Source organism: Pygocentrus nattereri, chromosome 3 (assembly GCF_015220715.1).
Source record: "Pygocentrus nattereri isolate fPygNat1 chromosome 3, fPygNat1.pri, whole genome shotgun sequence".
Taxonomy (NCBI): domain Eukaryota; kingdom Metazoa; phylum Chordata; class Actinopteri; order Characiformes; family Serrasalmidae; genus Pygocentrus; species Pygocentrus nattereri.
The window spans coordinates 23,703,022-23,775,110 of record NC_051213.1 but is presented as its reverse complement, the minus strand read 5'-3'; positions in this window follow the sequence as shown (position 1 = coordinate 23,775,110).

Sequence of the window (72,089 nt, the reverse complement as noted above, 5' to 3'; positions counted from 1 at the left end):
CACTGCATGAGCTCTGAATCCTTCTGAAAACCACTGTCTGTAAACACAGTTTGTCACTGCCTCCACAAATGCAAGTTAAAACTCTACCACACAAAGAAGAAATCATATATAAACAGGATGCAGAAATGCCACCACCTACCCTGTGCCTGATCTCGTTAAAATGGACTGAGGGGAAGTGGAAAAGTGTCCTGTTTTCTGACAAATCAAAATTTGAAATTCTTTTCGGTAATCATGGACATCCTCCAGACTAAAGAAGAGAGGGACCACATGTGACTCCACCAACCAAAAATATCCAGCCAGCAGCATCCTGTGGGCAGTGTCCTGTAACCACCGATGAAGATCTAGAGGATGACCAACACAAACTATGCTGACACACATGAGCTGCTGTCTCTGACTTTACATCTACAACATGGACCAACAAGGTAATAGAGCAGACAGTAAGTGGACACAGTGTTTAAAAACTCCAGCAGCACTACTGTGCCTGATCCACTCATGCCAACACAACACACACTAATACAACACCACCATGTCAGTATTACTGCAGTGCTGAGAATGATCCACCACCTGCATTATGAGGGTTCATGGGGGTCCTGAAGAACAGGGTAACAGGGGGCTAACAAAGCATGCAGAGAAAGAGAAGGACTACAGTCTGTAACTGTAGAACAACAAAGTACACCTACACTAGATTTCCAAAAAATTCCTTCACATGCATATGAACTTGAGTGATGTCCCATTCTTAGTTCATAGGGTTTAATATGATGTCAGCCCACCCTTTGCAGCTATAACAGCTTCAACTCTTCTGGGAAGGCTTTGCACAAAGTTTAGGAGTGTGTTTATGGGAATTTTTGACCATTCTTCCAGAAGCACATTTCCCCCCTCCACCAAACTTTACACTTGGCACAGTGCATTCAGACAAGTACCGTTCTCTTGGCAACTGCCAAACCCAGACTCATCCATTGTATTGCCAGACAGAGAAACATGATTCGTCACTCCAGAAAACACGTCTCCACTGCTCTAGAGTCCAGTGGCAGCCCTTACACCACTGCATTCACAGCTTTGCATTGCGCTTGGAGATGTAAGTGTTACGGGTACCGTACGACGGCACCACAATAACAGTTATTTTTCCTGAAAACAGGACAAAGGGATCAGACAAAGGCGTCAGCTTTCACTGCTTCAGAGTTCTCTGCAGCTATGATAGAACTTCAGCCGTGCAAGTAAACACAGTCGCCTCGTAACAGCCCCCCCTACTGTCGCTGAATAAGTACAACACGTAAGTTTTTCAAGCAAGGATCTGCAGCACATGAGTGGTAAAAATCCCTATGTAAATAATAAAAACATGATTACATCTTCTTCCAAATAAAAACACAATCTTCAACGAATTTTAGAAAAATAAAGAAAATAAACAAAGTATATAAAAACACAGGCAAACATTAACCAACAAAAATGTGACCACACTTTTGTGGGCGTCACACGCTCCCAGACAAAAAGAAATGGGTCCCACCATTTACCAGTTACAATGTTTCTGAATCTAAATTCTATCCTTGTTTTTAGCAAGCAAGTGTAAAAGGTGCCATGTATGATAGTGGATTTAAAGGTGCAGGATACCCATAAGGCACGTATGTGAGTGGGGGGTAACAAGTAGGATGTGGGTGTAGTGCATAAGCATGTGCTGGGTTATGCATCAGTGAGTGTGGGAACTGAGTGGCATGAGGTACAGTGTAGGCAGGTGAGTACAGGCTGGTGTTAGCTTTTGTTGAGTTAACCCTAGCATAGGTTTGTACTGAACGAGAGACTTGTACAGTGGGTTGCAAAAGTATTCAGCCCCCTTGAACTTTTCAACCTTTTGCCACATTTCAGGCTTCAAACATAAAGATATGAAATTGACATTTTTTGTGAAGAATCAACAACAAGTGGGACACAATTGTGAAGTGGAACGAAATTTATTGGATATTTTAAACTTTTTTTAGAAATAAAAAACTGAAAAGTGGGGCGTGCAATATTATTCGGCCCCTTTACTTTCAGTGCAGCAAACTCACTCCAGAAGTTCAGTGAGGATCTCTGAATGATCCAATGTTGACCTAAATGACTGATGATGATAAATAGAATCCACCTGTGTGTAATCAAGTCTCCGTATAAATGCACCTGCTCTGTGATAGTCTCAGAGTTCTGTTTAAAGCGCAGAGAGCATCATGAAGACCAAGGAACACACCAGGCAGGTCCGAGATACTGTTGTGGAGAGGTTTAAAGCCGGATTTGGATAGAAAAAGATTTCCCAAGCTTTAAACATCTCAAGGAGCACTGTGCAAGCGATCATATTGAAATGGAAGGAGCATCAGACCACTGCAAATCTACCAAGACCCGGCCGTCCCTCTAAACTTTCAGCTCAAACAAGGAGAAGACTGATCATAGATGCAGCCAAGAGGCCCATGATCACTCTGGATGAACTGCAGAGATCTACAGCTGAGGTGGGAGACTTTGTCCATAGGACAACGATCAGTGGTACACTGCACAAATCTGGGCTTTATGGAAGAGTGGCAAGAAAAAGCCATTTCTCAAAGATATCCATAAAAAGTCTCATTTAATGTTTGCCACAAGCCACCTGGGAGACACACCAAACATGTGGAAGAAGGTGCTCTGGTCAGATGAAACCAAAATCGAACTTATGTTTGGCGTAAAAGCAATACAGCTCATCACCCTGAACACACCATCCCCACTGTCAAACATGGTGGTGGCAGCATCATGGTTTGGGCCTGCTTTTCTTCAGCAGGGACAGGGAAGATGGTTAATATTGATGGGAAGATGGATGGAGCCAAATACAGGACCATTCTGGAAGAAAACCTGTTGGAGTCTGCAAAAGACCTGAGACTGGGACGGAGATTTATCTTCCAACAAGACAATGATCCAAAACATAAAGCAACATCTACAATGGAATGGTTCACAAATAAACCTATCCAGGTGTTAGAATGGCCAAGTCAAAGTCCAGACCTGAATCCAATCGAGAATCTGTGGAAAGAGCTGAAAACTGCTGTTCACAAACGCTCTCCATCCAACTTCACTGAGCTCGAGCTGTTTTGCAAGGAAGAATGGGCAAAAATTTCAGTCTCTCGATGTGCAAGACTGACTGAGACGTACCCCAAGCCACTTGCAGCTGTAATCACAGCAAAAGGTGGCGCTACAAAGTATTAAAGCAAGGGGGCTGAATAATATTGCACGCCCCACTTTTCAGTTTTTTATTTCTAAAAAAAGTTTAAAATATCCAACAAATTTCGTTCCACTTCACGATTGTGTCCCACTTGTTGTTGACTCTTCACAAAAAATGTCAATTTCATATCTTTATGTTTGAAGCCTGAAATGTGGCAAAAGGTTGAAAAGTTCAAGGGGGCTGAATACTTTTGCAACCCACTGTATGTGAAAACCTGCTTAGGTCTCCTATCTCGAGCTGACCTTCTAATCTCTGGTTGAGTGTCTGCCAAAGGTGGGGTTAGCTGCTGCTCCTCATGGACAGATTCTAAATCCTCATATCCAGCCTCCTCCTCAGATCCATCGAAAGCAGGTGTATGTTCGTCTGTTTTTTCTCTTTCTATCGCATCCTGTCTTAGAGGCATGCTAGATGGACTTTCCCGACCTCTGGTGGACTGATGGTTGTAGACTACGGCAGTCCTTCTTTCTGTTGTTTCCGCCAGTATCCTCAGCCAATAACCTCCCATGTTTGAACCATCATCAGAATCAGTGTCCAGACTGTCTTCTAAACCTGTTGGTTTTGGTTTGACCTTTCTATTGCCGTGTTTTTCTCTTAGGGACATGTTCTTTTGGATGTGGGGAAGCCTCAACTGGCAGATCATTAACCAAGGACAATCATCCAAGGACTACAGGCCAGTGGCACTGACGTCTCATGTCATGAAGATCATGGAGAGGCTCGTCTTGGATCAGCTCCGACCCATAGTGCAGCCTTTTCTAGATCCCCTCCAGTTTGCCTATCAGCCCCGCCTGGGAGTTGAAGACGCCATCATCTACCTGCTCAACCGAGTTTATGCTCACCTGGATAAGCCAGCCAGCTCTGTGAGGGTCATGTTTTTTGACTTCTCCAGCGCATTTAACACCGTCTGGCCCGCTCTTCTGGGCGATAAGCTCACAGTGATGCAGGTAGATGCTCCCCTTGTGTCCTGGATTGTTGATTATCTGACCGGCAGACCACAGTATGTACGCCTGCAGCACTGTGTGTCGGAAAGAGTAGTCAGCAACACTGGAGTCCCACAAGGTACTGTCCTCTCTCCCTTCCTCTTCACCCTCTACACCACGGACTTCAGATACTGCACAGAGACTTGCCACCTTCAGATGTTTTCTGATGACTCTGCAATAGTTGGATGTATCAGCAAGGGTGAAGAGGATGAGTACAGGGCAACGGTGAAAGACTTTGTCGCATGGTGCGAGCGGAACCACCTGCAGCTCAATGTGACAAAGACAAAGGAACTGGTGGTGGACCTGAGGAGGGACAAGGCATCGGTGACCCCTGTGTCCATCAGCGGGGTCAGTGTGGACACTGTGGAGGATTACAAATATCTGGGTGTGTATATTGACAATAAACTGGACTGGGCTAAGAACACTGACGCCCTCTACAGGAAGGGCCAAAGTCGTCTCTATTATCTGAGGCGCCTGAGGTCCTTCAACATCTGCCGGACTATGCTCAGGATCTTCTATGAGTCTGTGGTGGCGAGTGCTATCCTCTATGCTGTTGCATGCTGGGGAAGCAGGCTGAGGGTGGCAGATGCCAACAGACTCAACAAATTGATCCGCAAGGCCGGTGATGTTGTGGGTGTGGAGCTGGACTCGCTGACGGCAGTGTCGGAGAGGAGGATGCTGTCTAAACTGCGGGCCATTATGAACAATGGCTCCCACCCACTCTACGATGCGGTGATGAGACACAAGAGCTCATTCAGCTCAAGACTCATCGTACCAAAATGCACCACAGAGCGCCACAGGAAGTCATTCTTACCTGTGGCCATCAAACTCCATAACTCCTCCCTCAGTGTGTGATTAAAAAAACTGTTCATATGTGCAATAACAACAATTGTATGTGTAGAGTACTTAAATCTGGTGTACATACTGTAAATTCTATATATTGTCTTAAATTATTATTATTAGTAAAGTGTTTATTTTTACATAAATGGCTGCAACTGTAACAACTGCAATTTCCCCCTGGGATCAATAAAGGAATCTGAATCTGAAATCTGAATCTGAAAACAATAAAAGATTGCGGTGAAGCGATCTTGTTTTTTTGTTCTTGTTGTTATCTCCAGCTTCAGGATACACTACATACACTGGGTTATTTGCAAACTGTTCTTTTACAATATAAATGGACTTCTCCCAGTATGACCTCAGTTTTCCTGGTCCTCCACATTCACTAAGGTTCCTGACCAGAACTCTATCCCCAGGTTGTAATGTCACCCCTCTCATTTTTGTGTCATAGACTTTCCTCTGGCCCTGGACTTTTTGCTATTCTCATTGGCAATTTGATAAGCCTCCCGTATCCGTCTAGCCCACTTTCTTGCATACCCTTTCAGTAAATCTGGTTCTGTTTCTTCCACCAACCCAAACACCAGGTCCACTGGCAACCGCGGATGGTGACCAAAAAGAAGAAAATGAGGTGAAAAACCAGTCGACTCATGCCTAGTACAATTATAGGCATGTACGACTTGGGGGAAATGATCCTTCCACCTCTCCTTTTCCCGGTCCGTTAAAGTTCTTAGCATCTGGAGTATTGTTCAATTAACCCTTTCGGCTGGATTGCCCTGTGGATGGCAGGGTGATGTTCTTGAATGGTGGATACCAGACAACTGTTGAAGAGTGTGAAATAATTCATTCTCAAACTCACGCTCTTGGTCATGATGTATCTTTGATGGATACCCAAAGCAAGGTATAAAATCATTAAACAGGCACTCTGCAGCTGTCTTTCCACTCTTGTTTCTTGTAGGATAAGTCTGCACAAACCTGGTGAAATGGTCAATCACCATTAATATGTACTCATAACCACCTTTACTGGTCTCTAGATGTAAATAGTCAATGCACACCAGCTCGAGAGGAAAATTTGATGTGATACTGCCCATGGGAGCTCGGACATGAGCCACTGGCTTCTTTGACTTTATACATGGACATCTCTTAGTGATGTAGACCTTGATCTCTCTTGCCATGAAGGGCCCGTAAAACCTTTCCCTTGCTAGATGCAGTACCTTTTCTGTGCCAACATGAGACATTTCATTATGAAGTTGTTTTAAAACAAAGTCCCTGTATTTGGCTGGGAGTACTAGCTGCTTCCTTTCATTCACTCGCTGGTAGAGAAGTCCATTCTCCAGGCAAAGTTTGCGCCATTCATGGAATAGTTTCTTTGTTGCTCCCCCTGGCTGCTCTGCGCACCCCCTCAGTCAGTAGTGTGTCTGTTTCTTTTAGCTTTATCACTTCACTAATAGCCTCCTCTGCTCGTTGTGCTTCTGCAACTCATCATAGCTAATCAGAGACAAATGGTCACAAGATGGGAGAGGGGAGTATTGGGAGGAAATATTGAGGGCTGCAACCCAGGGTACATCTTTTTGCTTCACCACTCTGCTTCCATCCCTAACAGCATGTACCACATCCTTGGAAATCTCATTGGTGCAGGACTTGCCATAGTTTTCAATGTCTAATGGGACTCGTGACAACATATCAAAATGGATATCTGAGAGCTCCCCAACCCACCGATGACCCACCGCATTTAGCTTAGCAGTACTCATGACATACGTCAACGGATTGTTGTCTGTGTATACCATAAAGTGCGGTGCGTAGTACAAGTAATCCCTAAACGTTTTGCACATAGCCCATTTTAAGGCAAGGAACTCTATTTTCCCACTGTGCAGATGGTAGTTATGCTCGGCTGCTGTTAGTGTCCTAGACCCATATCCGATGACTCTCAATTTACCATCCTGTAGCTGATAAAGAATGGCACCCAGACCCTGGTCTGAGGCATCTGTATGTAACACAAAGGGAATGTTGAAATCAGGGTAAGCTAACACAGGGGGATTCATTAAGAGAGCAGTAAGTTGTTCAAGGGCTTGCTGGTGCTCACTTCTCCAGTCTACTAGTGTTCTGGAAGGCAACTGTGGGCCTTTGTTCTTGCACCACACTGGGACTGCATGGTCTGGCTTGTTTTGGAGAAGCCCATAGATAGGCTTTGCTATTCTTGAAAAGTCCTGGATATAAGACCGATAATAGCCTAGGAACCCAGTAAGCTTCCTAACATCTCCAACCGTCTGTGGTGTTTTGCTAGCTAACAACTGCACTGCCACCAGATCTTTGGGATCCACCCTCACTCCCTCAGCTGACACAAGGTGACCCACATACCTGACTTCACGCTGAAACATTTCACATTTCTCGTGCCTTAGCTTCACCCCATGGCGTTGTAGGGCTTGCAGAACTTTCCGGACAGCTTCTACATGTTCATCAAATGTTTTTGCATAGTAAAGAACATCATTGAGACACGGGATGCAGCAATCATCTCTCAACTACCCAGCATCTCCTCCATACTATGCTGGAATGCTGCAGGAGCATTTGAAAGTCCAAAAGGGATATGGACCCACTCATACAGACCCCACGGAGTAATGAAGGCAGGAAGATGTTGGGATCCTTTGGCGATGAAGCCCTGATGGTAGGCTTTTCCCTGGTCCAGAATACTGAACCAGGAATAACCACCCAGCGTGTCAGTCAGGTGATTGACATCATTACCTGTTGTTCATCACTAAGATGGCTGAGGTCAACAGGAGGCTGCCACAAGGGTAGACTAGCTTCAGCTGACAATGGCACCGCAGCACTGCTGACTCCTAATTTGACCTTCGATTTCTCAACTGTATCCATCTCAATGACTCTTGTTACCGTTTGGACAGTACCGAGGGCTATCTTTCTTGGCAGAGTAATGGCATGTTTTGTACTATTTCTCACTGGTATAGCAACATATGGTCTCTTTGAATTGTGTATTTGCAGCAGGCCCTCACCAACATGTAACTCTATGAGTTGTGCATTGTCTGCATCAGGCTCAAAAAGAATATAGGTGTCTGATGGATCAACACTGATCCATGAGCCAACACTGAGTGATGGCTATGTATCACTTCCTCTAGCACATTAAATCCCAGTAGCAGCTGCTCAAGAGGAATACTGCTAATGAGAAAGCGCTCAATTATTGACTATGAGAAACCCCTAACTTCCCCTAAGCTGACAGTGATGAGTATCCAGCCATCAAAGGGTAAAACATCTCCATTCACTGCATGAACCTCCAGTTCTTCCTTGTCATCAAATACTTCACTGAGTGGCTTAACAATGGTGCCAGGTAAATGCTTCACCATCCAGCCCCTATCAATCATATTAACTTGAGCCCCTGTATCCAGTAGGGCCTTAACTGCTACACCATTTAAACTACATTGTGTGAGAGTCTTTTCCCCTATAAATTTGGCTAACCGCTCACCCCTATGGGTGGGTAAAGACAGAGAAGGTGGAGGGGATAACTGACTTTGCTGGTCATTCTTTGGTATGGACTTTTCACTTACTGGCTTAGGCTTCATACTACTCAGGCACCTGATATGATTCTCAGAAGTATTGCATGAACACAGCTGGAACTGAGGGTGGAACCCAGTCACTGCTTGTTCCCCGGCAGAGACCGGCTCCAGTTTTCCTGATGCTTCGGCTTCTTCAGACATCCCATTGCTCTGTGGCCCTCTTCACCACACCAGAAACAATGAGTGCAATCAGAACGGTTCTGCTCAACACATCTGGCACAGCTATATGATCTTCCTTTCCTTTGGTCCACTTTGTTTAGGCAATGCTGGCATGAGGATTCTGTTAGTTGGGTTTGTGGAGGTTTCTGCATCAGTTCTACTATGTTCATCAGCTTTTCAGCCTTTTCTGTCAACTGCTGGAGCATGTCTACTTTCAGTTTTCAGTCTGAACTTTCTTTCTTTATGCTTTGTTCTTGTACAGCTGCAACTTCAACCCGTGTGCTATGCATGTTTGCTTGTCTCTGCCTCACAACTGGTCCAAGCCGCCTCTGTCTCTCATTTTCATCATTTGTTATTCTCATCATTTGTTTTAGGATAGCTTCATCAGTCACATTGCAATCCAAGAGCAGTGGTTTAAGCTCCCGACGTATATCATCATGCTTATGCCCAAGACCCTGATATACTGTGTGCAGAAAGATATCTTGGACTGTGCTCGCACTGTATTTCACATCTGGGTCAGCATATTTGGAAGAGAACAAAATCTTCTGCTTAAGCCCTGTTACAGAGTACAAGAACTGTTGTGGTGTTTCACTATCATGTTGCTTAGTGAACGTGAGCTCTTGGAATAGTTCCATATTACTCTGTCCACCTAAGTGGGATTGCAAGAAACCTTTGAGCTCATCAACAGTTAAATCGTCCTTGTGCATCAACATGTCCTTGAAATTTCCAGACCTGATAACTCTAAGTACACCTCTCACTATTTCAGCATCACTGAACTGTTCCCTAATGCCTTCCTCAATCTGCCTACAAATGTTGTTGTTGCTTATATCTGAGCCCTGATCACCGATCTGTCCACCCTGAATCTTAAATTCTCTGCGCTTGAGCAATGCAAGATCACGAAGGGGAACTACTCTCTCATGTGTCCTGTGGGAACGTGGTTCAGCCAAACAACTGCTATGGGCAGCATTGGATTGTGAAGTAGGCTGAGGTGGTGAAAGTGAGGGTAAGGCGTGTGTTGGGGTAGGAGTTGTCATGTACTGTAGAACCTTCTGACTAAGCTCAGCATAGCTAGAAAGCATTTTCTGCAGATTAGCGTCAGTGTCTGGTGCAGCATTTACAGTAGCAACTGTGGTTGGATGGACCAAGTTAGTGGATGATGCAGGATTAGAAAAGCTAGTTGTAGCTGTGTGGTTAATATTAGTGTTAGAAGCACTTCTCACCATATTATCAGCATCTCTGTTATCCTGACTTCCAGTAATGCTGACAGGTAAATCTGGCAGTGCATCACATGTCTCAGATGTTCCCCCTACACCAACTTTGAATTTGAATGACTGAATAATGTTGTTAACAACATCATTAAACTGTAACAAGTGTGCCATACCTGCATCTTCAGACTCAAGCAAAGTTTCACTGTTCATGAAAGCCTCGATGTACTCAAAGCAGCTTTCCTCCTGTCCCACCTCAAGCATTGACAAGTCTTTCCCCGGCACTGGACCGACACCCTTTGCAAGCTGGAAAAGTTTCTCAGACGTGAGCATGAGCAGACTCTTCTTGATTGTCCACACCAAGCTTTTCCTCTCACTACTCGCCATGGCTTTCCCCTCTTTCACACTCGGTCACCAGGCCTGGAATCCTTATCACTCTTGGGTCTTGATCTCTCTTTCTGCATACAGTTCAAGCTTCCATTACTCACAAGTGCTCAGAACAGCGAAGACAGAGTCTCTTGGTCTAGCTCCTCGTGTGAGCATGTAGTGCTGATCCCCGTATGGGCCACCAAAAATCTGTTACGGGTACCGTGCGACAGCACCACAATAACAGTTATTTTTCCTAAAAACAGGACAAAGGGATCAGACAAAGGCGTCAGCCTTCACTGCTTCGGAGTTGTCTGCAGCTATGATAGAACTTCAGCCGCGCAAGTAAATACAGTCACCACGTAACACTGCCCCCTACTGTCGCTGAATAAGTACAACACGTAAGTTTTTCAAGCAAGGATCTGCAGCACATAAGTGGTAAAAATCCCTATGTAAATAATAAAAACATAATTACATCTTCTTCCAAATAAAAACACAATCTTCAACACATTTTAGAAAATAAAGAAAATAAACAAAGTATATAAAAACATAGGCAAACATTAACCAACAAAAATGTGACCACACTTTTGTGGGCGTCACATAAGGGTTGGATGTAGCTGCTCGGACATGGAAACCTATTCCATAAAGCTCTCTACACTGAGCTAATCTGAAAGCCTCATGAAGTTTGGAGGTCTGTAGAGAAAATTGTGACCTCTGCGCACCATGCACCTCAGCATCCATTGACCCCACTCTGTCATTTTACGTGGCCGACCACTTCGTGGTTGAGTTGCTGTCGTCCCCAATTGCTTGCACTTTATAATACCACAGACAGTTGACTCTGGAATATTTAGTAGTGAGGACATTTTCATGACTGGACTTGTTGCACAGGTGGCATCCTATCACGGTACCATGCTAAAATTAACCGCTCCTGAGAGCGACCCGTTCATTCACAAATGTCTGTAGAAGCAGGCTGCAGGCCTAGGTGCTTGGTTTTATACACCTGTGGCTATGGAAGTGATTGGAAACCCTGAATTCAATTATTTGGATGGGTGAGTGAATACTTTCGGCAATAGAGTGTATATAGTAAGTGGAGCTGATAAAATGGACAATGAGCATAGAAACAAGGAAGTGGTCATAATTTTATGCCTAATATATATGTTTGCGAGCAACATGTGCTGTCATCTGGATCATCTCTTTATCAGAGAAGACCTAGCTGAATTCAGCAAGACAATGCCAAACCATATTCTGTATGTATTACAGCAGCATAACTCATAGTAAAAGCATCTGGGTGCTAAACTGGCCTGCCTGCGGTCCAGACTTGTCACCCATTGAATAAATTTTCCACAAATTTTGGTCTCCTCAGTTCCCAAATGCTTACAGAGTGATGTTAAAAGAAGAGGTGATGCAACACAGTAGTAAACATGCACCTGTCCAAACATTTTTGGACATCAAACTGATAATGGGCAAATTTCTCAACATTTGATATGTTGTTTTTGTACTATTTTCGATGAAATATAAAGTTTAAATTATTTACACGTCAGTGAACTCAAAATACATACAAAATGGTAGCATTACTGAACAACTGATAGTGCATCTCATGAATTTTTGCAGACCAAAAGGAAGAAGAAATAAAAGTATTTAGAATTTACAGAATAAAGTAGAGTTGGATTGAGCAGTATTGGATTGGGTTTTGCAGTATCCTTGAGCCTAAACTAAATGAATGAATAATTGAGTCTGTCATTATTTTTAAAAAATTGTGTAAATGTTGGAGCTGTGCACCTGCAGCATTTGTGACAGTATACACAATCACTTTCTTAGCACAGGAGCCAAGTTGATTGAAGCTTTGGAAAAGCCACTTTTAGAACAACAATAGGCTCTACAGTGACAGATGTTGCTTAGGGGTTCTCATTTAGTTTTGCAAATGGTTATTTAAATGTAAAACTCCTCACATAGTTCCCATGACTGTGATTGATGCCTTGTTTGTATTTTAAAATACAACTCCCAAAGGATTCACCTATTTTGTCTTTGTATGTTTGTTTCTTCACTCAGAGCTATTGTAGAATATCTGATGCACAGTTTCATATGAACAGAAATTACAACATATAAAGAAGTATAGTACAGTTCTTAATGAGCAGCACTCAACCACATTCTGATCCAAAACAATAACGATTCAATTATAACTTTAGCCTGATGTATTCAAGATAAGAGCACAAGGGACAGATTTGTTTTGATCAAGATTCAGTTACAGGTTATTAAATGCTTTTTGAAATATTTTGTACTTCATAAGGTGCCTATATATTCCAGGCAACAGATGTGGACAGAAAATATTTTAAATATGACTGGGGCGGGCTGCCAAAGACTAGCACTCCCAGTCAGGTCAGTCTTGACTTAAAATAGAATAGCTCATGTTTATGTACATGTTATCTACATAACCCAAAGAGAATGTTAGATCCTCAGAAATCTGTCCATAAAAAACAAGCAAATACACAGATGAACATCAGTAGTTAGTACTTAATAAGGCAGGAGTAGGGGAGGCTCAACCTAGCACATTTTGGTTCTTACTAAATAAATCTCTCTCTGTTCTCTGTTTCATCAGTCGTAAAGAGCAAAATTTTTTGAGCAGTCCAAATTATTTTTTAGATGTCTTTCCTTTAGATTAAAGCTGCATCTAGGCTTATATGTGCTGTAGACTGATTTTATTATTTGAATAGTTTGCATTATTGTGTAGCTGATACACTACAGTTTAGTTATACTACAATGAAGGCATTGCATTGAGAGGGCTGATAAAAGTCAAGCTTAAGTTCATTTTACACTCTACTACTACTACTAGTTTAAATTTAATGAAGTAAACCTTTTAGTGTCATTTATGAAATTATCTTGTTTTTTGAATGAGGTGAAATATGAATTGGCCAGTAATGTTAACTGTGATAGATAATTTGTGTTTGTGTTTTTATCTTAAAGACTTCAGTGCCTGCTTTTCTCCTTTTCTCCTCTTTCTCCTTCTCCAGGTTCAAGGTGTCTGGCTTATGCTCTGGTACTGGCCAGACATGTCACTGATCTTGTCCATGCTCATTTACATTCCATGTTTAGGCTAAGCTACCAGCACATACATCACTGGACTGTAACAATAATGTAATGTGTTTCTTCCTTTTAAATTCATTTAGGCTGCGTAATCCATCATCACAAGCTCAGAATAATTGAACTGCATGTCTGTATGATTATAGGCATGGATGAAAATACATGATATGCCATAAAAAACAACTTTAAAACACATAAAACATATTTTATCTGTATTACTTTATGAATAGTAACATCTATTTATTATTAATGACCTAGCCTTGAAAAATGTACTGGGAAAAAATCTTCATGTTTTTGTAAAGCATTTGCATAATGTATTTTATCTCACCAGCAGAAGGATCTATTGGCAGTGCTTTGCCTTGTAGGAAAAACAAACAAACCTGCTCAAAGATACTTTCTCAGTCATTGAGAAATTTTGAGTCATAGAAGACTTAAATTGTGAGGAAAAAAAATACTTTTACTATTTCTTCTTGATGCCTTTTAATCACCCTCTTTCTAATCTCTTTCTCACTCATGTTGTAGGCAAATAAGTACTTGTGTAGGCACATTTGAAGTGAGCATCAAAGCACAGTAAGTCTTAGAGTGAAGGCCTGGTTCTGAAGAGCCACTTTAGATATATGTAAGCAGTGAAGCTTTCAGATAGGTTCAGATGGAGCGTGTGAATGTAGACATGGAGAAAAAAGAAACAATGATGCAGAACAATTATATAGAAATTAGAAATTAGGAGAAATAAATTAGTGTATATGTACACACATATGCACATATATATATACATATATATATATATATATATATATATATATATATATATATATATATATATATATATATATATATATATATATATATATGAAGAGGAAGAGACAGAGACATTACAGTTTTGCAAGCTGCTGTTACAGATACGTGTGCAATGAGCAAAATGAGACTGGGCACTGGGCTGGGCTTTTACTTTGACAGGGCCATCACGGGTATTAAATTGCTGTCAGCAAATACACAGACGGAGAGAGAGAGAGAGAGAGAGAGAGAGAGAGAGAGAGAGAGAGAGAGAGATTGAGAGAGAGATGAGAAGAAGGGAGTTTTTCCGAGATCAAATGACTGGTTCACTCATCTGGCTCTCCTGTCAAAGCCGACAATCACTGTGACAAGAGAGGAAGTGCAGAGGATAATCCAGAAATGTACAGGAAAAAACAAGCCTGGTGGAAAAACACCTCTGATCAACACTGAGAATGGACTTCAAAGTTTAGTTTTGTGAAATAAAACAAAACAGGACTTTACACAACTTTGTTTGTCCAGCATTTTGATTGGTTTGGTGAGCTGCTAAGAGTGGTAGTTTAGGCACTTTGGCCAAATGTAAATGTCAGATGCTCTTTGAATTTGGACTTCCCTTAGTGCTGGGTGCAAAAATGTCAGTGGAATCAGACTGTCCACTTTAATGGCCTTCTGCTCTTAGTAGTGTTTGATAGCAGAGCTGGCTCTACCTAATAAGTGACATAAGCAGCTGCATTAGACCCTGCAGCCACCAGGGGGCCCCTAACAACGTTTAGGTAATTATTGAAAGTTACGATTATGTTGCATAATAACATGCCATAATGAGGGGTAAAAGCAGCTAAATAAAAGATGAGCAGAAAAAAAAATAGATTTCATTTTGAGGTATTAAAGTTATGCTGCGTTTTTTTTTGGGGGGGGGGTTTTTGATCGGAAAACAAGAAGCAGTCAATCTGGTTGGAGAATGCTGAGACGGCAATTTGCTAGAATATCAAACAGCATTTATTAGCATTCAATCAATAGCCATACACAAAATGGCCTCTTCTTTACATAATTTACACCACTTGTGGTAGTCCTTGTTATTAGTTAGCCTCTACTTTTACAATATATCAGCTAGCAAGCTAGATGGTTTACTGATGTTTTGTAAACAAACAGCATTCCTAACTTAGGAAGGCCCCCAAAGAATCCTGCTTAGGGCCCCTAAAATGGTAGAGCAGGTCCTGTTTGATAGAAAAGTATATCTTCAAGCATATCTTTAATCGTGAGAAAAAAGAAAATGTGATTTTGTCTTTTTCTTCCCTCTCCAAGAGCTCAGCAGGCATCCATGTCCTCTGTCATGCTGAAAAGATCAGCGAACAAACCTGAGCAGACCCTTCCCGCTGAGCCTAAAATGTTAAAAGGTTGAAATGTTACGATTCCTCTCCGTGGCCAAGAATAGAACAATGTCTTGTTTGCTCCAAGCTGGCATTCACAGTAAATCTAAAGTCCAGGGAATATCAGATAATTCTGCCTACTCTCTCCTTGCCATTTGGCCACATCACTCTCAGCTGTCTTATCTCTGACAGCACGGACCACGTCCCCCTCCTTCCTCCCCACCTCTCCTCCCCATATCTAGTAGCCATGACCTCCAGACTCAGCCTCAGCCTGGAGGAACAGAGAGGAAGCATCCCCAAGCTGTCAAAACCTGCAAATAGAAAGTCCACCTTTCTGTCCTTGTGCTTACAAGCGAAGGACAGATGGAATTATGATAGGCTATGCAAATATTTTACAAAGAAATGACACCTGGATTTGTTTGTATTTGTTATAAATGTTATAGTGTTTATCTAAATTGCGAGTATTGCTAATCAGTTTACCCTCATGCAGCACATGCTATGTACAGAGGAACGTATTTTTTTATGTATGCTGCATTTTTATCATAGTAAAGGGCAGCTGAAGCAAACATTAGTTATTAGAATTATTATTATTAGAATTAGCTATTAATCTTAAGGCTTATTATTGTGTGATTGTGGTGAATTGTGAGGTAACTACTATTATGTAATAGATGTAGTGTTGAAAGTGAGAATCTGAAGTGTCAGCTCATATATGGGGCCCTAGGGCTAAAAGGGTGAAACCAGGAGAGCGAGAAATTTTTAAAGATGTTGAGTGGGTGATGGTGTTAAACAACGCCAAAAAAATGTAATATATAATCCAGAATTGCAGTATGAATCTGTTTCATTACCTCCCATGCCTTTCAATTTAATTGAGTACCATTAAATATACTTTTAAAATCCTCAAATCTAGGCACTGTGGTGCACCAAGCTTACACACCTCTATAACTATAGCTAGCTCAGCTAGTTTGTACTGTAATCCATGTAGTTACTGAATAATAAGCCTTATAATATAATAAGCCTGGTATTTTAAGGGGTATAATTTTTTTACCTTTTTAAAGTTATTTAAACAAGTCTAGAAAAATAATAAGTGCATATGCATGATTAAATCTAAATACTATAAATAGGCAGACTGTTGTTTAATTATTTGTAAAGAGAGGGACTTGTCCATATTTATCCCCAATAAAACAGCAGCCCAGAGCATGACTGCTCTTTCAAAAGTGTCATTAACTTTATTTTATTCTGCTTGCTGCTTGTTTGTGAATTAAAGAGAAAAGCACTTTCACATAAAGCCATGTTTCTGCACTAAAGTTTGATTACATTAGGTGTAGAATGAGCTGAACAGTTTTTGCAACTTGTGGATGGACAGATTACTCACAGTAAAAACTGGCCTTAGGGGTGGTGAGTCCTCTTGAGCCCACATACTGGAGCTAAATGAAATTGATATGGGAGTGATGCCTCTATTGAAGCAGAATAGCAGAATTACCACCATGGAATAAGAGTGTAACTGGATTATCCAGACCGGCTGTGTACTAAAAGAGAACACAGTGTGAGAAACAAATTGAATATGAGCACAACAGGAAAATACCTTTCACGTGTCACTGTTATTTGTGCAGCACAGTACCTGCAGCCTTCAGTGTATCTAAAATGTTCTCTTCTTTGCTGTTAGTGTTCATGCAATTAAAATGTGAATTAATACATATACAGTGCCTCAATAAGGGGGCAAATAAGTATACTTGAAAGTTAGTTTGGATGAAAATGCTGAAACAAGAATGAGAACTCTTTGGTAAAAACTATTAGAATGTTGATGGGCATTAAATGAATGTCGCAAAATCTTGGCAAAAAAATGTTTCACTATCCGAGATGAATATCCGAGGTGAATTCTAAATCACAAACTGCCATATGAGTCACTTGTGTTCCCCATAAATGACAGGCCTGAGTATAGACCTGTGACAGATCCTTTGGTCTTTGAGTACAGAGGAGATGAAAGAAACTGTTGGATATAGCAGGCCATCAATTTTTCTAAACAGCGGAATAGCTTCTTGCACTCAAAGCAACGTATGCATAAATAGATCTAGGGAAGCACGTCTGACTGCTGAGAGACTGCTGATTGTGCTTTTGTTATTCATCGCCTAAAGGCCGTGCTTTTCATGTCTTTTTTTTCATGTTTTTTTTTCAAGTTAAAGTAATAATGTCATTACGAAAGCAGGGCTGCGAATTCAGATGCAGTGATTGTGGAAACAGTAATGAGCACCAAAGCCACAGACAATCAAAGTTAAGTGGATACCATGAAAGAGCAGACTACTGTTTTCTATGGGGAAGAAGGATTTAAAGTGAACTCAGATAAAAGAGGAACCAAAAATGAATGTATTCAGTTCAAAGGACTGATATGCTTTCAAAAGTATCAGCAATCTCCTTATGAATGCAAATGAATTCTTAGGTCATCGGTCCTACTGTAAAAAGGTCCAAAGACCAGGGATCACAGTCTGCAAAAATCAAGATTTAATTAAAAAAAAAAAAAAAACGATGACTTATGGCTGGTCAGTTTGCACATCTGACAAAGAGCAGTTCTCTTCCAAAATCGGCACCTCATGGAAATGTTGAGCAACTAAACTCACCAGAGACTCTGATGGCAGATGTCTGGCCTGTAACACTAAAGAGACAGGAATCAAATGAATTAAATGCAGTTTCATGTGCTCTCTTAGTTTGCATGAAATCTGTAGGCCTACGTTTGTCAGCAAAAAAGTGCTGAAAGCTGAGATGCAGTAAATGGATTAGCTATAAGGGTTGTTTTCATTGTTTGGTTATTTAACCCTTTACACCCCGCAGCAGCCACTATGCATTGGTGAATTCTGACATAAAACATGACAATTATAGCCATCGGCAACACAAATTACATGTTAGAATGTAAAATATTTTATTTTTTAATCAAAATATTCCAGTGTTCAAATGAATACATAGTAATAATACATCCATGTCTATGGTGAATCCCCCACCGAAGATAAGAGTTACAAAAGTGTTCTGTTTATCAGATACTATATGGAGACAGAGGAGTCTGACAGAATTTTAGCTCAGCTGTACAGAAGCAACTATATGGAAGTCAGTTTAAAATACAAATCTAATGCAAATTTAAAATATTCAGCAAAGTGTTTTCATTGTTATTTTAATTTGTTCACTTAAATAAAGTTTATGCTCTAATGCATCTCATTCAGTATCAGTCCTTTAGCATGCTATTTCCGTGTTTGATAACAACTTGTATCAATTTAAAAGGGAATTTTGTAGACTTTATGAATCCTCATGCTGAGCATCACAGTTGCAGGTAGAGCTGAACAAATGAACTTATATTTGGTTATTTATTTTCATGTTAACAGAGGCTATATTTTACTAAGTACTTAAAATCTCTTACCTCAGTCTTCACTTCAGTTCATCACAGTTCAGTTCCGTTCAAAGAAACAGGGAGGCTGTGTGAAATTATAGCTGGAGAGAGATCTTGCTTGTGCAGCCTCTGGCTATATGGGTATGATGTGGTGATTTTCATCTTTTTCATTGCCAGGAAATAATGATGAAGAACTTCAGTAGTTCAGTAGATGTAGTCTATTCATTTCATATCATATATATATATATATATATATATATATATATATATATATATATATACATATATATATATATATATATATATATATATATATATATATATATGAAATGAATAGACTATATATATATTTATCCCTATATATTTATCCCTAGATATTCAAATGTTTTATCATGTATTTTCAATGCTGCATTTAAATGCCCATTTCAATCTACAGCCTTCAGTTTACACTGAAATCAGGTTCTAGCAATTAAACAGAGGACATAGTAATACATCTCCATTAATAACACAGTACAAACACAGTAAATTTCAATGCAACATCAAATTTTTAAACACGAAATTAAAATGCCTCATACTTATCACATACTTACCTATTCATAATTAAAACCCATAGAGTATTTCAGTGAAAATTAGTTAGACTGCCTTGAAACTTACCATCACGTGGCCCTTGAAAATTGCAGCAGGAACATTTATAACACTTGAGCTAATGCAGCAAATGTAGCTACTATTGACCTTTTAATGTTCTGATGCTCTGCTAAATACCTCCTGTTGCACTGAATGCTTATGGGGACACATGCTTACAGGAAATGATGGGGACATAATTAACATTAATTATTGCAATGTTGACGTGCCCAGGGTGTATCCTGCCTTCCACCCAATGACTGCTGGGATAGACTCCAGCTCCTCCTGTGACCCAGAAGGAGAAGCGGCTTGAAGTGTGTGTGTGTGTGTGTGTGTGTGTGTGTGTGTGTGTGTGTGTGTGTGTGTGTGTATTGCAATGTTTCAAGGTAAAAGTGGCCTTGTAAGAATCTTCTGATGAAAGTCTTAGATATCCGAGTTCAGAGGATGTCTTCATAAAGTTATAACTGATCATTTTCTGTTTTTGTTTCTTCATGTTGTCAATAGGGGCTAATAATAATATGACAGATAACGTTTGAACAACGTTCTCTAATAAAATAATAATAAAATAATGCCAGAGCAATAATGTAAGTAATGATCTATTTGCATAAAAAGAAATTACACTAAAACATCAGTTAACCCAGATGATGTAATTCCCTCATCTACCGAAGTATATTTTCTGTTGCTTAAAGATGAGGTCAATGTTTTGATGCTCAGAGACAATCACAGAGAAAAAGAACAGTTAAAATCACATCTCGAACCCCACACCACCATCAAAAAACTGGCCCCCTCATAGAGTGTCATAGTTTTAAAGTCCATTTCAGGAATCTTTAGAAGTCAGCCTTCTACTGTCTAAAAACATCAGAGAGGTCCATCTGCATCTCACCCTAACCCAAACACTGATAACTGGTAGTATCACATGTGGGGGAGACATAGTAGTGTATATTTACATAGTAGAACTGGACATGACTAAACTGGGGAGAAATTTGGGGGGAAATACCAAAAAAGAAAGGGATTGAACAAGCAGCACATCATGTACATTAAGTAGTGATTCATGTACATGTATTCATGTACATTAAGTAGTGAGGATAAACATACTCTCGGATATTTATTTACATTGTGAACCTTCATGCTACTTTTGGACCCTGTTAGCAGAAGATCAGTCAGGGCACTTTTGCCGGTGTTATGCAGTTTATACGTGTTTGTGTTTTCAGACCCACAAACCTTTAGTAAATCTGGGCCTAACTTTTTTTCTTTGTTCATTTATATGAGGATAGAGGTAAAATTATGTTCTTGCTTGATATTCAGTTTTAGAGTCAAGCAAGCCAGAGACTGTGAATGTGATATCTAGGTACTATATAGCTCTGACAGACTGATTTGTAGAAAAATGGGTACAAAAGTTTTAATTGCCTTGAATTCCTTTTAGAAGAACTTCTATATTTCTGTGAAGGCCATTCTTAGTCACAGCCAATTTCCACTGTTGGAGGTCTCACTCATGCCTCATGCACTGCCTTGTCACACACCTTCCTCTAAAACATATGAAGCCTGCTGTGTATCTTCAGCCTGTTGCCCACATTTTACAGCAGAGTTTTAGCTTAGTGGGCTAGTATTCTAAGATGTCCTATTGATTTCAAGGTTCTTTTTGAATGTAATTCTTTCTGTTTGGTTTTGTCTCATTAAAAATGGTGTTCTCACCTGCCACATCTTTTTAATGTTTATTTTCATGTTGAGCACAGCGAATTCCCTCCAGGTACTAAAATGATCTACATGAATAAAATTTCATTGAATCTAAGCCTTTCTGAAAGTATGTGAAGTACGCAGTATGTGAATATGCTTTACTTTTCAGACCTTTGGTTCTGGGTGGAGAGTATAAGAATGATAAAGAACGAATAATGACGAGTGCCATGGAAACAGCCTTTAGACTGGTACAATGTGTCTGCAACACTTTCATCTCAGCAGGAGTGGAAAGAGAATGTTCTGAATAAGACAGATGATCAAACATCAGAGATTCTTTAGTCACAGAGATTTGTCAAACAGTCGAGAACACTACTTATGCACTGATGAGCTTGGAGTCATGAAGTCATGGAATGAAACTGGACGCAAACAAAAAACCTGGAGAAAACAACATAATTATTGTTGTGCCGTAACTCTGTGTGTGTGTGCGTGTGTGTGTGTGTGTGTGTGTGTGTGCGTGCGTGTGCGTGCGTGCGTGTGTGTGTGTGTGTGTGTGTGTGTGTGTGTGTGTGCGTGCGTGTGCGTGCGTGTGTGTGTGTGTGTGTGTGTGTGTGTGTGTGTATATACACCTGCTCTGTCTGTGCCTTAAAGTTGAACTCAGAATCAGAAGGTTGGGAATAAAACCTTTGTGTCAGCAACTCCAGCTGAGCTATTAGCCTTTGCCTGATGAATAATAGATGCTCTGTAATGCTGCTGCTTTGCGAATGCTGCCTGTGTATGACAAGCAGTGAGACGATGAATGCAAAACGAACAGAGGAACTGACTCAGTGTAACCCCCCCCCCCCCCCCCCCCCCCCCCTACCCCTCCCCCCACCCCACACACCTCATTGTTTCACGTCTATTTTTCTAACACCACTCTTAAGCTCACAGTAGAGGTGTTTTTTGTATTCCCCACATCATAGAACATAATCACTGTATTACAGGATGGTGGCTAAAGTACTGAGATGAAGGATATAACACAAAAAGAGAAAATAAATCATTAAAAGTCTCTATATGTTGAAATATGTTGACATGAATACTGCGACGACTGGGCAAAGAAGGAGTGCTTTTAAGGGAAGTCTCTTTTATCAAATGCGCAGTGGAGAAACTCTGCCGCCCAGCACTACTGAATAGCTGAGATAACAGGCAGGTAATCAATAACCACACACCTCTGCAGGACAGTATAGACACACTTCACAACTACCCCACAATCCAGCATACACTAGCCCAATAAGCATATATGCACATTGTATAGGCCACAATAATTATCTGGCGGGTCCATGGCCGAATGAACTGGTGGCAGGATGCTACAATACATTGTTTGTCAATATTCTGCTGTGAATATAATTCAACATTCAAGTATTTGTCAAATCCCAAAAAAAGTCACGATGAAATGCAGAAAACGTCCTTTTGAAAGTGGAAAACTACCTCTGCCGCAGCATCTAGCATGCTAGCACATGCCACACATCTAATATCCACTGTTTATCAAGGGTTGCGTGTTGGTACCCTACCAAAAGAACTGAATTTTTTATTTCAGATCCCAACCAACAGCCCTAAAGGCTCCTGCAGTAATTTATTTTAGTGTTTATTTTACTTTATTTATTTTAGTAATTAATAATTTTGTTTTATACTGGAAAGCTAGAGGGAAAATACGTTGACTATGACTTGTGATTTACTCTTTTTGTTAAGTCAAAGGTTCTTTAAATGCCCTCATCACACCTGCTTTAAATGAAAAGGATGTAACAAAGCTGAAAATTCATGGATTGTTGTCATAAGCTATTTTGATCAAGCAAACCACGCTCATTGACTAAACAAGCATTTTCAACATATAAGCTTTTAATGACTTTAATTCCACTCTGAAGTCATGCTTGTGCTTCTTCAGGAACTTCTGCACTGCATACTGTTACGACCCGGTCTAGGTTAGGCCGTAAAAATATGAACAGAGTGAGTATTAAATGTGATGTGGGTGTGGAGATGAACCAGACATAACTATTAAGTTCAAGACTGTATTATGTGACTTATATGAATACCTACAGTGGATTCTCACACCGGCAACAATGTCAGGAATGGCCTAAGCCAAAACATAAATAAATAAAACCACACTAACTTTGACACAATCTACCTACCCTACACACAAACAAAATGAAACAAGACAGTTTACTAACCCACCTCCCTGACTAACCATACACACAGACAAACCAGTTCCCAAACAATGGCAACCACTCCCTACAGCCGGTTCACACTATTTACAAATATATACAATAATATATATATATATATATATATATATATATATATATATATATATATATATATATATATATATATATATACACCTCTCCATGGATCACCACCTTATCGTGGTTTGCGTGCTTGAAGGATCCTAGGAGCTATGTTGTCTGGAGCAAAAGCTTCTGGTAGGGTCTCCCATGGCAAACTGGTCCTAGGTGACAGGTCAGACAAAGTGTGATCCATAATAATCCCTATGAAAAGACAAGAACAGGATTTGTGTACCCTGCCCGGAACAGGTTTACCAGGGCCCCACCCTGGAGCCAGGCCTGGGGGAGGGGCTCACCAGCGAGCGTCTGGTGGCCGGGCATTTACTCATGGTGCCCGGCCTTGCCCAGCCCGAAGGAGTTACATGAGTCCCCCCTCCCATCGACCCACCACCAATGGGAGGGGCAGTAGTAGGGGTTCGGTGCTTTGTGGATCGGGCAGTGTCCGAAGGAGTGGGCCTTGGTGTTCTGATCCTCGGTTACTGAAACTGCCTTTTGGAACTTGGAACTTTACCTCACTGGCGGGGAAGGAGACTGAGTTGGTGCGTGAGGTTGAGAGATACCGGCTAGATATAGTCGGGCTCACCTCAACACACAGCTTGGGCTCTGGGTCCAATCTCCTTGAGAGGGGCTGGACTATATTCTTTTCTGGAGTTGCCCATGGTGAGAGGCGGCGGGCAGGTGTGGGCTTTCTCATAGCCTGTATGTTGGGGTTTTCTCCGGTGGACGAGAAGGTAGCTTCCCTACGCCTTCGGGTTGGGGAACGGGTCCTGACTGTTGTCTGTGCTTATGCACCGAACAGCAGTTCAGAATACCCAGCCTTCTTAGAGTCCTTGGAAAGGGTGCTTGAAAGTGCTCCTCCTGGAGACTCTATTGTCCTACTGGGGGACTTTAACGCTCACGTGGGCAATGACAGTGAGACCTGGAGGGGTGTGATTGGGAGGAATGGCCTATCTGATCTGAACCCGAGTGGTGTTCAGTTTTTGGACTTCTGTGCAAACCACAGTTTGTCCATCACGAACACCATGTTTGAACACAAGGATGTCCATAAGTGCACATGGCACCAGGACACCCTAGGCCGCAGTTCAGTGATTGACTTTGTAGTCGTGTCATCGGACTTGCGGCCATGTTTTTTGGACACTCAGGTAAAGAGAGGAGCTGAGCTGTCAACTGATCACCACCTGGTGGTGAGTTGGATCAGGTGGTGGGGGAAGATCCCAGTCAGACCAGGCAAGCCCAAACGTATAGTGAGGGTTTTCTGGGAACGTCTGGCAGAAGAACCTGTCAGATTGATCTTCAACTCACACCTCCGTCAGAACTTTGACCATATATCGGGGAGGTGGGGGACATTGACTCAGAATGGGCCATGTTCCGTTCCTCCATTGCTGAAGCGGCTGACTGTAGCTGTGGCCGTAAGGTAGTTGGTGCTTGTCGGGGCGGTAATTCTCGAACCCGGTGGTGGACACCTCAGGTGAGAGATGCCATCGAGGCAGAGTCTGGGGACATGGGAATAGGCTTGTCCATTACTGAGGCCGAAGTCGCTAAGGTAGTTAAGAAGCTCCTTGGTGGCAAGGCTCCAGGGGTGGATGAGATCCACCCTGAGTTCCTCAAGGCTCTGGATGTTGTGGGGCTTTCTTGGCTGACACGCCTTTTCAACATTGCCCACCCTCACCTATGGTCATGAGCTTTGGGTAATTACCGAAAGAATAAGATCGCGAATACAAGCAGCCGTAATGAGTTTCCTCCGCAGGGTGTCTGGACTCTCCCTTAGAGATAGGGTGAGAAGTTCGGCCATCCGGGAGGGAGTAGAGCCGCTGCTTCTTCACATCAAGAGGAGTCAGCTGAGGTGGTTCGGGCATCTAGTTAGGATGCCTCCTGGACGCCTCCCTCGGGAGGTGTCACAGGCAAGTTCACCTGGGAGGAGAACCCGGGGAAGACTCAGGACACGCTGGCGTGACTATATCGCCCAGCTGGCCTGGGAGCGCCTCGGAATCCCCCTTGGAGAGCTAGTGGAAGTGGCTGGGGAAAGGGAGGTCTGGGCCTCATTGCTTAGGATGCTGCCCCTATAATGGAAGATAATGGATGGATGGATGGATGGATATATATATATATATATATATATATATATATATATATATATATATATATACACAGTTATTAGGGGACAGGCTAAATCGAGGCTAAAAACAAGCAAAACAGGCAAAGAATCAAGAGTTCTGATGGCTGACCAAGCCATCAGGGCCTCTTTAAGCAGGTGGGAGGAGATAAAACCATGGAATGGATCACAGCTGGGTCCGGGAGCGGAAAGGATGAAGTTACGGGATGGAATCTGGAATGAATACAAAAAAACACAAGACCAGGCAAATCAATACTAATAAAAGAGAATCAATCAGAGCTGTGAATCCTCAATGCTGGCAGTGTTATTACTGCTTCTTTTTACACATTTGAAGCTAACTCAAACAAGCAACCAACCAAACAAGCAACCAAGTTGCATAGCAAACCTTCAATAAGTTAAAGACTTAAAATGTAGATATCAGCGTGTACACCACAAAGGGGAATGTGTGAAGATGCTCCCTGGTCCCTAAAGCAATAACTGATTGGATTGCCCTTCTGGTGACCTGTCTTCAATGTTTTAGTGTGCCTGCATGCATGCCTGTTCATGTCTGTTCATACTTCGGCTTAATTTTAATCACAAAGCATGTCCTGTAGCTGCTGCCTTTTGGCTATATTCATCATGGTAGAGTCTTAGGAAATCACTTCCTGGGCCATTATCTTCACATAGAAATTGGTATGAAGCTTCCAGATGTGAATACTGTTTCCATTTAATCGATTGCTATTCAAAGACTCTGTCGCATGATCTCATCAGTTATGTGTTGCCTTTCTCTTGCTGTTTCTCATTCTCTTTGAATATTTCATCAGAGTATTGTTTTGAATACATGGACCCAGAGGGAGGGAATGACATGCTTGATTTAGTGCAGCCCGGGGTTTCTGAGAGGTACCTGTGTTGGAGCGTGATAAGGCGACAGCACTTGTTAAACATTGCTTACATCAGAGTGGAGAGCATAGCCAGGGACTGGAGGGGAAGCAGGAGTAAACAAGGCTGGGGTAATGAGGGTCCATCTCTGACTGTGCTGTAAGGGCTTGTGTGCAGCCTCACCCACAACAGCCTGGGAAAGAAAAAGATTACCGCTGCACATTATGCTAGAATAACCCCCCACCTTTCATCTGTACAGTAATGGATTGCATCCTTTGAGTTTGAGACCACTATACTAAGATGAAGGGTTGCAATGAAGAATACATAAGATATTAGAGCAATGAAAAAAGTGCTGTCAACATATAAAAGAGTAAAAGCATCAGTGCACTCACCCCACACTGGACTGCTTTTAATCTAAGGGTGTGTAATATGACAAAAATCTCGATACGTCAAGATATTTTTATGGAACATGGTGCATATCCCTATATTTTACTTTTCTGTGGTTTCATGAGTTAGAACAGGCAAAAAAGAACAGAAGAAAAAGAAATAATACTATAAAAACTACAATTAATTTTTACTGCTTTGGATATCATTAAAAAGATTAATTATGCTCTGATTGTAATGTAATGCACTAGCTCTGTGATGGTATTCATGATTTACTCAGAAAAATGTGCTGTGAAGTAATGCAAAGCAATTTATCACAAAAATGATTAAAATAGTTATATTGCCCACCCCTACTTTAATCGTGTTAATTGAGAATTCTTAGACATAATGAACCAGTGTAAGCAAGTAGTATTTACTTATACTTGATTTATGGTGTTTATGCTTATTACACTCATAAACCACATTTTAAAGAAGAAAACAATTACACTTAAAAGGTCCCTTAAAAAGATCAGCATGAACTGAACAATACTTTTCAGGCAATGAAGCAGAAGAGTACCCTGCTCACAGAGAGTAACAAAAAAGCCCTTCTGGCCAAAGTTAGATGTTAGACAGGTTGGGAACAAGCAGAAGTCTCTTGAGGAATCTGATCCAATTTGGAAAAGAAAACCCGAGCCACCCATGTGGATTCAGTTCACTGCTCTGTGCTTATTGATTCAGTCTGGATGAGTAATAGTGACTTACTAGTCTCAAATACTTACTATTTGCTCTTAAAAGAATGCTATTCAGGCTTTAACACACAACTGCAGCCGACTGCCAGGTCTGATCCAAGTTTAACACCATACACCAAATATCCTAACAAAGCAACAGTGGAAGTTTATGAGAGAACCTTGCACAATCATATGAAACCTTAACATTTCCTTAAATTTGAAGTCTTAAATTAGAAAGCATGTAATGTTAGAAATATGTTTTTAATAATTAACTTAATTAGTTTTATGATTCAATACAGGCACAATTTAATTGTTCTTTTTTTTTAAACAGTCTACATTTTTAACAACACTTTGTACCTTCTAATGTAGTGGCTAGGATAAAATGGATGTGTAGTGATAAAATTATCCTTCTCCAAGTGATCTGACATAAAATTACAGTTCCATTACTTTAAAAATCAAAATGTATGGCTGTAAAATATGGTCAACAGAAAATATTAGCTTATATTATACAACCCCATTCCATTCCTGTTGGGACATTGTGCAGAATGTAAATAAAAATAGAATGCAATGATGTGCAAATAATGTAAACCATATTTTTAAAGGAAAATAGTACAAAGACAACAAGTTGAAACTGAGAAATTGTATTGTTCTTTGAAAAATATATGCCCATTTTGAATTTAGTGCTACCACATTCCAAAAAAGGTGGGATGGGAGCATGTTTACCACTTTGTTTAATCACCTCTTCTTTTAACAAGCATTTGGGGACTGAGGAGACACTGCTGTAGTTTTGAAAGTGAAATGTTTCCCATTCTTGTTTCATGTAGGATTTAAGCTGCTCAACAATTCGGGGTCTCCTTTGTCCTATTTTTCATTTCGTAATGCGCCAAATGTTGTCAGCGGGTTACAGATCTGGACTGCAGGCAGGTCAGTTTCATGTGGTTTGACATTGTCTTACTGAAATAATCAAAGCCTTCTCTGTAAAAGACATCATCTGGACGACAGCACATGTTGCCAAACATGTATATATCATTGAGCTTTAATGGTGACTTCACTGATGTGCATGTCACCCATACCATGTGCACTAATGTCCCCATATATCATCATGAATACTGGCTTTTGAACTGTGCACTGAAAACAAGCTGAGTGGTCTTTAGCCCAGAGGACACAGTGTCCATGATTTCCAAAAACAATTTCAAATGTTGATTTGTTGGACCACAGGACATTTTCCACTTCACCTCAGTCTGTTTTAAATGAGCTCAGGCCCAGAGAAGGTGGCAACATTCCTGGATCCTGCTTATGTACAGTTTCTTCTTTGCTTTCTTATTAACTTGCATTTGTGGATGCAGAACTGCTTCTGGATAGATGCAGAAGGGTTTTTTGTGAATGGAGAAATGTTTCAGAAGTGATTTCCACTACAGAATGGTGTCTGTTTTTAATGTAGTGTCACATGACTGCCCAAAGATCACAGACTCCAAGTGCAAGTGCTTTTTGGCCTTGCCCCTTGCGTACAGTGATTTCTCCAGATTCTCTAAATCTTTTAATGATGTAGATGATGAAAAACAAAAGTTCTTCATTATTTTAGGTTGAGAAACATTATTCTTGAATTGTTGCACTGTTTGATCATGCAGTCTTTCACAGAGTGGTGAACCCCTACTCGTCTTTACTTCGGAAGACTCAGCCACTCTGGGATACTTTTTTATACCCAGTCATCCACAAGGTGTTTTTTAGCATTACACAACTTTACCAGCCTTTTGTCACCCATGTTTTTTGGAATGTATTGTTCTCATCAACTTCAATATGGGGAAATATTTTTCAAAAGTTTTTCAGTTTCAACATTTGATATGTTGTCCTTGTACGATTTCCAGTTGAACATAGGGTTTAAATCACTTGCACATAATTGCATTTTGCTTTTATTTACATTTTGCTTGGCATCCCATTGTTTGGAAATGTGGTTGTACATGATTGTAGCTTTACTGTCCAACTGAAATGTCAATAAGTTGTTCAGAGTAATTGACATGAATATCTAGGCCTGGACAGTCCCATAGGAAGTGTTGGCAGACCCAGCTTTCCAGGTTTCTATTTTAAACTTCTATAACTTAAGAATAACTCAGTCTCTATGTACTGTTTTCCCTGTACTGAATTACAACCCCTAGGATGTAATAAGCTTGGGAATTTAATACGTTAAATTATTCCATGCATTACCAATGACTGAAAGAAGTAATTGGAATGACAACCCAATTTCACAATGAGCTCACAGGAATGATAACAAGCAAGAGTGATTTCATTAGATTTCATACAAATGAAGTCATAGGAAAAGTTACAATCCTTAAACCCTCCTGGCTATAGCTTCAAAGGGGAATTCCACTGATTCTACCAATGTTCCGACAACTTCCGACAAACTGACCTTGAATTTTCTTTTCTGTGATGGTGATATGAAAGGTGTTGTGATGTCTACAAGACAAATAAGCTATTTTATTTACTATCTAAAACTATTAGTGGTAGATCTATAAAATTAGGTTTTATTTGGGGACTAATTTGCTAGACAACAACCTGCATGTATCCCTTCACCATGAATGAAAAAACACAATTTACCCCAAAAGATTATCTCAAAAGTATTGTAAAAGCAGCATATTTGTAAGCATTTTATTTTGTAATGATTTCTTATAAATATTAAATTCTTCAGATGTCTGGTTCCTATCACCACCACTTTGAACAATTCTGGCTTGGTTAGTTTCTCTAGAACGCATTTCACATCAAACCACTCTGAACAAATTTGTTTACGTTTTGACAATTTAATTATGCAACAGTAAATAAACACAATGAAAATAGGTGGAATTCCCCTTTAACCATTTCTTTCTTTAATCTCCATGCCTGTTAGCTCATGCAATGAATCCTCTACAACTGAGAAACTGTATCACATAGATTGAAGTCTTCTAGAGACATATTCTCAAATATCTCTCTCAAGCTTTATCACAGAATACAGTTTTTCTTTCAGCTTGTCATTTGCTCATTCTGTACTCTTATCTTTGCTCCGACAAAGTGCCAAAATAAAGAATATGTGCTTGATAAAAGGGAGGCTAGGTGACAGTGACAGTGAGAATTGCTATAAAGCAGCATTTTCAGGGAAATTCACATGAACTTACTTGTACCATACAGCAAAGAAAAAAACAGCATTTGTTCATTGTGAATGACTGAATGAATTGGTTAATTAACCAGTCAAAATAACACTATGAATAGTAATTATTTAATTATCTAACCATATAAGCCCCATTGAGATTGTGATCTTTTCAAGGAAACCCAGTGAATGACACATGCAAAACATACAATTAGAAAAAAACTTTTTTTTAGTGTGGTCTCTTTTTCAATAGAAATACAGACTTTCTGTGCTCTCAGTTGATATATTAATATTCATATTATCAGATTTGATGATAAAAGGTGTATTAGCAAGGAATACAGCTTCTCTAATCCTTAGTCTTGATGCATTCTGGTGTGTTTTCATGGCTTTCATGAGAGCAGAACATGAGGGAAACATGAAGAGGTGGAGACGGGATGATGTTTGACTTTTTATTAATTCTTCACAATATCAACAAAAATTACGATATAGCTCCAACAGAGAGAAAGTTTGAAAGTAAGCTGGAGGAGAGAAATAAATAACAAAATAAAATTAGGGGAATGAAAAGCTGGCATCCATTGCCAACTTGCCTGGTGCCCTGACGGTCTCTGTGGACAATCAACCCACAGCTGTAGCCTTCTGATAAGCCCCAAGCCACAGGAAGAGAGAGAGAGAGAAAGAGAGAGAGAGAGAGGGAGAAATTGAACTGAATCCAAAGAAATAAGAAGTAAGTAAATGACTTAAGGGTGTACTGCTAGCCTGGTCTCTCACAGGTGAACAAATACACATGTAAGAAATTAGATAATAGAGAAAGAAAATAAGAAAATAGAAGTAGATAAAAAAAGATTTTTAAGCATGTATAATGACCAAGGATGACATAATCTAGCAGTTAATGATGATTGTTTTTCACTTGTTACTTTGTTTTGCCTGTTATTGATTACTACAGCTGATAAAATGGACTAGAGCAAGGATGTCCAATCTCATCCACAACGGGCCAGTGTGGCTGCAGGTTTTCATTACAACAAAGCAGGAGGTCATTAAACAAACAGATTCAGGTGTGCACCAGCTCATTTTGAGTGAAAACCTGCAGCCACACTGGCCCTTTGTGGATAAGATTCGACACCCCTAGACTGGAGGAATGTGGGACAGCCAAAAATCCAAGACAATTCAGGAAAATCTTGGACAGGTAGCAATTCTAAGCCTGGCCTTGTAAGACTAAAAGACAACTAGAATTGGTCTTTGACTGGAAAAAACAAAAGGTGAAAAGAATGCTAAAAATGGATCCTTTTCTATGTGACCAATGAGCAATGAGTAATTTTCTTTTTTATACAACATTTGTGCACAAACCCAGCTGAAATCACAGACGAAACTAGTTATCACTCTCTCAAAATGCTGAGAGCTGAAAATTGTCATATTCTCACAATGCTATCTTGATCCTGTCTTGATAAGACTTGATCAGAAACATATTCTGATTTTTAAATAAATAAAAACATACAGTGGGGTAAAAAAGTATTTAGTCAGCCACTGATTGTGCAAGTTCTCCTACTTAGAAAGATGAGCGAGCTCTGTAATTTTCATCATAGGTACACTTCAACTATGAGAGATAATATGAGAAAAAAAATCCAGGAAATCACATTGTAGGATTTTTTAAAAATTTATTTGTAAATTATGGTGGAAAATAATAATTTGGTCGCCCACAAACAAACAAGATTTCTGGCTCTCACAGACCTGTACTTCTTCTTTAAGAAGCTCCTCTGTCCTCCACTCGTTACCTGTATTAATGGCACCTGTTTGACCTCGTTATCTGTATAAAAGACACCTGTCCACAGCCTCAAACTGTCAGACTCCAAACTTAACCATGTCCAAGACCAGAGAGCTGTTGAAGGACCCCAGGAAGAAAATTGTAGACCTGCATCAGGCTGGGAAGAGTGAATCTACAATAGGCAAGCAGGTTGGTGTGAATAAATCAACTGTGAGAGCAATTGTAAGAAAATGGAAGACATACAAGACCATTGATAATCTCCCTCGATTGGGGGTCCATGCAAGATCTCATCCCGTGGGGTCAAAATGATCATGAGAAAGGCTATCCTCAGTAACACACTATGCCAAGAAGGACTCAAATCCTGCAGTGCCAGGCGTGTCCTCCTGCTTAAGCCAGTACATGTCCAGGCCTGTCTGAAATTTGCCAGAGAGCATATGGATGATCCAGAAGAGGACTGGGAGAATATCATGTGGTCAGATGAAATCAAAATAGAACTTTTTGGTAAAAACTCAACTTGTTGTGTTTGGAGGAAGAAGAATGCTGAGTTGCATCCCAAGAACACCATACCTACTGTGAAGCATGGGGGTGGAAACATCATGCTTTGGGGCTGTTTTTCTGCAAAGAGGACAGGACGACTGATCCATGTTAAGGGAAGAATGAACGAGGCCATGTATCGTGAGATTTTAAGCCAAAACCTCCTTCCATCAGTGAGAGCATTGAAGATGGAACATGGCTGGGTCTTCCAGCATGACAATGATCCCAAACACACTGCTCGGGCAATGAAGGAGTGGCTCCGTAATGAGCATTTCAAGGTTCTGGAGTGGCCTAGCCAGTCTCCAGACCTCAACCCCATAGAAAATTTGTGGAGGGAGTTGAAAGTCTGTGTTACCCAGCGACAGCCCCAAAACATCACTGCTCTAGAGGAGATCTGCAGAAGATGTGGGCCAAAATACGAGCTACAGTGTGTGATTTTGTCATTGCCAACAAAGGTTATGTTACAGTATTGAGTTGAACTTTTTTATTGACCAAATACTTATTTTCCACCATAATTTACAAATAAATTCTTTAAAAATCCTACAATGTGATTTCCTGGATTTTTTTTTTTTCTCATTTTGTCTCTCATAGTTGAAGTGTACCTATGATGAAAATTACAGACCTCTCTCATCTTTCTAAGTAGGAGAACTTGCACAATTAGTGGCTGACTAAATACTTTTTTACCCCAGTGTAAATAAATCATTACCAGCCAACAACTTTTATACCCCAAAATACCTAACAGCAAGTCTTCCACAAAGCATAAAATATGACCTTGTTGCTATAAGAATGTAACTAAACAATGATGTTAGTTCCCCTTTATTTTCACCCATTCACCCAGGACCTGAAAAACAACACTGCCAGCCAAATGTATTTCTGAATGTTTTGAGGATATTCCAGTGGCTATGTTAGCGGAGGATTTCATTTTATCTGCAGACTACAAACAAGCATGCAGGGTAAATTCACAAACAGATGAAAAGAGTTACCTTGTAGATTAGTCGGTTTGAATTATGTATTTCATTGGACCTTCAAAAATGCATTATGCAGCAAACTAATGTGTAATTCTCCCTTCACTTCTACAGCCAGGCAAAGTAAACAGAATCTGTTTAATCCCTGAGGTTTTGCCATACACCACAAACACAATAAGTTCAGATGTAGCCAGTTCTGCAAATACTGAACGAACCCCCATTGAGCGCTTGGCTGTATTAACAAACACATAAAAGTTATTTCTGAATCATAAGCAGACAGCTGGTGTAAGAGAACATCCAGTTTTTGACTCTGAAATAAATAAGTCAGTGCCCATTCAAATGAGAGTTCAGCTTCTTTGTGGGAAGAATCAAGTTTACCAGAAAATGTAACAAATCTCTAAAGTGACAATGATTTTCACTTTCATGAAACAAAGCATTGCAAAAAATGGAAAATGGCAGAAACAAACAATAGTTCATTTGTTTGTGTAGTGTATAGAGAATTACATATAAACTGAATACATGTTGAAGAATATGTATTGGCCTTATTCATTGCCACAATAAAATATGAATTATAAAGGGTGTATCAGGGACACTGACTACTTTCAAATATCTGCTTTTTTTAAAAAACAGCCATCATTCTTCTCTAACGGGTTTTGATTTATTTATTTGTTTGATTTGTCGTTTCGTTAAATTTTTCAATGCATTACCAGTGTGTTTTTTACATTTCTTTTACAAGTGGTTGCTAGTAATGCTTGTATAATGAGCGGAAAGCAGGATGCATGTGCAGAGTGAAAGTATGGATGTATAAAAATGAACGTTCACAAAACAAAATATCTCATACCTAACCATAATACTCATCCCTACTTGAATCCAAAACCTAGTTCTATGCATCAACTTTATATATATATATATATATATATATATATATATATATATATATATATATATATATACACTATATTGCTAAAAGTATTCACTCACCCATCAAAATCTTTGAATTCAAATGTGGGATCGCTCTAAGGAGCTCAGTAAAATTTCCTCGCTACTAAATATTCCACAGTCAACTGTCAGTGGTATTATAAGTGGAAGCGATTGGGAATGACAGCAACTCAGCCATGAAGTGGTAGTCCACGTAAAATGACAGAGCAGGGTCATCGTGCACAGAAGGTCGCCAACCTTCTGCAGAGTCAATCGCTACAGACCTCCAAACTTCATGTGGTCTTCAGATTAGCTCAAGAACAGCATAGAGAGCTTCCTGGAATGGGTTTCCATGGCCGAACAGCTGCATGCAAGTCTTACATCATCAAGCACAATGCAAAGCATGAAATGCAGTGGTGTAAAGCGTCGCCACTGGACGTGTTCTCTGGAGTGACAAATCACGCTTCCCTGTCTGGCAATCCGATGGACAAGTCTGGGTTTGGCGGTTGCCAGGAGAACGGTACTTGTCTGAGTGCATTGTGCCAAGTGTAAAGTTTGGTGGAGGGGGGATTATGGTGTGGGGTTGTTTTTCAGGAGTTGGGCTCAGCCCCTCAGTGAAAGTAACTCTTAATGCTTCAGCAGACCAAGAGATTTTGGACAATTTCATGCTCCCAACTTTGTGGGAACAGTTTGGGGGTGGCCCCTTCCTGTTCCAACATGACTGCACACCAGTGCTCAAAGCAAGGTTCATAAAGACATGGATGAGCAAGTATGGTGTGGAAGAACTTTATTGGCCTGCACAGAGTCCTGACCTCAACCTGACAACACCTTTGGGATGAATTAGAGTGGAGACTGTGAGCCAGACCTTCTCGTCTAATATCAGTGTCTGACCAGTGTGCTTCTGGAAGAATGGTCAAAAATTCCCATAAACACACTCCTAAAGCTTGTGGAAAGCCTTCCCAGAAGAGTTGAAGCTGTTATAGCTGCAGAGGGTGGGTCAACATCATATTAAACTCTATATCTACATCTATATCTCATCTCTGGGATGTCACTGAAGTTCATATTCATGCGAAGGCAGACAAAATACTTTTGGAAATATAGCGCATATGTGTATATATATATATATATATATATATATATATATAATATAAAATCACAAGTGACCAGCAAGCATAGGGTTCTCCTTTAGCATATGCAAACACATATACATGCAGACACTAACAGCAGGCCATGTAGGAGAAGAGCAGAGTGAAGGGACAAAACAACTCCACACTTCTATTGCCCACAGAATAACCCCAACACCACATGTGTAATATATATGTGCAAGGTGTTTACAGTGTGAAGACATTGAAAATGTGTTATTATATATGTTCTTTACAGAAAATGTGCAAAGGCCAAGGAATCTGGGGATGAAAAATGATAGATCAGATCATTTTTTATTTTGGTAAACATTGAAAATGTGTCCCACAGACCCGAACACCACACAACAGTTAATGTGGACTGTAATTACAGTAAGAGCCTTGTTCAATTTTTTATTATTTATTACATTTTCACACAATCTATACACATGTACTCTAATAACATTTTTCATTCAAATATTAAGGCCTAGATCTAGGATGTTAAATTGTCAAAGAGAATGTTTTTTAGTCAGGCAGAACTAATCCCAGAAAGTTATTATGAAAATTATCTACTCATTTATGTGTCTGTGGAAAAGAATAATAATCAGCCTTTTTGCAGTCATTTTTTTTTTTCCAAAAGCAGTATTTCTGAGTGGAGGGAACAGGATAGTGAAGAAGTACCTGTGGATATACACTACAAAGAAACTTCACCATCCACTATATAATAATCGATTCAGGCAACATATGCACATAATTAACTGACGAGCGGAATGAAAGACCAACTTGGTTTTGAAGGTTTCTGTGCAGACACAGAGACAGCATCATAAACACCAGAAACACTTAATAAGTGATATCTGTGCTGATTTATGAGAATTCCTCTGCTCTATGTTGATAATATGTCTGCAGTCACTATCTTGAGCTTTACCATTTCAGCATTTCAGTGTTTTTTTTTTTTTTTGTTTGTTTTTTTTTGCTGGTCGTTTTAAACTTGCTTTGTGGTCAAGAATAGCGCACATCTCCATATTGCTTATATTCACCTACACATATGCGGTCTCTTTGTTTGTTTGTTTTTTTGCCAGAGGGTAAATCTATCGATGAAGAGAACAAAGTCTATAGCTTATAGCTTTGTTTCAATGAGGAAAAATGTCTAGTGAGTCACAGTCAGTTCTTATTGACCTGTTTTGCTCAGCTCAAGGTCAATGCTGAGCTGTGTTGTTACGGTATGGTGGTCTGTCTGTGCACGACTGGCTAGCCAGGTGGAATCAATAGGATTGTTCTTGAGAATATTAAACCACTTCACATTAACTCAGTTTTAGAAAGTAGCTTTTAGAATAAGCGCTGAGTTATCTGAGCAGAATCATTCAAATTGTCATGAGGGATGTGGTTTGCTTTTAAGCCGGCCCTGGATGTGCCTTTTATTACTATGGCTCTGGACATCATGGAACATATCAAGTTTCCCCAAGTCCTGTTCTGTCCTGTATATGCTATGATAAACAGAAAGTGGGCTCTATCACAGTACTTTACAGCAGATTCTGCAGAAGGATGAAATACCACACCAGAATAAAAAATACATATCAAATGTTAATATTGACATTTCTTATATTCCTTTCCAGAACTCCAGACGGTGTTTTGGAATTTGCAATAACCTTGTAAGTAAGAATGATGAAAATTAATAATTATAGAATTAATCATCTCTCATATATTTCACCTTTTAAAAATTCCCCTCAAGGGAAACCTTGCTGAACAATATGCCTTAACAGATGTTCCAACACCTGGTCCATCCTTGCAGCATCTATCAGGCTGATTCTAGAAGATAAATTAAACCCTGCTGTGCATTACTTATTACACATAACATTATATTAAATATTTTCTTAATACTCTTTATTAATTTCTGAGTGCAATGGCTAGGAATTGCTGAGAATTATAATGACACATTCATTATGAAATGTACATTCTTTATCAAGGTTAGATGAGTGAAAATACTTAATAGTATGCTTAATGGCATCTTAGCAATAGAGCTTGAAAACAGACATTTCTTTCATTTTTTTTAAATATGAAATCCCTTTGTGGAGTAGACAGCATTCTGTTTATGGAGTTTTTCTGGGACAAATCTTCCTCTGAAATATTATGACAGTGCACATTTAAAAGATACAACATAATCGTCCCTCTGACTCATGAGCAAGTTATTATTTACAAGTTATCAGGGAAAAGCACAGACAACACTGCTGTTGGCATTTAATCCATCTATTTATCTGACCACTTTGAGCTTTGACAAAAACTACCTTTCATGTGTCATTACATTCTGTATTGTGTGTGCCTGTACTGTGACTGTATTTAGAACATTCTTCTGTCTATTCTTGTTTATGCCTACATGGTCATGTCTTTCTCACCTGTCACTTATCATGTATAGGCTGTGCCTAATCTTGGGATCAGTCCTGTTATAAATCTGCATCAGCCCAGTATCTTTCGGGCTGGCTAGGTGTCTGGTACCTGCTCGCAAACTAATGAACTTCACTTCTCCAAACATACGGCTGGTCCCCTGGTTAAGTTAGGGTTTGGATTCTTCACTTCCTAGTTCTATAAGTTGTACACCTCTGAAACCCTTTAGTCCAGTCCTCCTTGACACCTCTGGCCACAGAGCTCGATGCTGCTGCATAAAAAGATACAGAGTGAGGGGAAGTTGGATCATTGTTGATAATGTGGTCTCAAAATTTCCAAATCAGCAGCTGAAATCTCACAGCAATGCCTTCCAATTCCACAACTGCAACATTAAGTTATGCAGCACATTGTAGTGTGTAGTACATTGCACTTAAACTGAAATGTCTTATAGGTCACGTCTTTTCAAGGTAATGTTGTATTTGAGAAGATGAAGGATTGTTCATTTCAAAAGCTGAAATGGGTTAAAGGTGGTATTTATAGATGATATAATGCATGATACAATAAGAGCACATGATGTGCTATGTAGATGTTTTCTGTTACACAGACACAAAGCTGCCCTGCAGCAGCTTTAGCTTTAGTAAGACCCACAAGACCCTACAGCGTATAGTGAGGACAGCCGAGAAGCTCACTGGGCTCTCTCCCCTCCATCATGGACATCTACACCACAAGCTGCATCCACAAAGCCACCAACATCGTGGACCAACATCCATCCCTCACACAGACGTTTTTCACTGCTTTCATCTGGCAGAAGGTACCAGAGCATCTGTGCTATCACTGCCAGACTCTGCAACAGCTTTGTTCTGTAAGCGATCAGGTTTTAAACTCACAAGGACTGATCTGAAAGCCCCCCTCACCCGCATATTTACATTCACACACACACACCTCCTTTCATGATCTACTTGCACTATCTGGAACATTGCTGCTAACACTGTATTTACGCTATTTACTCAAGTTTTACTACCTCAGCAACTGCTGCGTTTATGTATGTTATCTGACTGTGTGACTCACAGATCACAGCATGTTTTATATCTTTGCACCTCATTCTCAATACCTCATGTCCAGAAATGTGTGCTGTGTTGGTGCTGCACTGTCCTGTCTGTTTACTGTGTCTAATGTTTGTTTAATGTATCGTATTTATTGTTTTTAGCTTAATTTTTTGTTTGCACACTATTTCTGCACGTTTGTACTTTGTACTCTTTGTTCCATGTTGCACTGTGTTGTTCCTGGAGGAATGTAATTTCACTCCACTGTGTACTTGTACATAGATGAAATGACAATAAAAGCCTCTTGACTTGAGCTTCAAAAACAAATGGTGTTTTACAATTTAATTATCCATATTTGAAATGTCAAATACTTTAAATACTAAAGATTTTATTTGATGTTATTTATTATTTATTTTTAGTCAAATGAATCAAACTGTATGGCCAAAAAGCATATTTATTATACTAAATTTGTTCCTTTGGTTACATGGGACTCTTGATTTTATACAAAAAATAGAAGACATGCTAATTTAATTGTAAAAAAAAGTATGAAAATTACATGAACAGACATATACAAAAGTTTTACCTTTAGTAAAGCAGTATGTTACAGAAGTGTTAAGACTGAATTCATTACTGTGATATATACAAGCACTGGCAGCAGGTTACAGGGAATTCAGGTCAGTTGCCTTGACAATATATGGAGAAATGGGTGGTTTCCACCCCTCACTGTTAAAATCAACATTATGGTATTGCACATTACCAGTGCATTAAGAAACACAGAGGCATGTTTCATATGCATTGTCAGTTAACCTTCAACTCTCTGGCTGACAGTGATGTCAGGAAATAGGGGCAAGCTTTACCTCTGTGAATTTAAGTTATGCGAACATAAAAAAAATAAAAATAAATGAAAATGAAAAAAAAATGTATCAAAGCAATGAAGAGTGATTTTGTGATCTGAGAAATGGAGTGAAATCAAATGCGTATGGAGCGCTGGCTGAGTTGGCAGCTGAAACTGAGGTTCTAAAGATGAACACAGCTACTTTAATGATGTGTCAAGCATTCTCTCAGCAACTTCCATTCCTATCGCTGCGCACTGAGGACTAATTCATCAGTCAAATGGGAATGTGATGCAGCACCGCTGTCCTTAATTAGGTTTAGCCTATAAATTCCCACAGCTAATTGCATAGCATAACCATTTATGACTCTGTGAAACCACTAGAGCAATGTCACATTAATGGTGAAAGGAAACTGTAGAAGGGTAAAAAAATTAAATTGCATGCAAAATCTAAAATATAAGAATCAATCACAACACACAGTCTGAGTAAATTACTAGATCTGAATAGTTCACATCAGCAGTTATCAATACTTCATATGTTTCATCTCAAGTATGTTCTAACACTATTTCAGAAAGGCCTTTATATACAATTCAGGAAAATCTGCATATGACAAATGGGCACTTCTGCCAATAGTCCCTTTTTTGCTCTGAGGCTATCCCTGACCAAGGCTCTTCTTCTCGTCTGAATCTGTGTTCCTTTGTCAATGTGGAGAAGAGCCCTGGGCAAGAAGACGAGAGGATGACTGTAAACTTACTTTGGGTAAGATGATAAGAAGACAGTGGCAATAAAAGTAATAGGAATAATAATGTGCAAAGCATCTTTATTGAAATATTCAAGTCTGTCAAGGCCACCAAAGGAGATTCACAGCAGGTTCCCTCAGTTATAATGAACATAGGGAGAGACCAAAATTGGAGCTAACTGAACTTTCAACTCACTGAAAACAGATCATACATTGCTGTTATCACTGGGAGGGAACAAGGCAGAGCCATGTTTAGATGCATGACTCAAATGAATTTGGCATTCAGACACAGGGATGATGAAACATCCATGATCAAATCTGAATAAGTCACAACAAACAATATGAATCTTGTCTGCATTTCCATTGCCTCTATGTTATCTTTATACAATGCGGTTTAACCAGTTGATTAAACTGTTCAGAAATCCATCATTGCAACCTGTTGGGTGATTCCACACCACAGACAATATAAATGAAGCTTTATCAACCTGCTTTATTAGCTTGTTGAAGCTACTCTCCAGTGGAAATCAATTTCAACATGGCAACAGCTCCATCCCCTGTGCTTGTGAATGTACTTGTGACTTTATAAAGATAAGGATGTGTAACTGGAAGAATCAGAATATGCGCTTTTCTGAAATATTGTAAAAAAGGGCCTATATTTTGGAAAAGCAATTTTTGGAAATAAAGAAGCTTAAATTAAAGTTTGAAAACATACAGTGGGGCAAAAAATTATTTAGTCAGCCACTGATTGTGCAAGTTGTCCTAATTAGAAAGATGAGAGAGGTCTGTAATTTTCATCATAGGTACACTTCAACTATGAGAGACAATATGAGAAAAAAAAATCCAGGAAATCACATTGTAGGATTTTTAAAGAATTTATTTGTAAATTATGGTGGAAAATAAGTATTTGGTCAATAACAAAAGTTCAACTCAATACTGTAACATAACCTTTGTTGGCAATGACAGAGGTCAAACGTTTCCTGCAAGTCTTCACCAGGTTTGCACACACTGTAGCTGGTATTTTGGCCCATTCCTCCTGCAGATCTCCTCTAGAGCAGTGATGTTTTGGGGCTGTCGCTGGGCAACATGGACTTTCAACTCCCTCCACAAATTTTCTATGGGGTTGAGGTCTGGAGACTGGCTAGGCCACTCCAGGACCTTGAAATGCTTGTTACGGAGCCACTCCTTCATTGGCCGAGCAGTGTGTTTGGGATCATTGTCATGCTGGAAGACCCAGCCACGTTCCATCTTCAATGCTCTCACTGATGGAAGGAGGTTTTGACTTAAAATCTCATGATACATGGCCCTGTTCATTCTTCACTTAACACGGATCAGTCATCCTGTCCCCTTTGTAGAAAAACAGCTCCAAAGCATGATGTTTCCACCCCCATGCTTCACAGTAGGTATGACCCCATGGGATGAGATCTTGCGTGGGCCCCAGATCGAGGGAGATTATCAATGGTCTTGTATGTCTTCCATTTTCTTACAATTGCTCCCACAGTTGATTTATTCGCACCAACCTGCTTGCCAATTGTAGATTCACACTTCCCAGCCTGGTGCAGGTCTACAATTTTATTCCTGGTGTCCTTCGACCCCTCTTTGGTCTTGGACATGGTTAAGTTTGGAGTCTGACTGTTTGAGGCTGTGGACAGATGACTTTTATACAGATAACGAGGTCAAACAGGTGCCATTAATACAGGTAATGAGTGGAGGACAGAAGAGCTTCTTAAAGAAGAAGTTACAGGTCTGTGAGAGCCAGAAATCTTGCTAGTTTGTGGGTGACCAAATAATTATTTTCCACCATAATTTACATAATTTTTAAAAAAATCCTACAATGTGATTTCCTGGATTTTTTTTCTCATATTGTCTCTCATAGTTGAAGTGTACCTATGATGAAATTTACAGAGCTCGCTCATCTTTCTACGTAGGATAACTTGCACAATCAGTGGCTGACTAAATACTATTTTGCCCCATGGTACCACCCAGTCCATATAGTACATATATGGAAACTCTGTTGCAAAAAATAGCCTGTTTTAAATTTGCTGTTTCTGTGGTGTAATAGAGTTAATTAATTCACATATAGCCACCTATTCAGCCCAGTTCTTAGTCTTAAAGGCACAGTGGCTAAAACAGTTTAATACATCAGTTTAATTCTAAGTAATAATAAGAGGTTAAAATGGTCATAAAAGGTGAATTATAATAAATTGGGATGTTTTTGGAACACAAAACCACACAAATGTTATAAGTGGACCTTCAAAAAACTGTAGAATATGAACCTTTTAATTTGTCTTATGTTGATTTTTTTTTTCAAAGAAAATATACAAGATATAATTTTGAAAAAATAGGCTTGATTGTCAAAGCCATTCAGAAAAAAAATTTGTATATGAAACACACACAAGCCCTACCTGTGCTCCATGTTTGTGCTGAGGTATTAACAGGATTCACTGACCTCAGCTGCTAATGTGTCACTGAAAGTGACTGACGCTGCTGTCACTTACTGTTAGTCACATGAATATTTTATTAAAACATTCATTTTAAAACACGTGTGCCTCTAACTTGTATATGTATATCTATATGTATTAGGGGCTTGTGAAGTACAGCACAGAAACAGCAAGACTTGTTACATGTGTTATTTTCAAGTCATGGTGGAAGTAAAAGCAAGTGTAAGAAGTTAAAAGGTCCAACTACAATAAGCAAAATGCAGACGTGTGTTACACTTCCCTGCTCCAAGCACCCTTCTGAATGTAAAGTGCAGAGTTAGTATTCAACAAAAGTGCTTGAAATAAGGCTAAATTGCAGGCGAAGACAAAGAGTCAAGAATTTTGCACAGGCTAAGGTGATAGGTGGTGTTCTAAAAGGGGTGAAACCATTCTTATGCACAAAAGGTTGTAAACTGCCAGCAGCAGTTCCAGGTGAAGTCAGCAATAAGGAGAGTAAATGCAGTTAGTATTCAACATGAGTGCTCGAAATAAGACTAAATTGCAGGGAAAGACATAAGAATTTGCATTGGCTGAAGTGATATGTGGTTCTAAAAGGAACTAAACTACTCTCAAATGGATGAAAACTGTCACTAGCAGTTCCAAGTGAAGTCTTTGATGGAAAGAGAATATGGATTGCAGACATGAATTTTAGTCCATTTTAGTTAATGGCAGCATGTCTGGAGTGATTTTCCTTCTGTGCATTGTGAGTGTGTGTGTGTGTGTTTGTGCATGTATGCGCGAGTGAGTGAGTGCTAGTGAAAATGAAAGGCTTATTTTGGCACGTGAACCAGAGTGATATTTGTGGAAACAGCACAGCATTTAGGCTAATTTCTCATGAATATTCTTTTGTATATGGAAGAAAGTATGCAAGGAGAAATGGAGCTTCTGTGGAGGGAAAATGGACTGTCCTGCCTTTTAAACTCTGCTTCTGCAATGTTCTGTCAATTTAGCCACTACATTTCTAGGATCATCTAGCTGAGAGTGAGATATGAGTTGTGGCGGAGCATGGATCAATTCTGCTGCTTCACACACAGAAGTCTTTTCTTATTAAATATAGGGAACAGCTTACTTCAATTTGAAAAGGGACATGTAGCCCTGTTTACCATATACACAAAATTTCTACTTTCTTTAGGAAGGCAGTGAACAGAATGAATACTATTGTTGCAGCAGAAGAAAATGGTATTAGCATGGTCATGGTATTTGCATCATACATGATAGCGTAGTATTATTAAGATGTGACTATTCATTGTCTAGAACTATTCAGCAGCCTGTTCCAATACCCACTGTTGTACTGCAGCCTCATTAATGCACTCTCTTCTCTACATCACAGACTGTTGACTAATTAAAACATTCTCTCAAACCTAATATACAGTCTTATGAATAATGTTTACAAACTGACTAAAAACTATGCCAGAGCAAATGCAAAAGAGCTGACTGGACCCTGTGATTAATGACTACGCCTCAATAACTGGCCCATTACAACTGGCAATTTTTATTTGTTTGTTTCCTCTATTTTGGAATGTTTATTCATCAAAGTGTTCAATAATCATTTATGGCTGAATAGTTTCAGAGCTGGCATTATTTAACAGCTCACCTAATAAGAGAGACAGCCTCAATGCTCTGAATGCTCATTACTTGCTATTAGCATGAGCTGGTTCGTTTTTGCAATATTTTAGTCTAAAATCTGCCTTTTCCCATTTACTTCTTGTGTCCACCTACTGAAACTACCTTTATTGAACTTACTTCTTCAGCACAGTTGTACAGCTTAAGGTCAGAAACATACTCAATGTAAGTACATGAATGCAAATGACAATGCCTGGTCAACACATTGCAAACACATAGTCCCTTTGTATAAACTCACCATGCATTCTTACATTATTGTAGTGGTTAATGCCGTCAGTACTCAAGGGGGCAATAGAGGACAAATCAGAATGGAGCCTACTTTTGTTCTAACAGTCATGACAGCTAAACATCAACAGTAGAGGAGAGTGAACTGCTTTACCTACTATATTGCAATAAAAAAGATAGATAGTGTATTATATATATGTAAGTGAACCATTTGTGCTCATTGTTGCTCATCCCCTAAAGAATGTGGCCAAAAGAAAGCACATTAGCAGTAGAGTCTGGCCAGGCTTGGCTGTAACTATAGTGTTCATTGCTGTAAAACTCAGAATGCAACTTGCATTTGCATTGCATTATGAATTGCGTTGTGAAGAATGTGTGAAAGCAACAATGCCTCAAATGTCTGCATAGCTCAAAGCATCTGCATTCATGTCCTTGCGTCCTCCTAGTACGTTTCTGGACTAATAAGGCAGCCTAAAAGATAAAGAATACTTGGAATGCTCTAACCTAAAACAGTTAGAGATTCAGTGTCTTCCAGAAATAATTGAATTATAGTACATATATAGAAGTAATAGAACATCAAGATATCAAGTAGATAATAAACTACAGCTGAAAAAAGAACAACCAGTGTAAATGAGTTTCTTTTACACATTTTGCAAGTGAACAATAACTAGATGAGGAGCACAGAGATCTGGCATCATGGTATAGCCCTGTAACTAGTGTTATATGCACAGATAAGCATGAGGGTAGAAATGAATGGAGTTAAATGTTACACTATGCAAGACCTCTGGTGGAAATGTGCAACATACTGAAGAACCTTTTGTAAAATGTGCTGTGCTTCAGATTCGTTCTCCGAGCAGATGAATCTCTTGATTTCGAGCACATTGAAAGAGTATTCAGAAGAGAACCCTATCATCATATCTTCATCAGTATAATGTTGATTTTGCCTTTGAGATCATAAAATCAAGCCCTCTTTTTGAGCCTGTACATTTGATGTCAATGCATGAAGATGTTTGATGTGGTCCAAGGAACTCCTGTATAACCTGACCTTATGCCTCTGACTTTAAATGATTATTTCAGGCTTTACAGGGAGACTAGTGGCAGTGCAAGCAAACTATATTTAAATGTGTTTTTTTCCTCCTGATTCAGTAAGGCATTTTAAATTTCAATTTTATCAAAAAAAGGCAGCTGTAACTATTAGAAGTGGGATGATTCCTGGAGAAAGCTGTTGTAACCCTCAAGCTAAATAGAGTAAATTGCTCTACTGACATAGCTCCTAGGCTCACTTGTGTGCAACAAAACTATTTTGCCTGAGTGGCTGAAAGTGAGGGTGCATGGGAATGATATGTACAATATTTTTTTAAATATCACTCCATCATTTGTTGTTTTTGAGTACTTCCAATTGTCTATAAGAAGACTATGTTTCATGATTTAACAAGCTTGTATTACTTTTCTTCATTTCTAATTTGAAAATCAGCCTTGAGATACAGGAGCATCTAGACAGTTACAACTGAAACTTGCTAAATATACTAAAGACCCATGGAAGAACCATAGTTTTTTTTAAAAAGCTACATTCAGAACAAAGTTTTTTTTTTTACCTTTTAACATCAAGCAAATTCATGAGCAAAGCCAGTAAAAGCCAGCATAAACCAGCTGAGAGCAGCATAGGTCATATTTTTTCAGGAGTGTATTAGAGCTGGTTTGTGCTGGTCTGTACTTGTGCTGTAGAAACACCTGAAATGTGTCATAAATTCTAGAATGGTACACATTTCTTATGGGTAATAGAATATTCCAGAAGGAATATTTATGCAAACCCAGATCCCCTCTTGTTTCAGATAAAAGCCACAGAGTGCCACAGGGCTGCATGCTCGCTGCTGAACTTCTGAGTATATCATTTACCTATATTGACAGACACACATTCCCCAAATAAAAGCACAGTGAGTCATTTCATGGCTTCTATTCAATATTTCCAAAGATCCTGTGATCCTCTATTTTTTTAGGCTTGTCTCAGCTGGAGGCATTATTTCTGTTTGCTCTGCTTAGCGTTCCAAACAAACAAATCAACCACATGCAACTAAACATCATACCTTTATTTGTCATGTCTGTCTGCAAATGCTAAAATGTGTGGATTCACTGGAAGCAAACAACAAACAAAGTACTTAGAATTGCGTTTTCTGCAAACAGAAAATCAATCTTCCCAGGCAAATGGTCTTATGCATATTTTCTTCTTTATGAAAATGTTCCATTAAAATGATGTAGTATTGATAGGAACAAGGAAGTAACCAAATTCTTTATGATTGCATTGATGTTTGTCTGTATAATTAAACAATGAACATGCAAATAAAGTCATACAGAGTGGTTTGATGTGAAATGCTCCATTCTAGAGAAACAAGTCAGAATACACAGTGAGGGTGATAGGAACCAGACGTCTGAGGTGTTTAATGACCCAAACCTACCTAACAGAAAGGTATTATATAAAAGAATTACGCAATTGTTGCCTAAGACATTGTTTCATGAGAGTACTAAGATAGGCTTTTGGCCTAAAATGAACTTTTTAAAAATGTATTCCTCATGTAGGGGTACATGCAGAACATTGTAAGGCAAAATAGTTCCCATTATGTACCATTATTTTTACCATCATCAGCAATACATAAACTCAGAAGGCATGTGTGGATTCACTGGCCACTTTGGATAGCAATAAGAAATTGACTGTATTTGAGTATACTTGTGTTGTAGACATCTAGACCTCTTGTTCCAATCACCACTGTAAAATTTAAATCTAAATCTACAATGGAACATTTCACTACAAACCACTTTGGTTGACTCAATCACTGAATTGTGCTGATATTTGGAGAAATTAAACATTGTTGCTAATAAACCACATTTGTGTTTTTTAACACTTGAAGGACATGTAAATGTCCTGTAGTGTTTTTAGAGAACCTTACATAAGGAACCCTTATTTTTAAGAGTGTGCTTGTTTGCTTGCCCACCTTGCATGGCTATTTGCTGGCCAGAAAGTATTCTCTACCTTTCTGATGTTCCTTCCAGCTCTGAGATCCAGTCTGAACTCACAAATGAATTCTGAATGCTTCAAGGATGCATCACATGCACCACTACTACTTGCATAACTTAAACTACCCTGAAACAACAGTACTTAGGACTTCCCTTATTCAGCATTCATTTTTCTTCCTGCCTTTTCCTGAAGCCATAAACCCATACAGTCTGTGCACTACACTAACATGCATACAGCTTCATGGCTCTAAAGATTCATGCACACTATTTTGACCTTGTGGTGTGAGGGTGTTAGTCATGTGGGCTTGAGGAGGCATAATAAGAACAGTTGGAGTCATGGGTGAATGGGCTGTGAGCACGTAGGGCAAACTGGTCAGCTAAATCCAGCTGACAGGCTGACATCTCTCTCAGTGTGGCTGAGGAGCAATCTTCCATAGCCTACAGCAACAGCAGTCCTCTCTTTAATGTAGTCGCAACATAACTTCCACATAAATTTTCATATTTTTCCATTTTAAGTCGTCGTCTGGTCAAAAGGAAGCAATCCCTCATGCAGCCACGTGCCTCGCTTAAATTTAGGAATAGCAGCTGTGGCACACGAGAGGAACTTGGGTGCTTCCAAGTTCCATGCCTCAACCACTCATTTAAGATGTCCAGTTTTATCAAGCCATGTAGTCATTTGCCCTTCATCATAATATGTTAATACTAGAGCAAAACCCATACATTTTAGTATAAAACTGTAGTAGCCTTAGGAAGTGGATTGCAATGGCCTTTGAATAAATGCCACTTACGTCAACCTCACAAAAGCTTAAATTAACCAAACAATATCTTAGCTACTTTGATATTTCTTCTTTTTTTAACACTAACCTTTAAGTCACATTAACAAAGTGAACGGGAGTGTATGACAGGTGGTGCTTTACAGAATGCAGGCGATGGATTTATTCCCTGGCATCTAGGGGTACACAGGAGATGGACTGCTCTGAGAGAAAGGGGCTTATTTTTGACAGCAGAATGTGTGTGTGGTCTCATGCTTCCCCACTCTCATCAGTACTGTCATTAGAGCATTATGAGCAAGCCTCTGCACACGCTCCAGAGGGAGAAGGGACTGAGCAGTGTTCTGAATTACCACTATAAATAAAACTCAGTTCACTTATATTGTGCCATGTTCCCCAGGCTCCTCTTTTAAAGGAGCATTCCACCCAAAATCCATAATCATACCAAATCTGATCCAACACATAAACTCTGTGAACATGAAATGTCTAAAAAGACCTCCCTATATAACACCTTACTTGCGAGTTCCACATTTAAAGAATGTTAAAAATGAAGGTTCATACATTGTTCTTGGCTTGTTCTTGGAAAAAAATAATGGTTTACTTTAACCTACTGTTCTAAATGTGTCATAAACTTGTCTTGAAAGATGTCACATGCTATTATGAATTGTCATAATGAATGATGTTTTCCTGTAATGCAACAATATCATGTTTGATGTTATGACAGTTTAGAACACCTGTTAATTTTTGCTGTGGGCTCAAGTTAGCCATCATAACATAACACATTGTGACACCTTTCATGACAATTAACGCTAATGACAACATGACTGTTATATTAATGGCAACTCATGACAGCACGTGACATATGTATGGTATTATAATGTCAGTGTAATGTAGTTTAAGTGAAGTATTATTGAAAAAACTTTGTTTAGGCGTGTGCAAAGATACCCTTCAATCTCTTGCTTAAAGAGAGTTAAAACTCACATAGTGGTATATTAGAGAAGTGAATAAAGCTGCCACTTTGTTGTTGGTTTGGGGCCCTGCTCTGGCACCCTATTATTGTAGGCTGAGTTTTGCTTGAGACCCTTAACACAACATTTGCCTTTCTAAGAAACATTTTAAGCGAATTTCTTTAGAAAAAAGTGCATACCATATGTAAATTAAACTGGGGTTGCCCCACCCCATAAATGACTATGCACAGACCTGCCTTTGTAATGGAACATTATGTGGAAGTTCTTTAACCTAGAAAAGGTTCTTCACACTTATACATGTCATTTCTAAAAATGCTTCTGTTAAGAGCCATCTATTCAAAGGTCTTTTATGGAACCAAAAGAGGTTATTCAATGACATTGTCCTAAAGAATCCTTTAGAGAACCTTTTATTTTTAAGAGTGTAGGAGACGACTCTGCAGCTAGGGCTTTCAGAACAGTGTGGTGGACTATCAGCTACATCCAGTTCCCTCTCCCTATCCACAGACTTCACTGCTAGCTCATTTTCCACCTACAGAGTCCCATGTAAATACTGCCTGAATTCATCAAACCTATAACAGCACAAGAAATTACACTTTTTACGTAACTAAAAAACAGTATGACTGCATATCACTGGTCTGAGAGTGCTAAAAAAGATTGACTGCTGCTAAAAGAGAGCTATGTCAAACTCTCTCCCTTCTACATATCCCTCCATTTCTCTGAGGCCCAGTGCTTGAAAGCCCTCAGACTGAAACATTACAGTCTAACCCGTTCTGTCATTTCATCCCCACTCATCAGAAGCAGGGTCCAGACCACTGACTCAAGCCTCAAAGCTGTGCTTTCCAGTGAGTCAGCATACACACTGCGTGCTGATAATGCACAAAAGAAGCCTTAGTTTGTACTGACCTGGTGAAATATAAGCTCCAGAATCACTGATACAACAAAGACCTATTCCATCTACTTTTTTTCCTGATTGCCAAACTACCATCAGGAATAAGCTCTTGCCTTTTGGTGTGTTTTGAATGACAGAGAAAACCTACACATTTTCACTAACATTGTCAATGCTACAATTATTTCTAGTGTCTTAGCTTGTATCCATGACAGAGTTATTTAGATACATCAGCAACAAAGTAGGAAACTGTGTGTAGAATTGTTTTAGATTCTGTTCTGTTTTTATGTTCATTTATGTTGTACTATGTAAGCGTTTATTCTTGAACTTCAAGGTAAAAATTGTAAACTTTATAAGTTCTCTTTCAAAAAAGTCCTGGGAAGTACAGGTCTCTACTCTAGCCAATTACCTGCTTTTAAAAAGCACTCTGCATTCTGTATAAATGTCTTAGCAATTGTCTTTATTTACTGCACGATAGAATTCTGAATAAGATTAAATGGAACATGTTACTTGCTGCAATATAAATATATTGTAATGATTCTTACATGATTCTTAAACTGTATCAATTATCTCCACCTTAAAAATGAAATGGAGCACAAATCAGCTCACAAAATCACAGTACAGAATGAAGATTATGTGTTTCAATCATTCTAGTTATTTTAGTTATTTATTATGGCAGTCACACTTTATTTGGATTGACACTATAGATGCTCTACAGATATGTAAATCATAAACAAACCATCTAATGATGTTCAGTTGATTATAAACATTATGGTTAGGATTAGGGTTAGGGTTAGGGTTAGTGTTAGGGTTAAGAATAGATGCAGGTTTTGCCGTAAGGTTATGGTTAGGGAGAAATTTAATCAACTATTTCACACTTAACTTGAAGTTCAGTTGCATTTAATGACTATTTAAGCATTTACAATGCATCTACAGTGGACCATCCAAATAACACACACTTCATTATTATAGTGTAAGAAGTAGGACATTAATAATTTGGCAAATTTGGCATAGTAATTATAATGTGACAAATTATATAAATAAATATATGAAAAATAAAATGAAAACTTTAGTTCAATTTAATGTACAATCTGTGTGCAGAGTTGTAACACTTAATTTGGGTACATTTGCAAAAATGAATTGAAAAATAGCAAATTATGGTCTTCTAGCTTAAGTGTTGTTTTTAATAGCACATGGTCACGACACACCATCAAAAAACTGTAAGAATGTATTCATCTATATGCAGCCCAGCTATAGTTATATGTGCTCTTCACTAGAATAGTCTATAATCTCCTAACATGGCAGCATTTTCTACAGTAGGATTTTCACTGTGTGGAGGCTTGACAGAGCAATCTATTTTGTCTCAGATCAGAGCAAAAGAGAAGCTTCTGTTTTAGTGTTTGGAAAGATGAATGACACTTTAATTAAATCTGGAATGTTCTCTCATATATGTTTCTAATGAAAACATTATATAAGTAGGAATTCATTCTTAACTGCACACAACAGTGAGTATTAAGGACTGCCTATAATATTTAACTACTCACTTTTTTAGGCATCACAAGACTGTCCAATGAGCTTTTAGGACTGTTCACATTAAGATGTTTTAATCCACCAAACATGCATCACCAAATCCACTGCACATATAAGAGCTAATCATCTGAAGAGAGCCAGCAGAACCAAGATATTATTCTAATACTGTTCAGTATCAGACATTTATTTCCACAGAATGAGGAAGAGAGGGGAAAGGGCTGCTGTTTAACAACTTGTCCCTTCATTATGTCTCCTTGTCCTGGTAAATTGATATATTTCTCATTAAAGTTCTAAGAGCAGGAGCTAATGACCGGTGTAAAGTGTGGAAACAATAATTAATAAAAGCAGCATTAGGAAAATATAAACTTTTGATTAAAACAGACTTTTTATTAGTCAGTTTGAGTGCATAAGATCAAACCACCATTTTTCTAAGAACTTGCTCTTAGATAAAAAACCTGATTAGAAGCATACTGTAGGCATCATGGTAATAGTAGTGAAAACACATCTACAAGTACAGTTGTTTCTATTAATTGTGATGTGCTATTAAAATGAAGAAAAAGAAAAGGCTAACAGAGTAGAACACGTCATAGCATGCATAATGTACAGAATTTTCAGTGCAGATTAATGAGTCAAACGTTAAGAATAATGGGCCTCATTCACAAACAGTTTTTAAAAGGAAGTGTCTTCTTAAAAACCACTTGCGAAAGATATTTTTTTTGAGATTTGTTCTTAGGTAAGAACAGTATCTATATACACTCAACAGCACAAAGTTATGAACAATTTTGTTGTTTAAAAAGGTCATTAATCTGATGTAGCCTGTATTGTCCTAGGACCTTTCTCAAGAACAAATTTAAGAAAAAAAACTTAGATATTGGTGAATTAGGCCCAATGTTTGGATGACCTTTGTGCACGTCAATTGCACACATCCTTAGTACATTTCTTAGTGTATGGCCTGCATGTAGGAAATATCTTTGAAGTATTCTCTCAGCATGTGTGGGTCATTTCAATGTTACCAGTGCTGCAACATTCAAATGCTTCCATCAAAGTGCTGTTTGATCAAACAAAAGAAAAGTGATAATCCTGGCAATTGTTTCTTAATGAATGCATTAACATTAATTTCTTCCTCAGATCTCATAATAATCATAAAATTCTGGATCCTCTAAAAATGGCTTTATAACATAATGCCAGTAGTAATGCAAATGGGTTTCCAATCAGTCATTCTAGACCAAGTCATGTAACTATAAGCAGTTGGACACAATGATGAAATATTCAGTGATACTAGTAGAACACAACAGGCTTCCACCCTTTCTGAAAATACACTATATGGCCAAAGGTAATTAGGAGGGATATCCCTCATAATTATTGAGTTCAGGGATTTTGCCTAACCTATTGCCACAGGTGTATAAAATCAAGCACACAGCCATGCAATCTTCATAGACAAACACCTGTAGTAGGGTGGGTCATACTGAAGAGCTCAGTGACTTTAAATGTGACACTGTCATAGAATGTTATCTTTGCCAAAAATAATTTTCTGATTTCTAGTCATTGACTGATTTCTGCCCTGCTAGATATACCCTGGTCAACTGTAAGTGCTATTATTGTGAAAGGGAAGCATCTAGCTCAGTCACAAACAGCTACAAGCATCCACTTCTGCCACAAAGTAGTTGATCAAGCAAACTCACAGAGCATGACCACTGAGTGCTGAAGCATGTAGTGCATGAAAAATAATGCCCATCCACTGTTGTTACTCACTAAAGAGTTTCAAAGTGATGTATAGCAAACCACCACTAGACTCTGGAGTACTAGAAATGTTCTCTAGAGTGATAAATCCATTCATCCTCCACCGCTTATCCAAATCTGGGTCACGGGGGCAGCAGCCTAAGCAAAGAGGCCCAGGCCTCCCTCTCCTCCGCCACCTCCTTCAGCTCTTCCGGAGGGATGCCGAGGCGTTCCCAAGACAGTCGAGAGATATAATCCCTCCAACATGTCCTGGGTCTTCCCCGGGGTCTCCTCCCCATCGGACATAGGGAAGCATCCAGAGGCCATCCTTACCAGATGCCCGAACCACCTCAACTGGCTTCTCAGGAGGAGCAGCAGCTTGTGTGGAGGAGCAGCAGCTCTACTCCAAGCCTCTCCCGAATCGCCGAGCTTCTCACCCTATCTCTAAGGGACAAAAGGGTTACTTCCCTGCACCTTTGGGTCGGGGAACAGGCTCTGACTGTTGTCTGTCCTTACGCACCAAACGGCAGTTCAAAATATCCGGACTTCATGGAGACCCTGGAGGGGGTACTGGAAACTGGAAATGGGGACTCCATTGTCTTGCTAGATGACTTCATCGCTCACGCAGACAATGACAGTGAGACCTGGAAGGGCGTGATTGGGAGGAACGGCCTCTCCGATCTGAACCCGAGTGGTGTTTTGTTATTGGAGTTCTGTGCTCACCACAGTCTGTCCATAACAAACACCATGTTCGAACACAAAGGTGTGCATAAGTGCACATGACATCAGGACACCTTAGGCCGCAGTTTGTTGATCGACTTTGTAGTTGTGTCATCAGATTTGCGACCATGTGTTTTGGACACCCGGGTGAAGAGAGGAGCGGAGCTGTCAACCGATCACCACCTAGTGGTGAGTTGGATCAGATGGCGGGGGTAAACACCAGACAGACCTGGCAGACCCAAACAAGTTGTGAGGGTTTGTTGGGAACATCTGGCAGAGGAACCCACCAGAAAGATCTTCAACTCCCACATCCGACAAAGCTTCGATCGCATACCGAGGGAGGCCGGTGACATCGAGTCTGAGTGGGCCCTGTTCCGTGCTTCCATAGTCGATTAAGCCGATCGGAGCTGTGGCCGCAAAGTTGTAGGTGCCTGTCGTGGCGGCAATCCCTGTTGGTGGACACCTCGGGTAAAGGAAGCCGTCAAGCTGAAGAAAGAGTCCTATCGGGCCTGGTTGGCTGGTGGGATTCTGGAGGCAAAAGATGGGTACCAAAGGGCCAAGCAGATCGTGGCTTCGGTGGTGGCTGAGGCAAAAACTCGGGTGTGGGAGGAGTTTGGTGAGGCCATGGAGAAAGATTATCGACAGGCACCGAGAAGGTTCTGGCAAACCATCAGGCACCTCAGGAGAGGAAAGCGGTATCTGACCAACACTGTATACAGTGGGGCTGGGGGGCTGCTGACTTTGACTGGGAGTCACTATCTGGCTATCTGATGGATGAATCTGGGTTTGGCAGATGCTAGGAAAACAATACCTACTAACTTGCCTAGTTGCCTTATTAAACAGTAATGTTTGGTGGAGGATAAATAATGGTCTAGGGCTATGCTTTCAGGGTCTGGCCTGGGCCCCTTAGTTACAGTTAAGGGAATATTAATGCTACAGCATGCAGAGTTTTTTATAATTACATGTCTCCAACTTTGTGGCAAGTGTTTGGGAAAGGTCCTGTTCTGTTCCTGCATAACTCTGTGCACTACGCAAGGTTCATAAAGACATAGTTTCATGAGTTTGAAGTGGAGCAACTTCAGTGGTCTGCACAGAGCCCTGACCTCAACTCTCCTAAACACCTTTGGTATGAATTGAAACATCAATTTTGAGCCAGGCCTCCTTGTCCAACATCAATGCTTGACCTCACAAATGCTTTTTTGACTGACTGGGCACAAATTCTCAGAGACACACAAAAAAAATCTTGTGGAAAGCCTTCCCAATCAAAGCCAGTCCTCCCCTTAATCCAAGCTACAAAGAATTGCCAGATAAGTCCAGTTTGTCCCTTATATACAGCAAAATCTTCACAGGGCCAAGATTATTATATAATGGTAGAAGTCATAAACACAGCAGTTTAGACATCTTTTGTGTTTTACATCAGTACAAGCAAAGACCTTTCACACCCAACAAAACTTTGCGGCTCCCAACAAGTAAGTTTTAAACTGACTTCAACAATTACACATCACATGAAAAGAACAGAACTGGTAAGGTGGCCCAGTAGCATTCAAACTAATTACATTTATAGGGGAAAGTTAGATTCAGCTTGCTGATATGTCAGACTTAACAGTAAAAAAACAAAACACTCTAGTATGTCAGGGTATTGGTTGCCTTGTATGACCTGGAAAATGCTGTGAACTACACTATTAGAAATAAATGTACTGTGCAGGTACATTTTTTGTTCGCTGAAGCTGCAAACAATGTGAAATGTACCCTTAGAGGGAAAACAGTGTTTATAAGGTTGAACTGTGTACCTTAGGTTTTTCCATGTATAAAAGTTTATATTTGTACCTTTTCATAAACTAATGTTTTAAAACAGAACAATAAAATAAAAAGCCTGGAGATGAGATGGGGTGTAATGGAGTCAATACAACTTAGAAAATATCACTTCAATGGAATATGGTACAATTATGTTCCCTGACTAAAGGTAGTAAGATGTATTCTTGAGGGTACCACCCGTGTGACAAGAGAGGTACTGCCCCAGTGACAGTTTCTTACTTTTTTGTCTAAGAGTGTAAAAGCTTGACCAATCTGTTAAGGCTGCTAAGCAGTGATCTGAGGACTACCACTTACCACATACCGTACAAAAAGTTCCGCCATGCAGAAAAGTTGAAAGAAATAGTTAGTGTTTGTCTGTTTGTCTTAAAGACTACACACTGGCTGCCTTTCTTGGTGTAAATTTCAAGCAACATCTCATGTAAAATGGCCTTCTGTGGTTTCATTTTAAGTTTAATTGAATGAAGTTGCAGATATTTGCTAAATGGTGTTCTGGAGAAGCAGGGGCGCTGAAGTGCTGGAGGTCGATGCAGATGGTATGCCAATAAAATGAAGATGTGATTCACAGTCCCCCACTAAACATGGGTCCATTTGCAAATGCTTACTCCCACACACTACACCACTGACAGGGTAGTAAATAGTAATATTGCCTATGCAGTGTTACAAGTCATGATGGCATATTAGCGCTTTATGATAAACCATATTCCTTAATCTTTAGTAGCAATTAAGTACTGAATCTTTGCCACAAAAAGACATGGGAAAGTTAATTGCTAGTTTTTTGTCCATGGTGAATATTTGTTACAACTGTTTGCAAGACTTTGTTGTACACATATTGTACAAGTTCCATACCAATTAAAGCTTCTTCCTAGCAAAAAAAAAAAAAAAACACACAGAAACTTTTATTTTGAAGAGTGTGCATGATAAAAATGTTCTTTTTCAATGTAGATGTAAACAGCAAATAAATGTATGGGGTTATAAACCCAGCTACCAGAAAATTTGCAACTCTTCAGACATTGTTTTGTTACTTACCAAGTGATGTGGCTCTTATGTACATCATAAAAATGTGATGAGAAATTAGAGACATCAACGCAGATGAAAGGCAGTGTTCGGAAGAGAAGTCTTTCTCCAGAAAACATGTAGCAGGAGGCGAACATATTATGGACACCCACCACCACTTAAACTAACGCTTCAACCTGATGACCTGCATTTCTGAGCTTGTTTATTCCTTTCAGCTTCTAGGTACCCATTTTACAGCTAAACCTAATCAACCGCTTTCAGCAGAAACACACACAGGAGCAGTTTTTAAATTTTTTTAGCAGAATATGCTGCTCTGTCTTGCCATTCTTGTTCCTCATTAGTTATGTTGAGTATACTCTCCACAGAGCAGTAATGGAGCACTTTCCATCAGCAGTCAGAGAGAGTAGAGGAGGCTTCTCTTCTTGTGCTGGAGATGAGGCTGTTCACATCATTTACACTGGCAGACTCAATCGCTCAAACAGCTTTCAGCTCACAAGTGCTCCTCTCAAACTCTCTCCTCATCCTCCTCCTCTTCTCTATGGCTCTCCCCTTATGTCTGTACTCTGTCAAGCAAGCCACTTTATCGGCCATTGCATCAGCCATAGACCTTGGAGGGCCCTTTAGGCAGGTTATGAGCCAGAAAATGTCTCCATTCTCTCGTGCAATAACACAGAATTGCTGATATTTGCGTTAAGTTCTGCTGGGCCATATGGCAATCATTGTGATGATGGCTTTACTTTAGGCCTCACTTGTTGACATCAACCAAATCATATGCAAGTTATCTTACCCAGCACAGATACATTTGATGACTCAGTAGATACAATAATACTTGGTTTTATTAAATTTGTCTGATGAAAAGCCTTATCCTAAAAGATTTCACAGCCTTTGATGCACAGGCCAGTTATTGACAGAGAAAAAATATACTCCATCATCTGACCTGATGCAAGAGTAAGCAGGAGTCTATTTTAACAGCCCTGACTCGGGTGGAAGGCTCTTGTTCAAGGCACACTGACCAGAGTCATTTTGGGATCTAGATTTATAGGTAACTTCAAGGCAGAGAATTTAATTTCCCCCCTTCCCAGGAGCAGAAATGCCTGTGTGCGACATTTATGTGGGAAGTGACAGAAAGCCATGTCACGATGAAAATGTACATGTCAACTCATATTCATTCTGCCATATCTCAACAACTGTTCCACGTCAATCAAATCTGAGCCACCCAGTTACACTAGCCATATTTTTCTCAAGTGTTTGTTATTTCCTTTTTTTGTTTTTTATAGAAAAATGCATGGTTCCGCTTTCCACAGCAACTACTCAGGACTTCACACAGCAATAAAAACAACAATCTCTCAAAGTTTTCTTTTTTGAAGGAAGCTAACACCCTTTTAAAAGATGGCATAAAGGTTTCTGGTGAAGTCTTAAGAGAGCTGTTTGTTTCTCTAAGGAAGAGATTTGTGAGTGTAATGAACATGTGAAACTTCAGATAATTTAAAAGTTCAATGCCATGTTTAGTACCATTTTGGCCACTTTATTTCATATATATGCTGATGCCTGGCACTACCTATCAATACTATGTTCCACACTTTGAATAAGGAACACTAAGGGGTTAATACAGAATTTAACTGATGTGTGTGCTTATAAGTATACATATATCAAGTATTTTACAAATGGCTTCAAACGTGGCTCAGCCAATCTCATTTCAGAATCAGAAGTATCTGTTTTATAAAAATATTTCTGTAGATGCATCCTAGACTGAGCAATTAATAATTAATTACTAATGGACGTTTGTGATCAACTAGTAAAAAATGCATGCTTAACAGGAAAATAAAACTTCTTTTAAATTGTAAAAGTTCATTTTTAATGAAGGCCCCAGTTCAAACATCCATCCATCCATCCATCCATTTTCTAAGCCGCTTCTCCGTCAGGGTCGTGGGGGTGTGTGTGCTGGAGCCTATCCCAGCAGTCTTCGGGCGAAAGGTAGGATACACCCTGGACAGGTCACCAGTAGTTCAAACATTAAATGTTTTTTTAAGTTTTTATTCTTTAGCTGTTGGTTATTTCCAGTTATCTCAAAGATAAACCTTTCTTTTGAAGTTTGGATTAGAAGTGCTCTGTATCTCAGCTTAGTAATTGTAAAGCTATCAGTCTTGACCAGCCTGGAAGACTTTTCATTACTAACAGCTGATATTAATCTCATTCCTCTGTTATTGTTAGCAGTTCCTGCTGATGACATTTTGGATAAGCACAAATTAAAATCATGAAACCTAATATTGGAGGCTAACAGTAGCAGATAACCCCTCATGACATTCCAAATTTGATAGTCACCCTGAATACACCATCTCTCATGTTTGCTAAAGCTTCTCTTCTCATACAGCTGTGTGTTTAACACATTTCACTGAGAATTTCTCCACAATTTAACGGAACTAGCCTGATTTAAGGTTAAACCTCATTACTGTCATTGGTTCATACCTCACGCCATTCAACAACAGCCTGATAGTCATTCACAGGTAGCCGACCCCAAACCACCTTATTTCAGGGTAGTATTTTTCAGTGAATTCACTTTTTCCCAAAGCCTTTAGTCCCCCTTAACATTTTGATGCATCTCTTTTTGAAATAGTCCATGTCAAACACTTTCTAATACTGCACCACTACTGCACAGATGCAAGGTCTCAGAGATCTGAAAGGACTATTGCATATTTGATGAGCTCATTTCCTTGCAACATTTATTTTTCATTTCAGAGTTTTCTTAAATGATCATTGTTGTGCAAATTGATGCACTTTTGTATAGAAAAATAAACAGTAAAATAACTGCTTTGAGATCTCTTACGCAGCAGCACCATATGTGTGTCTTTCCTAATGAAATGCAAATGCACAATACGATTTATGATTTGATCGCATGGCACCAATATAAAGCAGAGGCAAAATGAGCCTAATGAAATGAGATGAGGATAATGCCAGTGTTTAGGTAAAGCCTCTAACACTGAGAAGCTCACTTTGCAGAGCCCTGTCAAGGGAGAACAATGTGCTCAAATAAAATCTAGCTTATTTCCCTTGCTAACAGTCCTGAGCTGCTCTCTCCACTCCTCAAAATTAATGACCTAGAATCTAATTCCCATCAACCAATACCTCATCAATAACAGTGTATGCTTATGTTAATATGACTTGTGTATTCTATCATACTACTTTTATGACGATGAACCAGGAGCAGCTGGTAACCATCAAGGCTACATGGTTTGGAATTGTATGGGTGTTAAGAGGCACACATTTCATATTCTTATTAACTTTTTGGGAACTTATAAATGCTTGTAAATGTGATGAATTCATTCATAATAGCAATTCCTAACTATAACTTCCTTTAAGAGTAATTAGACAACTACTCAATGACTTATTTAATCAGCTACTAAGATGGAATATCACGTGTAGATGTTATAATCCATTGATACCAGTACTACTAGAGAAAGAGATACTCCATCAAAAGAATAGTTCAGTGAAAATGTATTTGATGCATTTGAAAAACATGCCTTAAAATATTCCTCAAGGGGCTGCTAACCTCAGACTGAGGAACCTCTTAGTCAAGATTCATGGGACTTTTGTTTTTCAAAAACCCATTTTAGCATGGCAAGTAATGTGGTAACATCACAGAGAAGACTTCTCAAAACACAGAAAATAAACATACCTGTGTTTCTAGTCAGAAACATGCTTACTTGCTAAGTTAGGTTATTCTAACGTTATTCAGTGTGGTTTGGTAAAATCCTAATTTTATAGCATATAAATTGCTTTTTGTTTAAATGGCTAAAGCTTGCCCTGTTACATTCACTTGTATGCTACTATAATTGTAGCCTTAAACTGTTGTCAGGCTGGACTATGTCTTTTTTTTAACCGTTTTGATATAGTTAAGCCAGCTTTTGTTTTTTGTGAAGTATTTATCTGTTTAACAAGTATGAACACAGCAAACAAAGTAGTGCCTCATGCTGATTTAGAAAGACTGAAAAGTCACATGGACTACACATCAAGAAGCACAGATTACAAGACACATATGCTTTTCTTTTGTGCATCTTAAAGCAGCTGATGGTGCAATTTCTGACATTTTAATTGTCTAACATAACAGATATTATGTCAGATGCAAACTATTGGCAATTCCTAATACTATCACCTAATTTCAGGCTTACAACTAACAGTAATAGTAGTCACTTATTTGAGCAGTAATACTACATGTTACACAAAGTTTGAGACATTGGTATTGTCACCAAGATGACACGATATTTCTTCTGCTTTCAGTTACGTCTTATAAAATAGCCACTATGCCCAGAAATTTATGGCCAAAAAAAAAAATCACTTGAGGCTGATGTTGACAAATGTAAACAATGTCCTGACTTGTTCTCAAGTGGTGCTGAGCTCAAGCAATGCCCCTGATTTCCACAAGGAGAAGCACAACATGTCAGATTTAATTGATCAGTCATACAATAATTGGTCCATGTAATGGTGTCATGCTCGTGTCACATGCCTTCTCAGTTTTTCAGATGCCTGACATGCAAACCAGCATATCTCAGACAGTTTTACACATCACTCTTTATGGCACTTCAGTTCTGCTAATTGAGTTCTGGCATATTTGATTCTGGCACAGGATGCTACACAATAGCTGAGTTTTCCCATTATAACCTGCATACAGTAGAGTAGAGCACACATTTACACTTTTGCTTGAGTGTCATAACAATCACTTGGACTCTCTGCTGTTGCTGCTTTCTTTTTGGATAAAGTAATTAGTAATTAAAACTTGCTTAGTTTTATGGACTATGTTGCCAGTTGTGAATCTGTTTACATTGCTTGGGGTCCATGTACAAGAAATTCAAATAATACTCAAGAAATTGCTTAAAATGTACAGCCTGCTGTGTGTCAGATAATGTACTGCATACAGAATGCCATAAAGGGTACAACACTGAGAGACGTACATACAGTATAAAAAGAAAAAGAATTGACATCGTCTGTTCCATACCTTGGGCAGAATTGTTACTTCTTTGCTTTAAAGTAGGGCATAACATACTGACAAAATTAATTTTTAATCTTTTCTGGAGTTTGTAGTGTCTCACATTTCTGCAGGGGCTGTAAATGGCAAAGATTGTGGAGAAGGCCTTTTTTTTACCATTGCATTTGTAAGTATTGTGCAAAAGGGAAGCGAAGATTAAAGAATCCCCCTACCAGGCATTTTCTGCAGATTTAAGACCAGCAGGGGAAGAGTCCCAACTGAAAAATTGCTTGCATACTGGAATTAGGAAACATACATTCGCTGTACTCTATAAAAGTGGTTTTAGAAAAAAGAAAAAGAAACACAGCGGTACAAACAGGCCTCAAGGATAAAACACAAATCACGCATGTACAAATGTGCATCAATATCCCTTCAGCTTTCCAGCAGCCTGAGTAACAAAAACAGAGAGAGGAATGGTCAGTGCAAGGGGACAGAGAGAGAGAGATGGGGAGGGGAGGGATCAGTGTGGTGAAAGAGTGCATTTAATGGTAACTCCTTTTGCCTCCGAGTCAGGTCATCACAGGCCGGGGAAGCAGCCGGGCTGGGCTGATTGGAGGATGTCCGGCGGCGGAACTGACAGAGACGGATTCGGCACAGCCACACTGTGGAATTGCTTTTCCATTCCCAGTGAGCAGAGCAGGAAGCACCTAAAAGCAGCCCAATCTCTCACAGCCAGAGCACCAAACAGCAGTAGAGCCTCTTGGGCTCAAATGAGCACTAAGAGTTCAGAACTCAGAGAGAGAGAGAGAGAGAGAGAGAGAGACAGACAGACAGAATGAGCTGGGCATAAAATAGAAGAGTAAAAGTTACCAAAATAAATAAACTGCAACTAAGAGCAAGTCTGGTCTGAAGTGTTGGCCAGTGAGCGCTTGCTATTTCCCATTTCACATCATGGAGCTTGCTCTAGTCCACTTCTACTGCATCCTCAGCATTTTATCTTACCCTGTGTGTGCTCCTTGTGTGAAATCGCAGTGTATTTTTGGAATGATTTCCATAGTGGAGGCCTGCTGATGTGATGACAAAGAGGCATAGAGCCTGTAATTACCCAGGGCACATTGAGAGAGGAGTGAGAGGAGGTGTGATAGAGGACAAAATGGAATGAGATGTGGGTGGACGTTTGTCTCCACTCATTAAAGATAGTCATGCTGGTAAAGGAGGCTTTTCCAGGTAACACTTATGCCAAATCTATAGGAGGGTCTAATAGAGTGGACACAGTATATACAATATACAATACATATATATATATACGTGTGTGTGTTTGTGTATATACACGTGCACACATATATACATACCCACACACACACACACACACACACACACACACACACACACACATATATATATATATATATGCCCCAGCTGTAGTTTCACTGAGAGTGTTCAGATGATACCTCTCTCAAGCATCAAGCATGCCTCTGTTGAGAAACATGCAGTGTAACTAGCCTCATAAGAAGCACATCCTGCTGTTTATTAAGCATGAGAAGCAGTACCCTTCACATTTTAAAAAGTGTTGTCTGAGCTCCCTCTTAGCGTACTGCAAAAAAAACCTGACTTAAAATTGAGATTTTACTGAACTTCAAATAGGAAGCTGACGCTCAGATCATTTTTTGGTTAAAGAGACACTAGCAAAAAAAGAAAAATGTAACCATTATCATGTTTTTGTAAACATGCCTATTTGCAAAAAACAGTGCCACAGCAGTCCCTAGAGTAAAATGTTTAAGTAGGAAACTAGGAAGACCCCTCTGTGATGATGACCCCTCTGTGATGATGATGAAGTAGGAAGGAATTTTTGAGGAACTACAGACTTTAGGGTGGATTTTATGGACAGGCTCTTTCAAATTCTATCTGGCTTATACAGAAGGAAGCAAAATAAAGCTAATAGAATTATTAGAATCTCAGATTTCTTAGTTGTTAGACCCAGTGGTTATGTTAGCAGTGATGATTTCTTTAGCTCTGTGGGTGTGGAATCTTAATAGCTGTATAGTATATATGCATAATGCATGCTGGGTATTGAAGTGAGAGAACACTGAAAAAAACACAAAAGGATACAAAAACTGAATTCTATCAAACTGATGAGGACAAAGGATGCATTGCTGCACTATAGAACATAGCTAGGTTATTTATGTAATCTATGTCAAAACAATAAATGTTTTCTAATAAAGGAGACATAGATACTGCAATGGCATGGATACTTTTCTTAATTCAAGATTTTATGAGAATATCGGTGATATTAGTATCGTAAATCAAACTCAATATTGTGTTTAGTGCATTATCACTGAGTGGATATCATTGTACATGCACATTTCCTCTGTCCTTTACCCTGTTGTCCTCAGTGACACAACTGGCTGTATCAGCCACGTGCACTTGGTACATATGCGTGTTATTCTTATGCATTTTTGGGCTTTTTTGCACCAATTATCTTCTATAGTCCAACTAACAAAGACATGTGTCAGGTGAGGTACACAGCAACATCCTCTTCATCGTATCCATTTCAGCCCTGCTCATTTAGCCACATTAACATCAAACCCAGGGCTGCAGAGGACACAGGCAGTCTCAGTCATGCCAAGGTAGACTAGGTTGGATTAAAGGTAGGAACTGCTACATGACTGTCAGGAGGAAATTACTTGCTTAATTTTTTATCCTCCTCATGGGGTCATCTCAAGTCTAGACATAAACTTTAAGGCTTTGGTTAAATCCGTCCATGCATGATTGTATCATTAATATCCCATGACAGTGGTGATGATGGCAATTTAGCTAATATTATATGCAGAAAAAATACTTTACAGATTCAAATGAAGTAGCGCAATTCAGCCAGCAGACATTGTCTCATTTTCTACAACAAATGCTGGCAACTGGTAGCCTAACAGTAATCATCAAGCTTTTCAGCGTAACTTTCTATGAAATGAGAGGGCGCATAAAATGGAGACAGCCCAGGGACACAGATGGTTGCTAAACTGTCTTGTGGATTTCATGGCATGTCTTTGCCACATTCCCAGTTCCACATGATGGACTGCTTAATTGACTCAAAGCTACAAATCCTCTCTTCCTCTTTTGTTCAACACCTTTTAGTATGTGCTCTGGTGTTCCATGCTTTTCCCTCATCTTCTCTGGTCTTAGTCTAATGCCATAGCTTTAGTGTTACTGCAGATGAATAAACTGGTCTTTTGTGCCTCTCAAAGACTGGACAACAGCTCTCCAAATGATAGACTGGGGACAGAAGCAGGCCTTCCCCTGCAAACGCCTTCCAGGCTTTATGCAAGACTTATTTGAGCTTAGTGATATAAAACAACTAATCTGTCACCTGGTTCTTACTAGAGACACTGAAATCCTTACTAAAGACACTGAAGTCTTCAGCATATCAGGGTTATCTTGTTATTCTTGGAAAAAGTGTCCTAATGTCTAGAATGTGTATCACTGAAGTATGTTATAAAAAAATGCAGCTGTGTATATCTGATGTCTCCCACCAAAAAGAGGTATGTAACAAAAAGAGATGGATGAGAAAAGAAACAATGAATTATTCCTTTCACATACTGCCTGACAAGCATCTCTAAAGGCATCTTACAAAGCTCCTCTTTCATACAGGCAAGCATTTAGAGCAATCTGAGGAATCAAATATTAAAGAGTTCAGATTTGGGAGGGCAAAGCTTACAGTATCGTATACACACACACACACACACACACACACACACACACACTTTCACAGAGATGAGACTCCTATCAGCCCTTTGATGGTTCAGGTGGGTCTCATGAGATGGTGTAAAAGCAGATGTTGGGAACAGTATTTGGGTTTCTAATTGAAAGTGAAATTCACACTGAAGGTCAGTAAGGGATGCTCAAACATACTTACTGGTGTCGCACTCGCCCCTCAGCACAAGACAATTTGCCAGAAGTCAGTCATGCTGACAGCCAGTGGAAGCAGAACAACACTGAACATGACGTGTAGAGGCAGCGGAATGGTGCTGGATGTAAAGAGAACAGATCAGCCAACATATACCAGCCTGAGGGCAGAGATATCCTCATTTCTGTCTGCAGAATTCAGCTCCAGTCTGGGGGAATCTTGGTGGATGGATCTCAGAATATATGATAGATAATAAAGACGTTGTCTACATATGTCTGGATTACATACCATAAAGTGGAAATGGAAAAGCACTGAAAGTTTAAAGCGATATATGCCTACATTTAGTGATTTCAGAGGCTGTGACATTCTTATTACTGCTATCTTATACCAGCATCTTTAATGAAGAGTGGTGGCTAAACAACTTCCTATGTTCATTGAGGGCAGAGATATCCTCATTTCTGTCTGCAGAATTCAACTCCAGTCTAGGGGAATCTTGGTGGATGGATCTCAGAATATATGATAGATAATCAAGACGTTGTCTACATATGTCTGGATTACATACCATAAAGTGGAAATGGAAAAGCACTGAAAGTTTAAAGTGATATATGCCTTCATTTAGTGATTTCAGAGGCTGTGACATTCTTATTACTGCTATCTTATACCAGCATCTTTAATGAAGAGTGGTGGCTAAACAACTTCCTATGTTCCTAAGTTCATTCCTATGTTCATTCCACATACACTGGAATAATAACTGTGAGAATTTGATAGATCTAGCAACAAGAATCAGACTAGGGTACATACTGAACTAACTGCAGCTTGTTTAGGGTAATAGTGTAAATAATACACTATTTACAACTAGTAGTTAATAATACAACTCAAATAGTTCTGTATCATGAAAAGGATTAAATGCTGGAAGTACTATATAGGCCTGGCTGGAGTTACTAGAGTTCTGTGGGCTTGAGGAGATGAGTGCAGGTTTGAAATTGACCTAAAGTTGTACAACTCATGGTGATAGAGGTTAGATTTGTCTTAGTCAAAGTTTTGATAACTTCTAACTTGATAGTTTTAGAGATGTGGACTAACAGAAAATGTATTGCTGTTATAAGAGATCAGTTTACTTCTGCTAAAATCATTTCCTGACAATTTTTTTCCTTTCTGTGCACAAAAAGAACATCAACCAAGTTGTAAAATGGATCCTGGTCCATTCTTTAGTAAAAATCTTCAGATAACAGTAAAAGAAAGGTTCCTTAAAAGAAGGTTGATAAAGCCAAAAATAGAGCAAAACAGTTTTTCACTTCATTTTGATATTAAGTAATTAAGTTATACTTATTAGTCCCACAACAGGGAAATTTTACCTCCACATTTAACCCATCTGTGAAGTGAAACACCACATACACGCTAGTGAGCACACACACACTAGGGGGCAGTGAGCACACTTGCCCAGAGCAGTGGACAGCCCTATCCACGGCACCCGGGAAGCAGATGGGGGTTAGGTGTCTTGCTCAAGGATACCTCAGTCATGCACTGTCGGCACTGGGGATCAAACCAGCAACCTTCCGATCACAGGGCCAGTTCCCTAACCTCCAGCCCACAACTGGAGCTATTTCTTTTTTTGTTGTGTGCCTTAAAGCCCAGCAAACAGTACTTTGTATTTCTCTCTCATAATTTAATTTATAGATTGTGAAAACAATAGTTCTTCATTTCAAATAATGGGCAATAGTTCTGACTCCACACTGTTCTGTTGTATTTAATGTTTTAATCAATACATGGACAGTGTGTGAATTTTGTATCTGTTTACTTACTGTTTGTTCTCTTTCCAGTAATTGTTTTCATAAAAAGGTCTTTGTTTCAAGATGCTATAAGGCATGCTTCTGCAGCACAACAGAAACATAAGTTACATTATATCCTCTCTCATGCAGTCTCTCTCTCTCTCACACACACACACATGTCTTTAAGGGTTCTCTGCATGATTAACTGGTTCTTTACATGGTAAAATTGCTTTAGATGGATAATGAGTTGCATATGGTTCTATTCCCTGTTACAATGTCAAACTTGTAACAATAGAAGAACTCTTTTGGGTGGTATATAGAACCATTTTCAAAATCATTCTATATAGAATCATATACAACATGCATTTCACCATGCAAAAAAAATTTAAAGGCAGAGTTCTGGAAAACGACTATTGATATTTCAACTTGAAACAAATCCCCCCTCCTTTCAGTGCTCCTTTAGAAGCTGTGCCCCCCAAATTATTGGATCCACATGGGCACTTTTTACATTTCACTTTACATTACAGTTATCATTTCCATCAGTTTCTGTTAGCAGGTAATTTCATTTCTCGTTTGACTAAAACAAATAGCGCAGACCAGCTTTAAGGAATTTTGCTCTGTTCCAGACTGGGGGGGTTTCATACATTCCTGACCAAGCACACGTTAGCTTCAAAATGGATCTAATCAGTCTAAAGGGTAAAGGGTCCTACTTTTAGAGTAAATGCCAGCATTCATGTCTGCAGCTGTCACTTTGCCAAGAGCGATATTTATAAGACAATTCACTTCGATTCACACCCAGAGGTAGAGCTGTACTCTGCCACTGGAATAACTTTCAGAAGGCCAAATTTTAAAAATCTGATTCATCAAGAGCATCCACACAGCTCACAACAGATTTTAACAGCCAGGATAGGGAGGCAAATGAAGTTGGCTTCCCATTCAAATTTTCTTTCCGCCTTAAATGATGCAGAAGTCACCTTAAATTCGGTGTAGGTGCCAGAACGTAACTGAAGCACCATTTAAGGTGGGACAGAATATTTGAATAAGCAGCATCTTTAAGTTCATTAGGAGTTAAAAGTCTAACAGTTTACTGATATGGAAAGGAAACCTTACCTAACAAAGCACCATAGCTAAAGATTTAAACTCATTTATTAGTTAGTGCTAATAGTCTTTGATTCACCTATCTAGTACAATAATGCTGCAACTGTATCTCTCCCTTCATTCCTAGCTGTAAGCTAGGTTGTGGGATAGCGAATTGTCACTACAATTGCTGCTGTGAAGCTAACCAGTTGCTATCACAAACATTAGCAAATGGGACAAACAATTCTGACACACAGCTTATGTGAAACAGCAAATAATTTCATGTTGCCCACCTGTCAAACAGAAACAGGACCTCCTCACAACCTCCTCATCCCTTTTCATGCTCATATTCAAATCTTGTTGAATTGTCCCATTCCTTCTTAAATGGTGCAGCAGTTACATTCAGGTGCCTCAGTTTCTTGTTGAATTGAGAATGGGACTGCTGCACAATTTAATGTGGAATTGAATAATGTGAATAGGAAGCCAACTTCAGCCTCGTCATCTTTCAGAGGTCTCTCCACTGTTAAAACACACTTGCCTGACCTAAGAACTTGTTTCCCAATCTGTGTTCTGCTGATTTTCTCATCTCTGGCTATTTCTTGGCCTTCTCTACTTCTTGATGTGTGATGTTCAGCATATAGCCCTGCCCCTTCTCCCATCCTGTGCATGAGTACAAACACCCCCTGTTGCTGATCGGCTAGAATAGTGCTATATGGCTTGTCCCAAACCACTTCCTGGTCCCATTTAGCGAGACATGGCTGTGTACAAACAACAAACTTTTTCCAGTGCACAGAATGGACAGTTAGTAGACCCTGAGGAGATAATCACTGAATTTGACAAAAAGTGTTTTGGACTGAAACCATATACTGTGCCTTACTTAAAACTTAAAACCTACACATTCAAAAATAAAAATAGCTCTTTCTCTGCTTGCTCTTTTAAAACATCTACTAGTATTATAAGATCATCAGTTTCTGCTAGGCCCCAGACAAACACCATAGAGTACAGAAAATATCAACTCTACCTTTGATACTCTGAACTGCGCACTGATCTTTGTGCCTCAGTGGGATTGGTTGCTGAATTGACAGAGAAAGGTCATGATGGATGGTTGTTTCTTTGCTCATGTTCAGAACTTTCTTAATTAGCAACCAACTTTTGACTGGCACTGCAGTGCACAGACCGCCCCATGAGATCTGTGAGCGCAACTAGCAGCACAAACAACAATCATGACCTTTTCATGATTTCAGCAGCTACTCTGATTAATCTCATTTTATTTTATATTTATCACCCAAAGTTTTCCAAGAAAAATGCTTATCTTGAAGCCTTGATCAATTAGCGAGTGAGGTCTATGTACGAGCAGGAGAAACAGATCAGTAACTTTTCAACAGCTATGCTCATCTGCATTCAGTCATGCTGATCTGCATTCAGCTGGGAAATCAGTCAGACCTTGGATCAGTGGGTTTCAACTTCAGTCAAAGTATGTAACATAAGTAGAAGCCAGTACTTAATGGTTAAGGTTTACACAGCTCTTGAGTGTTTCCCTTTTGTGGCAGTGCTGGTCTGCTGTTAGAAAGATGATATTTGTTTAAGAAAACTGATTAAAGGTGTTGTATAGTAACACACTGTGTTTCCTCAAGTGCACATTCAAAGTTAGCATACAGTACTGTGCAGTCAGAATCAGAGACCACTGTTTATTTATTTAATTTCCAGTCAGAACCGTCAGTTGACTTTATTACAGCTTCTGTTCTTTTCAGGAGACTTGCTTTCAGTTTCCAAAGAGGCTTGCAGGCATATTTTTCTAGTCTACCAGATCTTGCATGCTTGTTACAATTTGTACTCCAGTTTTTGCTTTTTATTTGTTTGTTTAGTCAGTTGCACAAAACTAGCCAATTAGCTTCTTACTATATAAAATATATTTTTTAGAGTTGAACGGATTAACTCATTTTCACAGTGCAGAAACATTTTGACAAGAAAATTGAATAAAAAGTGGGTCTCTGACTACAGTGCACAATACTGTATATGCTATATAGAAAACTGCCATAAATGCTTCATCATGTGACAGAACTGACACATTTTTTGTTTAAAAGACTCACAATTTCTGTTTTCAATCTCCGCAATTCATAGCAAGTATATTTGATCATGAAAGGCTATCAGTCTCCAGATGTATTGCAATCCCAGCAATCAACATGGACACAAACATGTCAGCCAGAAGTATGGCAAATATAGCAAAGAATTACCATTTAACAAAGTATGGAAAAGTAAATGTAAGATGTTAAACCATATTTAAATGTGCTCTTGCTGTCATAAGACATAAAAATATTAAGGATCCTATGTGAGTCATCAAGCTGGTTGTACACTGAGTGCATTTCACAGCACACATATTTCTAACACTAATCCTCATTCTGTATCAAATCCAAATACTAGGATACATGACTAGCTGTATCCCACAGTGCTCCTAACTGAGCATGTGGATCCAATGTATGAGGACGATTGGGCATACTCAAGATTCCAGCACTGGATTAAAATGTTCCCAAAAGGTAATCAAATGTGGATCCACACATGAGTTTGATTATGTATCAATAATATTTATTATTTTTATTTATATAAATGTCAAAATGCCAGGTCATTGATTTAGAGCTTATGCAAAATACATCAGTTGGATTACATC